General features: G+C 36.7%; 4 protein-coding genes and 2 pseudogenes across 4 annotated transcripts; 2 read left to right on the top strand and 4 right to left on the bottom strand.

Annotated features, from left to right (window-relative positions):
- Window positions 1–372: 372 nt before the first annotated feature.
- On the bottom strand, window positions 373–3,407 carry LOC132168538 (polygalacturonase At1g48100). Its single transcript, XM_088512845.1, has 6 exons — window positions 3,375–3,407; window positions 2,975–3,244; window positions 2,722–2,897; window positions 1,929–2,137; window positions 1,747–1,828; window positions 373–889 (listed from the first exon to the last, which is right to left on the bottom strand). The coding sequence occupies exons 1-6, from the start codon at window positions 3,405–3,407 to the stop codon at window positions 373–375; spliced, it is 1,287 nt and encodes a 428-aa protein (XP_088368971.1).
- Window positions 3,408–10,871: 7,464 nt separating this feature from the next.
- LOC148587862 (pleiotropic drug resistance protein 1-like) lies at window positions 10,872–18,826 on the top strand (annotated as a pseudogene).
- Window positions 18,827–18,971: 145 nt separating this feature from the next.
- LOC132171295 (C2H2 and C2HC zinc fingers superfamily protein) lies at window positions 18,972–21,124 on the bottom strand. The gene is made up of 5 exons (XM_059582579.2): window positions 20,951–21,124; window positions 20,796–20,857; window positions 19,970–20,051; window positions 19,650–19,718; window positions 18,972–19,270 (listed from the first exon to the last, which is right to left on the bottom strand). The coding sequence occupies exons 1-5, from the start codon at window positions 21,084–21,086 to the stop codon at window positions 19,161–19,163; spliced, it is 459 nt and encodes a 152-aa protein (XP_059438562.1). The 5' UTR covers window positions 21,087–21,124; the 3' UTR covers window positions 18,972–19,160.
- Window positions 21,125–22,157: 1,033 nt separating this feature from the next.
- LOC132168535 (ABC transporter G family member 31-like) lies at window positions 22,158–30,053 on the top strand (annotated as a pseudogene).
- A 3,840-nt stretch (window positions 30,054–33,893) lies between these two features.
- LOC132168894 (shaggy-related kinase 11) lies at window positions 33,894–38,922 on the bottom strand. The gene is made up of 13 exons (XM_059579979.2): window positions 38,723–38,922; window positions 37,621–37,790; window positions 37,417–37,509; window positions 37,001–37,060; window positions 36,626–36,898; window positions 36,465–36,539; window positions 36,244–36,300; window positions 36,002–36,142; window positions 35,862–35,912; window positions 35,435–35,530; window positions 35,261–35,344; window positions 34,394–34,496; window positions 33,894–34,294 (listed from the first exon to the last, which is right to left on the bottom strand). Exons 2-13 carry the CDS (start codon window positions 37,732–37,734, stop codon window positions 34,212–34,214), a joined length of 1,230 nt encoding a protein of 409 aa, XP_059435962.1. The 5' UTR covers window positions 37,735–37,790; window positions 38,723–38,922; the 3' UTR covers window positions 33,894–34,211.
- A 2,879-nt stretch (window positions 38,923–41,801) lies between these two features.
- Window positions 41,802–51,365, bottom strand: ERMO2 (Sec23/Sec24 protein transport family protein). The gene is given in 15 exon segments (XM_059581394.2): window positions 41,802–42,222; window positions 42,562–42,699; window positions 42,701–42,828; window positions 43,624–43,812; window positions 43,899–44,221; window positions 44,317–44,444; window positions 45,129–45,285; window positions 45,785–45,934; window positions 46,868–47,099; window positions 47,271–47,474; window positions 47,573–47,680; window positions 48,405–48,595; window positions 48,795–48,933; window positions 49,021–50,114; window positions 51,249–51,365. Coding segments are annotated over 14 exon segments (3,171 nt in total). The 5' UTR covers window positions 50,062–50,114; window positions 51,249–51,365; the 3' UTR covers window positions 41,802–42,179.
- Window positions 51,366–52,790: the final 1,425 nt, after the last annotated feature.

Genomic DNA, 52,790 nt, shown 5'->3' with positions numbered 1-52,790 from the left:
AAGAAAATTAAATGCATTGGAGAAAGCCAATCCCTTAATTTTTAAAGATAAAATTGTCAACAAAAAGAAGAAGTAAAAAGACAACTTTATCCATAAAAAATTAAGGGACTGATTATTCTCCTGTTCATTTGAACCAAAGAGAATCCCTTTCAAATGCCTTAGAACATTCTACCATTATTTTTTAAATTAAAAAACTTTGTACCAAACGCCAAATCCTTCACTCACTTTTATTCTCTCTGTATATTCTCCTGCCATGCACTTTTTGACAATGTTTGTCTCAAGTGGGAAATTTTCTTCTTTGTGATGATCTATATATATATATATATATCTCAAAATCTTGGCGACATAAATAATTATTCATTAATTGTTTAATTAACACTGATAATGATGATCAACATCAAATTGTGCAATCTTCTTTGGAAGTCCATTCAACAAACAGGAAACTGATGGAAGAGTACTACTTGTATGTGTGCTGCTGCCATAAGCTTCCCAGCAAAATGGCTTCAACAGGCTCTTTCCTTGTGCAGGAAGCAACTGCACCCCTGAAAGTGTAACATTTCTGCATGGCACTGAATCACTGCAAGCAATGTGCATGGGGGGGCCGCCAACATCGTAGGTACCTCGTATGTGTTTGTATGAAACATCAGAAATGGAGAGTGCAGATGTTTGATTGGGGCAGCTTTTGTCGAGGCAGTAGAATTGGTCTATGATAATTGGGTTTAGAACTGTGTCCATTTTTATGTTTTGGAACGTTATTTTGGAGACGGCACCTGACCCACCTTGCCATGTTTTGATCCGAACACCATTGGTTGAGTGTTTGATGACTGAGTCACTCACTGTGATGTTTGAAACGCAGGCTCTGGATTTGTCTCTGCCAAGACTGCCGATGCTGCATAAGGACAAGGATTCAGTTGTCAGGCACATATTTTGTGAGGACTAATGCTATAAATCAACCCCCGGTCCCCCTTTATTTACTCAAAGTCTATGTGACGTGATCTCTTGTAACATTTGATGCATGTAAATTAGTTTTTGTAAGGAAAACAAATTAAGAATCTTCTCCGCATAGAAACTATACACCTTCATCAATCACCAAATGAACATTAATACGATTAACATTAAATCACACCGTATAAATAAAATTATGCATCATTGACACCGATGATTTTATGTTGGATTGAGAATCTCTCCCATAAAAAGGAGTACACTCCTTAAGTACGAGACACATACCCCCCTTTTTTTTCTTTTTTTTTTTTTGAAAAAAAAAAAGGCTCTAATGACTTAAGCATCGAAGGTTCTTCGCCGGCCTCCAATTGGCCAACGTCACCCTGATAGCTTTTTCATTATTTAGGCAATCCGCCGTTGGTCTGGCTGTCCTAAAATTTACATCAGCATCTACACTAGTAACCACTAATTAACTCTACTATAAGCCTATAACCCCAGAAAGGCAATACTATTATATATGCTATAAACTTTTATATGTGACTAGAAGAGCAGAAGTCCAAAGCAACCATTAGCTGTGTTGTATAGTTTCTCCTATATCAATTAAATATTCAATGTGTTACACTTCACTTATTGAAGGTTTATTCAAATATTTTTGTTAAAATATTTATTAAATTATTATATCTATCATTTTTTATCAACTTAAACTTTTAGCAAAAGCGTACGGTTGTCATCGGCACGCCGACTTCTCCCCAACTTCCTCTGTTTTCAGCTAAGAAATTTAGTAATATAAAGCAGTAAATGTACCTAATTCCATGACTTGGACCGCATGTAACATTCCTTATATCCACATTATGGCAGCCGGTTCCAATTGATATGCAATCATCACCTGCATCAAAGCATTAATTCACCCAAACAGAGTAAACTTTCCAGAATCATGGGGGGAGTTCATGAGCTAAGAATTGAGAGCCTGCTGTGGACTTACATACCAGAGGATATGAATGAATTGTATATTTTCACATTGTTTGTCTTCTCCAAGTGAATTCCGTCTGTGTTGGGACTATCTGCAGGTGCTTTTATGCCAATCCTTTCTACATGGACGTTTTTGCACATATTCAATGCCATATGAAACGTGGGGCTGTTCTTAATTCTCACTCCTCGCATTGTCAAATCGAAGCAAAAGTCGAAACTTATTGCCCGCATTTGTTCAAATTCAATCAAAATGTTTATATATAAAAGCTTCCCTTTTCCAAAAGATCAGTGCTTTATGTTTGTTGATATAAGGTTAAAAGTTAAAAGGGTAATTTCACTTTAGACTTGAATTACCACGCGATTTGACAAGTTCCCGCCTCCCGAACTTCAAAACCTCTCAATTTGAACCCATAAACTTTCAATTGCAGTCAATTTGAACCTCTCCGTCATATTTTAAACGTTAAAGTGAGACAATGTTGTTTATATCCCTGACTTTTTTATAAAATTTCAAATTTACTCTTAATTTCAAATTAAAAATTTGTGACCCACGGTTGGGCCACCTTATGACCCGTTTTTTTTTTTTTAAAAAAAGATTTCTATTTTTTTCAATTTTCTTTTAATAAAAAGAATATTGAAGGGTAATTTTGTCTTTTTAGGGGTTCTCACAGCAAAAATTGACGGAGGGGTAAATTGAGTGCAATTGAAAGTTTAGGGTTCAAATTGAGAGGTTCTAAAGTTCGAGAGGTTTATCAAATCGCATGGTAATTCAGGAGTCTAAAATGAAGTTAGCCAAAGTTAAAATTGCTTACTTTTTGAGGTCTCTTGGAGTTGGGAAGGTTCCACCATTTTTGTCCTCTCCCATCTATTAGACCACTTCCTTGCAATGACATTCCAGTGATACTTTTGAAGACCACCCAGCTGTCTAGCTTACCATTTTTTTGTTTCCATGCTTTGGGTCCATCAGGCGCCAAAAGAGTTCCATCAATCTTCAAAAAATTAACAAGCCAAAAGAAAGTGAGTTTTTGAACAATCAACAGGCTTAAAGGAAATCTATGAACACAACCTGAAAGATGAGACGGGATTTGCAAGGCCCCGTGAAAGTTGAAGCTTGTATCATGAAGGAGTATTTGGCAGGAACAAGAAGAAATGCAGACTTTTTGGATTGGCAAGCTGTTTCCCAAGCCTTCTTGAATGCTTCGGAGTCGTCATTGATACCATTCCCGACAGCTCCAAAGGACAGTACATTGAAAATCAGAGTGTTTTTAGGACCTGGTTTTGATTTCCGAGATAATGGGTGCAATTGTCTGTGTTTTGTAGACCTGGGAACTTTTCCCTGAACAAAAAGGTGTTGTAATATATGTATGTTACAAACAAATTGTTTTCTTGTTTTCTTTTTCCATAAGCCCTTTTATTCTTTGTTTGATATTTGCTAGTGGCTTCTTTGAGAAATAATTTTTTGTGACCGTTTGGTCATTAAGGGCATTGAGTTTCTCCATACATTGATTTTCACTTTTATTGTTTCTATTGATTTTCACTTTTATTGTTTCTAGCCGTTGGTCATTAAAAATTCCATGGGTTTTAATTCTTCAACAGTTTTGATGTTTTGACATTAACAAGGTCTAAGGCATTTGTTAATTAACAAGATTTTATGGCTGCAAGCGTTTTGACCGTTTGGTCATTCAAGACTTTGATGCTAAAAGATTCTCTTTAAGAAGGAAAACTTGAGCTTCCTTTATAAATATTAAGCCAACCTTCTTGTCCAAAAAATATATATAAAAACAAGCACTTGAGATATATATTTTTATATCTATAGATGTTACTTCTATTTTTTCAATTATGAGTTGTTGTTCTACAAGAAAAAATTTGGGTTGTTCTATTACTCTTCGTTATTTGGAAGTGCGTCCTTAACGAAGGTAGACGCTATAGTCTAATCCTGGGAGGTTGCGTGTCAAAGGATCCGATCGCACCGAGTTATACACTCCGGGAGGCACGAATCAACCTTTAAGGACAACGTTCATGCGTGATTCTATAGCATTGTGAGATCTTTCCATATTCTATTTTCATCTCTTGTATTTTATCTATTTTATTGTCAATATTCATATTGTAATTATTTTATACCAATGTGAATTTGTGCACCATCCAAAATTATTTCCAACAATCTTAAAGGTTGATCCGATGGTTGCACAAATATTATGATTAATTTGCGGTATGCAATTCGCATACAAGAAAGATGAAATTCTTGAATGGAAAGATTTTTCTTTGAAAATTCTGATAATTGATTCATTTATCAAAAGAAGGGCTTAATTTCATGCGTAGGTATTGAAAGTGAAAATATTTTGATTGAAAGAGTTTTTATTTGACCCAAAATTTGTGTTATTTAATTTGTTCGTAAAATAATATTTTATTGTGGGGTTATGAATCTTGTAACAAAAAAAGTTAAGCCTTTTATGATTTTAGAACTTAGCATTTTATGTTGTGTTGTGCTATGCTTATTGGAGAACATCCATGTAGATTAATAATAATAACAATGAGTAGCACTTTATGTTATGTTGTGCTAAATGTGTGCAAAGAATACAACTTTGCTAAAGATTTTTGCAGGTAAGCACATTGTAAGAGGAAAAGATTTGGTGCGTGTATTGAGTCGATCGGTTCTCACAACACCTAGTTGGTGTGTGGTAGCGACAATTTATTTTGGAAGATCTTGGAGTAAAGCTGTTGGCTCCGCTGTGAGTCCTTAAATTATGATTCATAGATCTTGATTTATATTTTTCAAGACACGATATACAATTTCATTTATTAAAAGAAAAAAAAATCAAGTGATGAAGGTACTACTTGATTGAATTAAAATTTATATTATATGAATATTGTAATCTGATAAGTGATGAACCTCTGGTTATTACTCTATTTCAAAATTGAAATAGCATCTAGCATTTTTAGTAGCAATGGCATGCTAGATTAGCATAAATACATTAAGTTATTTGGTAATTCCTCATCTATATCATTCAGTTTTTTAATTTTCCTGACATGATGGTTCAGAATAAAATATATGTGATTATTGGTGTTCCTTTATATTGATGCTCATTTGATATATGATAAATTTATCATATCATTAAATTGATACCAATCTCGTATTTATGACAATGAGCCAATAATAGTTGATTATTATATGGTTAAGCATGATACCTTGCATATTTATTGCGGCTTTAGTTAAAAAGATTTTATTTTTAAAATCTAAATAGAACTTGAAATATGCAACCCCTATATATATAATATATAAGGATCATGTTGAAAAATCACAAGTGGTGATTAACATTTTTAAGACATCTTTAGAATTGTCAATTGACAGAAAAGAAAGAAGAGTAAATGATATATCATATTTAGAGAAAGATGAGCTCATAAAAGTCGTTTCATAAAGCATTTGTGAGCTATTTATGAAATTTTATTTTCTTATGTTTATTTGGTTTATTCCATTAATATTTGGTATGATATATTTGTATATGTAAATCTCGACTACATCAAGAAATGAAAAGAAACTATAATATAAAGGAGTAGCCGAAATTAGAACATTGGAATGAATGATGAATGTTATGATTGTCAATTTTGGGCTATTCACCGAAGTGTGGGGGGAAGCCATTATTTTTTTTGTCACATTCATAAGCATTGTTTGGAATACCTCGAAGTGTGGGGGTATTTGGCAAATGTTATATTACCCGAGCCTAAAAGGAGGAAACTTGGTTTTAAAACTTATGATTGCAGTTTATTGGTTTTGCATGTAATAGTTCATGCTATAGACTCCTTATTATCAAGAGTGATGTTTTAGATTACAATACTATTATTGAATCTAAAAATGTTATTTTCGTTGAACATGTGTTTCCTTTGAAAAATAAGAAAAATTATTTCATGAATTTTCTGTTGCTTCTAATAAATTGTTGATGGTGTGTAAGAATTTAAAAGAAGCAAGCGAGCTAGAACGGAAGGAATCTCGGTAATGATTTTATTGCTTATATTGTTGATAATTATTCAATATATTATGATGAAGCAATTAAATCTCTAGTTGATGCATTTTTTGGTTAGAAGCTACAAATAAAAAATTGGAATAAATTATGTCTAACCATGTTTGGGAACTCGTTGAGTTACCTCATAAGACTAAACCAATTGGTTATAAATAGGTGTTTAAGAATAAGCTTAAACCGGATGATACAATAGATAAGTACATAGTAGACTTGGTAGCTAAAAGCTACAAGTAAATGCATATGTTGATTATTTGATACTTATTTTCCGGTTACTAAAATTGCATGTATTGAAATGTTATTTGCCATTGCTTATATTTAAAGTTATTTTTCTAAACAATGAAGAGATTTATATGGAGCTGCCCAAGGGACTAGTAATCCCCGGTATGGATTAAAGCAAGCTCCTAAACAATGGCATGAAAAGTTTGACAAGGTGATATTGTTTAATTTATATTTGATTAATGATGCAAGTAAATGCATAGCAAGTTTTACAATAATGAATGTGTCATTATTTGTTTATATTCATGACTTGCTTATTTTGTGAACTAACATTGATGTTGTGCATGAAGTTAAAAGATTTCTTGCATCTAATTTTGATAGGTAAGACATAGGTAAAGCAAATGTCATGTTGGACATTAAGGTTATTAGAGATAATTATTACATTATTTTATCTCAGATATATTATGCTCGAAAGATGTTTAAAAGATATGAGCACTTTGATTATCCGCCTATGTTTACACCATATGATTCAAAAATATATTTGGTTAAGAATCACGGTGATTGTGTTTTGCAAGAAAAATATGCACAAATCATTAATAGCTTGATGTTTTGACAAACTGTATATGCCTTGATATATATTACATATATTGTTAGTAGATTGAGTAGATATACTCATAATCATGGTATTGAGCATTGAGATGCTATCTCTAAATTGTTGAGAAACTTTAAAGGCACAATTAATTTTGGTTTGTCATGTTGTGATTATCCTGTTATATTGAAAGGATATTGTGATGCTAATTGGATTTTTGATTCAGATAAGCAAAGCCTACTAGTGGCTATGTGTTTACTCTGGCTAAATGAGTTATCTCTTGGAAGTCCTTAAAAAAATTGCATAGCAAGGTTTACTATGGAGTCAGAGTTAATTGCCTTGGAGAAGGCAGGAACTGAAGATGAATGGCTAAGAACCTATTGGTTAATTTATTTGTCTTTATAAGCTAACACAGTTCCACTTATGTGTTTATTGTGATTTTCAGGCTGCCAAAGCTCGAGCAAATAATTTATAACAAGAAAGTGCACAATATTGTGAGGCAGCTTATTGAGACCGGTATATGTCCATGGACTTTGTGAGGTCATAAAAGAATTCTACAGATTCTTTGACCAAGCCACTAGCAAGAAGGCTAGTGAGAGAAGCATCGAGGGGGATAGGACTGATACCCAAATCATGACACTGTGATTGATACCCAACCTCGGTGATTGGAGATCCCATGAATGAGGTTTAATGGGAAACGAAGTCACAAGTGAAATGAGATATGGTACTGTCAATTTATATTTATTAACTATCTTGTTGAAAAGATTAGTTATGAGTCCATCCCTATGGTGTAAGACAGTACAAGATGCAGAGTGATTAAGGATGAGCTTAAAGCTCTTAATGGATCCATAGTCCCTACCTGTTGGGATGGGGTGTTCCCTGCACACACTCTTGATGGATACCACCTATATGAGTGTGGAGGTGCTATCTCTTATGAGACTTGGGTAGGTCTCTAGAGCGCTCATGAAAGCCATTTTATGGTGTAATAACAAAAGATGCAGTGTGAGTAAGGATGAGTTTAAAACTCTTAATGGGTCCATAGTCCCTACTTGTTGGGATGGGATGTTCTCTGCACACATTCTTGATGGACGCCACTTATGTGAGTGTGGAGGTGGTGCCGCCTCTTATGAGACTTTGGCAAGTCTCTAGAGCACTCATGAAGCCCAGAGGCGCATGGCCTGTATAAGGCGCCAACCCGCTATAGAACAACCCAATTTTCTTGATTTGATTTGATTTGACTTTTTGTTTATTTGATTTGATTTAAATTTTTTGTTTTTGGAGAAAGTTATGTGGATGATATGTTTGTTTAACTTGTGGATTTGGTTAAAAGAGTGTAACTCTACCACGATTCATTAAGTTCCTACTTATTTATCCTAGGTGCGGTTAAAACCTTCGGGTACCACATCGATGCATGCTTTCAATCTCCTTTATTCTATTGTTTGTAACATGTGGGGGATTGTTGTAATATATGTGTGTTACAAACAAATTGTTTTCTTGTTTTCTTTTTCCATAAGCCCTTTTATTCTTTGTTTGATATTTGCTAGTGGCTTCTTTGAGAAATAATTTTTTGTGACCGTTTGGTCATTAAGGGCATTGAGTTTCTCCATACATTGATTTTCACTTTTATTGTTTCTATTGATTTTCACTTTTATTGTTTCTAGCCGTTGGTCATTAAAAATTCCATGGGTTTTAATTCTTCAACAGTTTTGATGTTTTGACATTAACAAGGTCTAAGGCATTTGTTAATTAACAAGATTTTATGGCTGCAAGCGTTTTGACCGTTTGGTCATTCAAGACTTTGATGCTAAAAGATTCTCTTTAAGAAGGAAAACTTGAGCTTCCTTTATAAATATTAAGCCAACCTTCTTGTCCAAAAAATATATATAAAAACAAGCACTTGAGATATATATTTTTATATCTATAGATGTTACTTCTATTTTTTCAATTATGAGTTGTTGTTCTACAAGAAAAAATTTGGGTTGTTCTATTACTCTTCGTTATTTGGAAGTGCGTCCTTAACGAAGGTAGACGCTATAGTCTAATCCTGGGAGGTTGCGTGTCAAAGGATCCGATCGCACCGAGTTATACACTCCGGGAGGCACGAATCAACCTTTAAGGACAACGCTCATGCGTGATTTTATAGCATTGTGAGATCTTTCCATATTCTATTTTCATCTCTTGTATTTTATCTATTTTATTGTCAATATTCATATTGTAATTATTTTATACCAATGTGAATTTGTGCACCATCCAAAATTATTTCCAACAAAAGGAAGAAGAAAACTAAAATGAAAAAGAGAAACAGAGTATTAAGAACCCAACAGGATTTCATGTTTTTAGCTTTGCCTTAGATTAAATATGTGCAAAAGGAGTGAAAATAGTTGGATATTTATAGAACAAAGTCTCTAAACCATAATTTTACAGTTTATTTTTTATAGTTAAAAGGCATGTACAAATGATGTAGGTGAAGCAAGCCGGCCATTTTTGAAGTTAGAAATGGAGGTTAATTTATGTGGGGGTAATCACAGTATAATAATGTGTACCCCAGGACCCAATGGTTGTTTAATTGTTCTCTCCTAGGTGATAGGTTCTCGTGAGAGGTGTCTTTTGATAAGGGATAGAGACAATCCTTCTAAGGGTTGTGTCTCTTGATTGAGATGCAAATTCTCCAAAAGGATCTATTACCCTTTGTATCATTTTGTTTTTCTCATAATTTTCTTACAGTAGTATTAGAGCCAGTTTTTGGTTTGGCTTCAAATGTGTCATGATCACAAATCTTATTTATGGAATCTAAGGTTAGGTCACATAAACAAAAATAAGATGATAAGAATGTACAAAGAGTTGTTTTATACTACAAGATAAATACTAGAATGTTTTTTTTTTTTTTTTTGTAAAATAAATTGTAATTAATATTAACTTATGACAAGTCATGAGATGAGAAGCGTCTTAGGCTTATTGAAGCTAGTTTTATTTATCTCTTTAGGTCCATTCTCAAACTCTCCCTTGTTGGGCTTAACCTAATTACACAAGGAAACACCCTAGCGGCCGTGTATTATAGTGGGGAGCAATTAGGCTTTCCAAGCATTATTTTGGCAAGAAAACCTAGTCCTACCTTAACTTGAAAATACAAGTCGATTAAAAGGATGTTTGTGTGGGGGCATTAAAGTCTACACTCTTGGTTTCATAATCAAAATTGAGGATAGGGTTTAGAGGTATCAAAACCTTAGCTTAGATGTGTAGAATGAAGAAAGAGCAAGAGGAATCAAATTAGCCCTAAACACAAGGTATAGTTGATTATTCGTATTGAATCGGACATTTGACCATCTCATCTAAAAACCAATTGGTGTCTAGTGAGGGAAGTCAAATCTTTTTATGACATTCGAAATCCCACCCCGCAAAACATGTTCTAAGAGTCATCCAAGTGAGCAGAGTGACATTATTGCACCTCAACAAATCGCCTTTGCAAATTTTTGTTTTGCACGATCTTTTGCTATGCTTTCATGAGGTTGCTCTTGGGATTTTTTGATGCATCTTTGAAATATATTCCCAACAATTGTAATATTCTATAGTGGGTTAGGCCCGTTTCCTGATTTTGGCTATCCCATATCGAAGTCGTTTTGCAACAAGTTCTTCAAAAGGTTTTTTTTTCGTCACCAAAACTGTTATGCTTGATTTATTTTTAATTCATTATATTTATTGAAAAACACCTATTCACCCCTTCTAGATGTTATTAGGGGTCGTTGGGAGAATTTCACAAACCTAATTATTACATATTAAAACAAAAATAATATAATAAAAACCAATTTTTTGTCTCCAGGAAAAGACCAAAATTCTAAGACAGCTATCATGATAGCTCTCCCTACACCAATACTGTCTCTTGATCCCCAGCAAGCTTCCATTCTCTAGGAATTCTCCAAACTGAGATGCCTCTTCTCCACAAAAGAAAATGACAAAAATCTTTGGAGATCTTCAAACTTCCCACGGTGACCCTTCGTGATGATATTGAGCTTCCTTGATTGGCAATCCATCTTCAATTTATATTCAACATTCTACGGAAAAGAGATAGCTTGATAATTGATAACATTGCCAGCTCCCGCCACCATATGCGCACCCCAGTGACACCGACAGCAACTCCGGTCAAGATGCCTGAATCTTCTGCTGGGTTATCGCCGGAGATTCGATATCAGATGGAGAATGCAGGCGCTTGGACCCCGGTGACACCGACGACAACTCCAAAGACTTCTGATGGGTTGTCGCCGGATATTCGATATCAGACTTAGAATTTTGCAGCAGGCACTGCGACGTCCCCTGTTTCTGGTACGTGGTTATCACCGGAGATTAAATATCAGATAGAGAATGCCTCGCCGGCGACGGCTAGGCATGTTGCACTGAGGATGTACAAGAGCTTGAAGAGGCATGGGCTGCAAGATGAGGCTGGCAAGGCGTTTGGAAGAGAAGGTGCTGAGATTGAAGAGGCAAAAACAGAGGAAGTTGATGGGGGTGGGAAGAAGAGTGAGGAGCTTTTGGGGATGGAGTACATTCTGAGGGATGGTTTTGTTAGTTATCTACGTGACATGGCAAGAATCACACCCCCAATTCCTCAGCAGGTACCTTAACTATCCTTATTTTTGCGATTTCAAAACGTGCGATATAAAAACACAGTTTAACTTTTAAAGTCACACTAAAACTTGATAACGTAACAGTAAAACCGAGCATTATCCCAATATACAAGAAAGTCCGGTTTTCGGGTATTAGTAGACTGCAATACGGCATGTTTTTTGTTTTTGCAGGTAGTCCAGTTTTCGGGCATAAAGTACTCAAGGAAGATTGAGACCTCCGACAATGGATATGAGACATTTGGAAACAAAGTGGTGGACTGTTTTGTTGGGCCCCTGAAGAGTCTTCTTCAAAGAAAGGATCCAAAATGGATGCAGATTCTTAGGGGAGTGGATGGGTATATCATGCCTGGATCTATGACCCTCCTACTAGGGCTTCCAGGTAATTAGTTTGATAATTAAGAAACAAAATTATGAGCCATGAAAAATATTTCCAAAATGCCAATTTAATTTGCCAAAAAGTGTTTGAATTCTTTCAAGTATGGCTTCCCATTAATGCATATTTGCTTGATTTGATGGTAGATTATGTTCTTCTTTCTTTTATGATTTGACAGACATTCCTTTGGTATGGAAATAATCAATTGATTAAATCTAATCTATGTTAAAGGCAGTGGTAAAAGCACTCTTCTGGAAATTCTAGCAGGGAGAGCCAACAAAAATAGAAACTCAACCCTGGATGGCCATGTCATGTACAATGATAAGCATGTCTCTGATATTTGTCTTAGTAGACTCATTGCATATATTAGCAACCACCTTAACAGGTACGTACACAATAATAACCCAATTATAGACCGTTAAATGCTACGTACTACACTTTTATTTTATTGGGTTGACGTAACATTGTCCATCAATTTTTAGATTTTTATTTTTAATTTTATTTTTTTTATAATAAAGATTGATCCAAGTGCTCATAGACACTGCCACATCAACTCGATGGAATGGGGTTGGATTAGGGTGTAATATGTAATATTACTCTTACAAAAACAGGCACAGGGGCATTTTAACAAGAAAAAAAATATTGTTCAAGTCCATGAAATCTATTTATTTTATTTTATTTTTATCAAATCATTTCTTTAAAATTAAAACTGATCAAATCACTCCTTAAGATTTGTTCTCCTATCAAATTGCTCCCTTCGTACACTTGCCGTTAGGATTTTTAACAAAAATTATAACATGTAGACCACATTAGACCTAATAAAATAGTTTCATATGTATAGAAGTGTCGTCTCAACTTGACACACGGCAAAACAAAACAAAAAGCATGGAGGAAGGTCCGTGGTTACCATCAACCACTCTCCTACCACCAAGGGTGCCGGGGTAACCACCCACCACTCCACAGAGAGTGTGGGTGGGTCATCTCACCCACCAACAGAGGAGGAAGGTGGGGTTGCCCTACCGCCCATCTACCCATTAATCAAGGGCATGGGTCGCCCCAACCATGCACGCCTGCTAGCAACATGCATGAGTGAGTTGCGACTCACACCTTGCCTTTCACAGGTGGATGGAGTGGGCAATAGTGGAACAACTATTTTCCCTTGTTGGTTTGTGGGGGCAATGCACCAATTCAGCTCTCCTTTGCTAGTGAGGGTGTGCACACATGCCGTCAATGGAGAGCAATTTGATACCATAACATAACTTAAAGAGTGATTTGATCAATTTTAAACCTAAGGGACTGATTTGATAAAAGGTTAAACCTCATAGACCCCTACGTTATTTTTCCCTTTTAACAACCAGTATTAATAAATAAATAAATAATAGTCAAAAAGACAAGCCAAATAATTCATGAGATCTAACTAAATGTACTAACATCGATCCCTACTTATGGGCACACAGATTTACTATCAACACAAGCCAAATAATTCATGAGATCTAACTAAATGTACTAACATCGATCCCTACTTATGGGCACACAAATTTACTATCAACACGATAATGAAATTAAAGTTTACAGGTTAACCTATTCACTTTCTCTCTTAAAAATGCAGACACCTTCCATTTTTAACAGTTCGAGAGACACTTGAGTTTGCTAGGGACTGCACTCAGGGACTTTGGCTAGAGAACTTCACACCCGAGATGAGAAAATTTTTTGCGCATGCCCTTGTGGAGGGACAGGATCCGTTTCTAGAATATGTGTTAGAAATCTTAAACTTGAAGCAGATAGAAAACAAGCTCCTTGGAGTGGCAATATCAGACATTGATCGCCAGAAGCTCACAACAGCTGAGTTAGCGCTAGCAACATTTTCTGTCATGATTTACGACCAACCATTTTCTGGATCCGATCTAGCAGCTACATATGACCTTGTGGACACCATAAGAACCATTTGCCAGCAATCTTCTGCAATCATGTCATTGACTCGACTCTCTCAGGAAGTGTTCGATGTTTTCAATAGAATCATATTACTCAGTGATGGTCATGTTCTTTTCCAAGGCCCTTGCCAAGATTCCATTCCTTACTTTGCGAAACTTGGGTCAGTATATAAACTTTTTCATGAATAACAATCTTCAAGATAACATTGAAAGGCAGCAACACTTGTTAATGATTCAGGTACATAAAGCCATCATATGTGGAGCCCAGTGAATTTCTTGAAGACATTGTAGCGGGAGACAGTTTGCAGTACATTGCACCAGGAGCAACTCCCTTGACACTAGAAGAGCTAGTAGAGTGCTACAGGGCTTCAGATCACTACAAAGATGTAATGAGAATTGTTAATGGAGATGATGAGAAGCACACCTACTGGGTGGAAAGTGAGCCTGGGATTGGGTTGTCTCTTGAAATGCCATCCAAAGACCATTGTACGGTCGATGCACAGCCGAGAAGAGAGACCGGTAAACAAATCATTCCATGGGAATATCCATAACCTGTCAGAATAAGATCTGTAGATGCAATTGGAAATGTTTCAAGAATTAGTAACTGAAGTAGCTTTTTCCAACAAATAGTAATTGCTCACATCTTGCAGCATTGATGGTGTCCAAGCTCCCTACCAAAGTAGGGCACTCAGGGGGGATTGAGGGCACGGGAAGGGTTCAGATTGGGGACATGATCACAGCAATTTCTGTGAACAATGAAGAAATGCTATACCTATCAGTTGGACCCCAAGAGATTCAGCACAAACGTGCCTCACAAGCATTCGCTGTGTTGAAGCAGGAACAAGCTCATGTTCGTCTCCAAGTTGAGCACTACAAAGAGAAGGTACATAAAAACTTTTCATACCAACAAGGAAGAACAGAGAAACAAAAGACAGACTGTCTGATTTGTACTTACAGTGTCTATCTGTTATTTAGGATGACCAAAGTAATGCAGGCACTGAATCCAATGTGAGAAACAAAAAAGATAGACTGTCTGACTGTACTTACAGGGTTTATCTCTTATTTAGGATGGAGTACCAAGCTCAATGGAAGCAGTTCCAAAGGCCTTTTGTACAGACATGGTGGCATTCAACCAAGACTCTGACCTACAGGCAAATCAAGATCACCAAAAGGCTTCAAGCTATAATCAAATTAAGGCTATTTCAGGTCAATACTACCATATCTCTGTAGCTTTCCCCGCTCATGTGAATCACAAAAATCATCTGACATGTCAAAAGTTCAAGTTATTCTTCATCTAGAAAAGCCATGTCTACAGAACCGATGTCGAAGGAAAACCCTAATCTTTGTTTCATTAAGAATGTGATGCTAACACCAGTCCCCTTTTGAACTTGACAGGCAACTGTTCTGGGAATATTTGCAGGAACACTGTTCAATAAACTTGGTGGTTAGTATAACCAACAGCAAATGAATTCAGTAAGGTCCCTTGGGTTTGTATCCACCATGAGCATTCTGCTCTTAAATCAAGTACAGCTTCCCCTCTGCATGCTACAAAGGCCAATTTTTTACATGCACAGGGCCCAGAGATTCTTCAGACCTTCTTCATACATCGTCGCTTATTCCATAGTCAATCTCCAACAGAACCTTGTAGAAGTATTCTTCTCAATCACTTTTCCCCTATAGAAATAAGCATTAATGTCAAATAACTTAGGCAAACAGGGATTCTTGCAGGCTCTGGCATATACTCTCTGTGTTTACTGTCTAGCTGGGCTATCAACAGCAGGAAACGGGGGACCATTCTTTGAGTATCTAATTCTCTTATTCTTAGTTGCATATTTCAGTTCCTCAGTCTTTTTCTTGATCAGTGCTATTGCTTCTTTCCCAGAAGTTGGGAGTGCTTTAGCAGGTACTTCTGCGTCTCTGTACTATGATAACTTCCAAGAACGATTTACTTTGATGGGAATAAAAACGAATTGGAGTATAATCCTGGTTTAAAAGATAACATGTTTTTTGCGATTCAGAAGTATTAACACCAGACTATTTGGATTTCTAAATGGAAGGTCCTATTGTACCACATCAGCATGTGCATTGCAGGTGTTCTGAGACCAGTTGTATGAATAGGCATTGTACCAGTGATGTATCCTTAGAATTTACCTTTTGAAAATCCACATCATAGGTTCCGTGTAATTCTCAGTATCAATTGAAATGCTCCCTCATAATATGTTATTATAACAATTTCATGAATCTCACATAGATAAAGAGCACTTCATACTTATTTTTTAAGTCAATGTCGCTTCTGGTTGCTACTTCTGCTGCAGGTGCAAAACTCAAAATGTTAGTTTCACGTGTGCTTCTTGCAGGTCTACTTATCTCAGTCTTCCTACTCTTCAGTGGCTTTGCAATCTATCCATCCAACATCCCAACCTACTGGAACTGGCTCACCTACATGAACCCTCTTCATTGGGCTAATGTCTCATTTTGCAGGATCCAATTTCATGAGGGCTACGGGGACCTCTGTTCCAACTACCTCGGCCAACTTTCTTTTTGTGACAAATTCCCATCAATGACAGTTGGAAAAGCCTACCTGGTCTTCTATGAGCTCTCTCAAGATGCTAAGATGCCATGGCTACCTTATGCCATTCTAATGGGATGGACGGTAATTACCTTAATATTAACATTACTGGGACTAAAGAAGATAGAGTTCATGGGGATGAGCCAGTCACTGCCCCAACTCAAAAAGACCCCTCTAATTAGTAATTCTAAGGAAGACAGAGTGAGTGAACTTCATTCATTCAACATCAACAACGAACATGCCCATAATTCCGGGGGTTTTAGATATTCTAGGACACAACATTTAAGGTCACCCTGTAACATAACAAAAGAAAATGGCAGCATCAAGAAATGGACTGAGGAGTTCCTAATTGACCTGGACAAGAGAGCGTTAGACATTCCATCAAAGGATGTGACTCTACTATTCGAGGACTTGTCACTCACAATGAATAGTTAGTAAAACAGTTTAGTAAGTCTTTATTAGTAAAATAGTTAGTGCCCCTAGTATTTCTCTTGTAAATAAGATTGGATGTTTGATCATAATGAGATACTTCTTCACAATTTATTCATGCATCAGGTATGATGAGGGAACGAAAGAAAGGAAAACAGTTTTCAACAACATCACAGGCTATGCAAGACCCAAGACCATGCTAGCCTTGTTAGGTGGTAATAAAACAAGTAAGGGCGCACTCGTAAAATGCCTGGCAGGGCGGGTACCTGTAAGCAGCAACCTCAGCGGCAACCTCCAGGCAAATGGTTTGCATATAGGCGCTGCCTTCTCCAAAGTAATAGGCTATGTAGAGGAGCTGGATGCTCACCAACCTTACCTCTCTGTCCGTGAGTCCCTTCAATTCAGTGCTGCACTACGTCTTGGCCAAGAGATCAGCCCCACAAGCCGCTGCATGCTTGTTGAGTTGGTCCTCAACCAACTTGGTGGTCTACTGCCCTACTCCAATGAACTCGTAGGTTCTCTCCGTGTTCCACTGGAAAGACATTTGAAATAGCCAAAAAGATAACTATTGCAGTTGAGCTGGCTGCTAACCCAAGTATTCTCCTTCTTGAAGAACCAATTTCTGGCCTTGATACTACAGGAACTTTGACCATACTCCATATTCTCTCTCAAGTGTCGAATTTGGGTAGCATCATTATTGCCACTCTTAACACACCCTAATGCACGCACACTATCATTCTTTGACGTGGCTCTTATTCTAACAGGGGATGGGCATCAAGCGTATTTTGGTCCAGTGGGATCTAACCGCAAATCCTTGCTAGATTATTTCAAATCAATCCCAAAGGCCCCTCATTATTCCGGAAGAGAGACTCCAGTTAGATTTATCATGGATGCTCTTGGCCTAGGAATAAAAAAGAGGGGCACTCCTGTAAATTTTTCAGAAATCTACCAGGCCAGCTCTTTGCAGGAGATTAATAATGGAGAGATTTGCAGCATAAAGAAGACAATTGAGGACAGAGGACAAGATTATCTATCTTCTACTTATCCAGCTCCATATTTACGGCAAGCCATTTTGGTACTGCTAAGAACACAACGATTCTTATGGAGGAATGTTCGATATACGTACGCTAGACTTACAGGGTGCGTGATACTTGGTCTCCTGATGGGCTCCCTCTATTTTCAGATTGAATACAAGGACATATATGGTGCTACCTCACGTGCACTATACATATACATGCAAGTTATACTCACAGGAGTGATCTCAGCAAATAATGTCATACCCCAGATTGGCACAGACAGGTTGGTCTACTTCCGAGAAAAAGGGCTGGGATGTATCTTCCAATATTTTATCCACTAGCATGGGCAGTGGGTGAGATTCCTTACTTTTTCATAGCAATACTTGCAGTTGTAGGAATTGGGAATGGCATGGCAGGTATTGGGACACATCCCCTTTAGAATTCATGACATACTGGACCGTGCTCTTGCTGTTCACACTATGCCTAAACTATTTTGGAATGATGATCACTTTCCTAGCACCAGTGCCAACACTAGCTGCATTTGCCGTGTCAATTGTGACGTCAATGTGGAATTCAGCTTCTGGTGTAGTGGTCGTGCTCTCTAACATAGAGTTCAACAGATGGATGTATTGGAGCAATCCATTCCAGTATGCAATGCATGCAATGACCTCAATCAGCTTCTACTGTGATACAAAGGGGTGTGGATCAGAGTGTAGGTGCCCGCGATTGCCAGATGGTTCCTATGTGTGCAATAAATTTGCAACTTTGAGAAGCTTGAGCCGTGGGAGGATAGATACAGACATACTAATTTTGTCGGCAATGTGCATGCTGTTTGCCAGCCTTGCCTGTGTCTTCTTTGTGGTGATGAAGCTCAACTCACCCCCTCACATATAAAGTGATAACATACATTACATGGACCTCTTCGAAGTAAAATTGGGAAGTGTTTAAGGAGCAAGACAAAACAACGAAACAGAGCAAAGAACCATCCATGAGTAAAAGTCACAAGAGTTGACCAAAAGGAAGCCGTCAATTGAAATTATGGAGAATACATCCAGCTATAACATATAATTTCTGCAGCCTGAATTATCACATGCATAGCACACTGATGTATTTATATACAAAGGTACCTTTTCTCCTTTTCCAAATTACCATATCTAATTGCCTGGCACTGCAAAGAATGCAATATGCAAATTCACTGGAAGCACTTTAATGAAAAAGGTGTACGAAGTAGCCCAAACCAAGTCATAGGCAATCCCCTAAATCCAAAAAAATTACGCAAGCAACAAATGACATGCCCAAAGGAGAAAACTTTTTTTTTTTCTCTTAAAAGATGATAAAATAAGCAGCATGTTCCAGTCAAGAATAATATACATAAGCTGCATGATGTATCTCAATGCACAATGTAACAATACCAACAACATCAAATGAAGGTGCTAGAAATATACAAGGATTCACATTACTGGCACAATAATAAAGGGGGACAACCAAAGTAACCTATCCCCAATCCACAAAGGGAAGAGGCTGATATCCACCTTCTGGAGGAGGCTTTAGTGATGGAGGTAGATTGTGCCATGACATTCCAATACTATCTAGTAACACATCCCCTGAGAACCAAAATGAGAAAAAGTAAGCATTAGGAGTAAAAGTAGTAGTCATAAACATAGAAAATAAAGCTACAAGAATAAAAAAATAATAATAATAATAATAAATTTTTTTTAAAAAAATCAACATAAAACATATATATCAATGCTTTCACAGCTAACAGAGAGTATCATCTGATACACACATGCTATATTATTTGACAACAATAGTGATCTTCAAGAACTAAGCCCCATGCCTAAGAAACTGAAAAGCAGTAAGCCCTATATAGTGTCGATACCACATAAAATTACTAGAAAAAATTTAATTTATCCAAATTATCATAACAAAACTGCACTATCAGCAAACAGTCCAAGTCTAAACAAACATGTAATCTATAGTTACCAGACAAAGTGCCTCCTCCAACTAATCGATTTCCTGGGGTACTTGGTGACTGATTGTTATCCACGAGCCCTGTCGGTGAATGTTGGAAAAGTTAGATATCTTGTTTCCCAAAATTAAACATAATTGTTTAAACTTATTCTACGCCCTTTTTTTTTTTTTTTTTTTAGAAATAAGAGCTTCATAACACACAAAAGACGAAGTACTAATCAGCTGATCAGGTTTGGTTTAGCCAATAAAATAACAGAAAATTAGAAAGTAGGCAGTCCAAAACTAAGAGAAAGGAATTAAAGAAAGAAGAACGGAGTAGGGACAAAATTTACCTGATACACCTTGAGCATTCACATTTGGTAAGTTGTTCTTTGGATGAAAATATTTGCAAGAATCCCCATACTGGCAAAACCCCTTCACCCCATCATGCCCAAGAAAGTAAAAAAAAAAAAAAAAAATTAAGGGAAACAAGTTAATCCAAGCCAAAATATTTTCATACCAAAAGCTAATGCAAAATCCTCCTTTGTAACACCTATACTAAATTGGAAAGAAACAAGGGAAACAAAATGCCCTCTTCTCATATTGGGTTCAACAATAATCAACAACCTCTTCATTAATCTAAAAAGTAAAAATAGCTCAAGTACAGGAACCAAACAACCATTTAGAAACCCATGAAATTAACTCTTTTTTTTTTTAATTTCTTATTTAAAATATTTTTGTAATTTAAAGTAATTGTGTCATGTCAATGTACAATTTGCACACGATATGTCAAATGAGAGCCATGCAACATTAATAATTGGTTTGACTTGACATATGTTAATTAATTGGACGATAAGTTGAAGGAGGAACCTATTTGAAATCAGAGAAAAACCCACCTAATTGTTGAAATTGAAAACTTAGTACTAAATTGAAATCACATGAAAACCTAACGACTAAATTTAATTTCCCCACAAAATACGCTCAAATTTCCAAAACAAAAGCTAAGTTAACTCTCTGCCCCCAACCCATTACTCATTACCCAATGAAATTACACGAGTGATCAAAGAAAAAGCAAAAGCTAGTCTAGTTTCATACTTCAAGCAATTATTCAATATAAAATAAAACAACTTGGGTAATCAAAGAAAAATTGCAATTCGTTAGGGATTTTGAAGACGATACCGTCTTGACAAACCGGTTGCAGACCCCTTTTCCAAATCCCTCAGTATAAGCCTGGTTCGCATCTGCAATCAAAAACAGCTTAGCATCATATATAAAGGGTCCGAATATATTGATGTTTGGTTGGTAAGAAAGCAGAAGAAAAAAAAAACGGAGACCTTGGAGATTGAACGAATCGAACCAGAGAGCCTTGGCTCTAAGGTGGTGGAGACCCTGGAGATGGCGTTTCCGAGCATATGGGGTGTCTTGGAACTGCTTGTCGCAGTAGTCGCAGTAGTACTTCCCCAACGGCATTCTCTCTCTCTCTCTCAATTTGATGAGTCTTGAGTCTCTTGACTGTACTATACGTCACGTCGTTTATTGCCGGAATCCTAACGAAATATCTTTTTTACTACCTATTTATGGGCCTTTTATTTCGTCTTTCACATGAGCTAGGTCGAGTTAAAATGGATCAAATGGATATAGCTATTTAGGCAAAAATGTGTAAAAATTAGGATAAAATAGTCCTTATTTTTTAAAATTGCGACAATTTTCTCTCACCATTTTACCTAGCTCACTCCTTTTCATTTCATTGAAATAAAAATGATTCGTTTTCAGTGGAGTTAGGAAATGGTGAGAGGGGCAAACAATCCCATTAAAAATTAGGGTTAATTACTTTTTAAGCACATGTGGCAAGACCAATTATTAAATGGCTGTATCCAATAAATAGAGATGGTACTTTCGTCCATAAAATTAATGATGATACATATCAACGCCTTTTAAAACACCACACGCCCGTCCCATATGACTTATTAATATTATTTTTTTTAAAAAAAAAAAAAAAAACCTATTCCCTATACATATGATCAAGCATCCACTTTTTTTAATTTTTTTTAATTTTGTTGTATAGTGGTGTGACTATGAGCGGTGGATAGTCAAAATATCCAGAACAGATTTACAGAAACTTGAGATTATCTCTTTCTATAATTTGTTTACTTATATAATCAAATTTTTATATTAATTTATTTTTAAATTTACTATTAAGTAACAAAGTTATCTATATAAAATTTTATATTACAATTGTTTTTCTATATTAATTGTCCATGAATAATACGAAATATATAATTGTCCACATATCCTTGTCATTGTTAGAACTTCCTTACTCCATCTGGCGGTTCACTGGCCACCTTTGAGAATTGACCTATACTTCTGGTTTACTTTTCTCCCTAAAACCCATGAGTTACGTACTAAATAAATTATTAATTTAAAAGCAAATTGCTTCTTTTCTTTTCTATTTTTTCTTCTTATTTTCTAGGAAGGTCGACATGGTCTACATATAAACCATGATAAGCTTCCTCCTCCGAATTCTCTAAGCTTCAAAAGAAAATGACAAACAATTCTTTGAGTATTTCTTCAGACTTCACATGGTTGGTTTGTGATGATATTGAGCTTAGCAGGATGCATTCTCCTCGACCATCTTCAATCTATAGTGAACAATACTCTACGAAAAGTGATGGCACTATCATATTGGGAGTTCCGGGCACGGCGACAACACCGTTGACACCAACAACTCCGGCCACGATGCCTGAAACTTTTGGTGGGGTATCATCGCCGGAGGTTCGACATAAGATAGCGAATGCATCGCCGGAGACGGCTAGGCTTGTTGCACTAAAGATGTACAAGAGCTTGAAAATGCATGGGCTGCAAGATGAGGTTGGCAAGGCATTTGAAAGGGAGGGCGCTGAGATTGAAGAGCCAGAGGAAGAAGCAGTCGATAGAGTTAGGAAGAAGAGAGAGGAGCTCTTGGGGATGGAGTACATGTTGAGGGATGGTTTTGTTAGTTATCTACGCGACATGGCAAGAATCACTCCCCCAATTCCTCAGCAGGTAAGGAGGTTTACTTGTCGAGTTCGGATCGTGTCAAAGCATGAGTATAATACTACAGAATTCATCCTTAATCCGACCTATTTAATTAAACGGTTCAAACCTTTCAATCCTAACATGTTAATTTCGTGTTGGGTTCGTGTCGAATTTGAAAGTCGTATAAAAAATTATCAGCCCTACTTAATATTCTAACAAATATATATATAATAATATATCAGGGCAAATGAGATATTCTTTGCTATGGCTTGGCCGGAGTGTCTTTTTAATTAATTTCTGATTGTGATAGTTACTATATCTATTTGAGCTTTCTTCGCATTTGATTATGCATTAAACTAAAGTTTAGTGGCTCTTACATTAACATTGACCATGGGTTTGCAGCTCAGCATTCCTTTTCAAGGGTCGACTATATATGAGAACCTGGTCCTGAAGAAAGCATAAATTAGTTATATCATGTTGCTTCAATGGGAATATTGGCATTTTTTTTTTTTTTTTTGCAGGCAGTGCGGTTTTCAGGCATAAAGTACACAAGAAAGATTGAGATGTCCAACAATGGATATGAAACATTTGGAAACAAAGTGGTGGACTGTTTTGTTGGGCCCCTGAAGACTCTTCTTCAAAGAAAGAATCCAACATGGTTGCAGATTCTGAGGGGAGTGGATGGGTACATCATGCCTGGGTCCATCACCCTCCTACTAGGGCCTCCAGGTGGTGACGCAAGTACTTTCTAAAATTGAATAATTAGGAGCCAAAAACACTAAATAAAATAAATGAAGTTAAGCCGACCATTTCCTATTAGCTAAAGCTTTTGGGATAAACAGTAATTTCACATGCTATCAAAACAAAGGTCTTAAGTCTGAACATTGTCATTGTCATTCACCTTCCATTTCAATTAAATATTACACGTGAGATTAAGTGTTGGAATATTAATTCCAACGATTAAATCTATTATTTTTTATTGGCTTAAGCTTTTGAGACAAGAAATAAGTTTTCAATCAGTAAGACTATATATTAGACATAGGAATGAAATCCCTGTTAGATCTCTTTGTAATTGAATCCTAAAAGTTCCCACAGCTATACTATACACAACTTTTCTATCCACAAGCAAAGAATAATCCAAAACTATAATTTAATATGTATTCGTTTTAAAGGTATTGTTTAATATGTTTACATACACCAAAACTATAATTTCTACAGCAGTTCTGCTTGCTTTAACATATATCATATCCCAATTCATAAGAAAATAAGGGCAAGAAAAAACTTATGAATCCCAAAAAACGATTATTATGAGACTACTCAATAAAATTTCTGATGCATATTAGCTAGACTTCATGGTGCCACAGTATTTTCATCTTTCTTCTTTTTGTAAGATTGGACATTCCTTCACCATAGAAATAATCCATTAATTAAATCTTACAGGCAGCGGTAAGAGCACTCTCCTGGAAATTCTGGCAGGGAGAGTCAATGGAAATAGCAACTCAATCCTGGAAGGTGGTGTCATGTACAACGACAGAAATGCTTCCGATATTTGTCTTAGTAGACTCATTGCATATATTAGCAACCAGCTAAATATGTAAGCACACATTGATCCAATTACTAGAACATGCATATAGGTATCCATATTATACTGGCATTTAAATAATAAGTATTAACTAAACAAGACAACTCAAATAATTTATCAGAGGAAACATGAAAAAAACTTGTGGAGAACTAATTTGACTCCATAATTTTCAGGTGCTTATGATAGGAAATCTTTGGGCTCTCTGAATGTAGTAAACAGAGATCCCTACTATTGTGCATATAAATCTACATCAATATGAAAATGAAATCAAGATTATAGATTAGCAAATTCACTTACCTTTACTTGTAAAATTGCAGCCACATTTCATTTTTAACGGTTCGAGAGACGCTTGAGTTTGCAAGGGATTTCACTCAGGGGCTTCGGCCAGAGAACTTCACTCCTCAGATGAGAAAATTCTTTGCACATGCACTTGTGGAGGGACAGGATCCATTTTTGGAATATGTGTTAGAAATCTTAAACTTGAAGCAGATAGAAAACAAGCTTGTGGGAGAGGAAATATCCAACATTGACCGCCAGAAGCTCACAACAGCTGAGTTAGCGCTTGGAACATTTTCTGTTATGATTTATGACCAACTATTTTCTGGGTCTGATCTAGTAACTACATATGACCTTGTGGACACCATAAGAACCATTAGCAGGATTCAGCAATCTTCTGCAATAATGTCACTGACCCGACTCTCTCAGGAAGTGTTTGATCTGTTTGATAGAATCATATTGCTCAGTTATGGCAAGTCTTGTTCCAAGGCCCTCGTCAAGATGCCATTCCTTACTTTGCCAAACTCGGGTTAGTATACAGTATTATAGTAATAGTTGCATCCAAAACAAACAACTAATATATTCACACAATTTTCATAAGTAACTACGTTCAACATAACACTGAAAAGCAGCAACACTTGTTAATTTTTTATTTTATTTTTTTTATAGTTTAAAAGGTTTGGGCATAAACACTCGTTAATTATTCAGGTATGTAAAACCATCATATGTGGAGTCCAGTGAGTTTCTTGAAGATATTGTAGCTGGAGATGGTTCTCAGTATGTGGTACCAGGAGCAACTCCCTTGACACTAGAAGAACTAGTAGAGTGCTACAGGGCTTCAGATCACTACAAGGATATAATGAGAATTGTTACCGAAGATGATGCAAAGCACACCTACTGGGTGGAAAGTGAGCCTAAAGTGAGCCTGGGCTTGGCCTGTCCCTTAATACGCCATCCCATTGTGTAGTCGATAAACAGCCAAGAAGAGAGACAGGTAAACAAATCATTCGATGAGTGTATCAGTAACCTATCAGAGTAAGCTCTGAAATTTGCAACTGGAAACGGTTCAAGAATTTGTAACTGCAGCAGCTCTTTCCAACAATTAATAATTGGTTACATGATTGCAGAATTGGTGGTGTCCAAGCTCTCTACCAAAGTAGGGCACTCAGGGGGGATTGAGAGCACGGCAAGAGTTCAGGTCGGGGACATGATCACAGCAATGTCTGTGAACAATGAAGAAATGCTATACCTATCAGTGGGACCCCAAAAAATTCAGCACAAACAATCCTCACATGCATACTCCGTATTGAAGCAGGCACAAGGTCACATTCGTTTCCAAGTTGAGCGCTACAAAGAGAAGGTACATTCAAACCTTTTCAAACCAACAAGGAAGAACAGAGAACAAACGAGATTATCAGTTTATTGCTTTTCAAAAGTAAAAGATGCAGGCACCGAAACCAATGTGAGAAACAAAAGATCAACTGCATGATCTGTACTTACAGTGGCTATCTATTATTTAGGATGATGAGTACCAAGCTCAGTGGAAGCAGTTCCAAATGCCCTTTGTACAAACATGGTGGCATTCCACCAAGACTCTGACCTACAGGCAAATCAAGATCACCAAAAGGCTTCACGCCATAATCAAATTAAGGCTATTCCAGGTCATTACTACCATATCTTCATACCTTTCTCAGCTCATTAAGATCATGAAAATTATCTGAAATGTCAAATTTTCAAGTTATTGATAATCTAGAAAAGCCATGTCTATAGAACTGGAAAACCCAGATCTTTGTTTCATTAAGTATGCCATACTTCGTAAAAAACTAATCCATTGTAAGCTTTTGCAGGCAATTGTGCTAGGAATGTTTGCAGGAACCCTTTTCTACAAACTTGGTGGTCAGTACAACCAACAGCAAATGAATTCAGTAAGGTCCCTTGGGTTTGTATCCACCATGAGCATTCTGCTCCTAAATCTTGTACAGCTTCCCCTCTACATGCTACAAAGGCCAATCTTTTACAAGCACAGGGCCCAGAGATTCTTCAGAGCTTCTTCATATGTTGTTGCACATTCCATAGTCAATCTCCCATAGACCCTCATAGAAGTAATCTTTTCAATCACTTTACCCCTATAAAAATAGCCGTTGTTGTCAAATAACTCAGGCATACAGTGATTCTTGCAGGCTCTGGCATATACTCTCTGTGTTTACTTTCTAGCTGGGCTATCAACAGCAGGAGATGGGGAGCCATTCTTTGAGTATCTAATTCTCTTATTCTCAGTTGCATACTTTGGTTCAACAGTCTTCTTCTTGATCAGTGCTATCTCTTCAGTTCTGGAAGTTGGGAATGCTTTAGCAGGTACTTCTGCTTCTCTGATACTATTATAACTTCCAAGAAAATTTACATTATGGAATAAAGCGAATTGGAGTGAGTAAAATCTTGGTCAAGTCTGACTTGCGTTTAGAAGACTAGTTTGTTTTGCTATCCAAGAGTATTAACAACATGATACTTGGATCTCTAAACAGAAGGTCCAATAGTCCCACATCATCCATTGTGCATTGCAAGTTTTCTTAGACAGTTGTATGAATAGATAGATATCTGGTACATTGATGTATCCTTTGAATCTATTTGAAAATACACATTATAGGTTCCCTCTGTAATTCTCCGTTTCAATAGCCATGCTCCCTCACAATATGTTACTGTAACAATTTCCTCAATCTCACATGGATAAAGAGCACCTCATACTTCATACTTCTTTTAAGTCAATCTTGCTTCAGGTTGCACTACTGCATCGGTATCAAGTACAAAACTCACAATGTTACTTTCGTGTACTTCTTGCAGGTCTACTTATCTCAGTCTTCCTACTCTTCAGTGGCTTTGTGATCTATCCATCCAATATCCCAACTTACTGGAAGTGGCTCACTTACATGAATCCTATTCATTGGGCTAACATCTCATTTTGCAGGATCCAATTTTATAAGGGTTACACAGACCCCTGTTCCAAATACCTTGGCCAACTTTCTTTCTGTGACAAATTCCCATCAATGACAGTTGGAAAAGCCTACCTGGTCTTCTATGAGCTTTCTGAAGATGCTAAGGTACCATGGCTACCTTATGCCATTCTCCTAGGGTGGACAGTAATTGCCAACTTGTTAACACTACTGGGGCTAAAGAAGATAGAGTTCATGGGGATGAGCCAATCGCTGCCCCATCTCAAAAAGACCCCTATAATTAGAAATTATAAGGAAGACAGAGACAGCGAATTTCAGTCATACAACAGCAACAATGAACATTCTGATAATTTTGGGGCCTCTCCACATCCTGAGAAACAAAATTTAAGTTCAAACAATGACAGAATGAAGGACAATGGAGGTGTTGAGAAATGGATTGAAGAGTTCCGAATTGACCTAGAGAGGCACGGTTTAGACATTCCATTGAAGCAAGTAACTCTACTATTCGAGGATTTATCATTCACAAGGTTTGTTCTCCACTCCAAATCTAACCATTTTTGTCCCAGTCTCTAAATTGTCCCAATCATAATAATAATAATAAGTATATTATTATATAGTTACCTGTTATTATAACATAGTTACCTGGAGTAGTTATAATACACTATAAAAAAATTATGATAAAATAAAAAAAAAAGAAGAAGAAGAAGAAACAACACTAATAACAATAGCCTGATAAAAAAAAAAATAGAGTGGGAAACCCCTGCTTGTTTTCTCTAAGATTGGAGGCTTGATCCCTATGAGATAATTCTTCGCAATTCGTTCATGTGTCAGGTATGATGGGGAAACTAAAGAAAGCACACCAGTTTTGAACAACATAACAGGCTATGCAAGACCCAAGACCATGCTAGCCTTATTAGGTGGTGACAAAATAGCAAGGTCACACTCCTAAAATGCCTGGCTGGAAGAGTACCTGTAAGCGGAAGCCTCAGTAGCAGCCTCCAGGCTAATGGTTTGGGGACAGGCGCTACCTTCTCCAGACTAATTGGCTATGTTGAGAAGCTTGATGCCCACCAACCTTACCTCTCTGTACCGGAATCCCTTCAATTCAGTGGTGCACTACGTCTTGGCCAAGATATTAGCCCCACAAGCCGCCACATTCATGTTGAATTGGTTCTCAACCAACTTGGTCTACTGCCCTACTCCAATGAACTTGTAGGTTCTCTTCGTGATGCCACTGGGAAAACGTTTGAAATAGCCAAAAAGATAACCATTGCAGTTGAGCTGGCTGCTAACCCCAGTATTCTCCTTCTTGAAGAACCAATTTCTGGCCTTGATACAACAGGAACTTTGACCATCCTCAACATTCTCTCTCAAGTGTCAAATTCAGGTCACGTCATTGTTGCCACTCTAACACACCCTAGTGCACGCACGCTCTCGTTCTTTGACCTGGCTCTCATTCTAACAGGGGAAGGGCATCAAGCATATTTCGGTCCAGTAGGATCTAACTGCAACAACTTGCTAGATTATTTCAAATCAATCCCACATGCTCCTCATTATTCCAGAAGAGAGTCTCCAGTTAGATTTATCATGGGGACTCTTGGCCTAGGAATAAAAACAAGCATCGTTCCTCCCCTAAATTTTTCAGAAATCTACCAGGCCAGCTCTTTGCAAGAGATTAATAATGAAGAGATTTGCAGCATAAAGAAGATGATCAAGAAGAGAAGAAGAAATTATCTATCTTCTACTTATCCAGCTCCATATTCAAGGCAAGCCATTTTGGTACTGCTAAGAACACAACGATTCTTATGGAGGAATGTGCAATATACATATGGTAGACTTACAGGGTGCATGATGATTGGTCTTCTGATGGGCTCCCTCTATTTTCAGATTGAATACAAGGACATATATGGTGTTACCTCACGTACACTATACATATACATGCAACTTATTCTCATAGGAGTTATCTCTGCAAACAATGTCGTACCCCAGATTGGCACAGACAGGTTGGTCTACTTCAGAGAAAAAAGGGCTGGAATGTATCTGCCAATATTTTATCCACTATCATGGGCAGTGGGTGAAATTCCTTACTTGTTCATAGCAACACTTGCAGTTGTAGGAATTGGGAACGGCATGGCAGGTACTGGGACACAATCCCCTTCAGATTTCATGATGTACTGGACGGTGCTCTTCCTGTTTACACTATGCCTTACTTATTTTGGAATGATGATCACTTTCCTAGCACCAGTGCCAACACTAGCTGCATTTGCTGTGTTAATTTTGACATCATTTTGGGTTTCAACTTTTGGTGTAGTGGTAGTTCTATCTGACATTAAGACCTACAGATGGATGTATTGGAGTAACCCATTCCAGTATGCAATGAATGCAATGACCTCAATCAGTTTCTACTGTAATACAAAAGGGTGTGGATCAGAGTGCAGGTGCCCACGATTGCCAGATGGTTCTTATGTGTGGGAGAGGTTGGCAACTTTGAGAAGCCTGAGCCATGAGAGTATAAATACAGACATATTCATTTTGTCTGCAATGTGCATGCTGTTTGCCAGTCTCGCCTTTGTCTTCTTTGTCGTGATGAAGCACAACTCACCCCCACACATATAGAGTTATCATATACATCATATGGACCTCAAGAAGCAAAGATGAGAAGTGTTTGAGCAAGGCAAAACAAGCAAACAGTTGAAAGAAGCATCTATAGGGTAAAAGTGTACAAGATTTAACCAAAAGAAAGCCTTCAGTCCAAACCACACAAAATACATTCATCTATAATGTATAATACTAGCATCCCTTCCTACTTACACCCATAAGTTGGGCAGTGTGATATATTCACTTACAAATGTACCTTTTTCCTTTTTCCCAATTATCATATCAAATTGAGTGGCACTGGATTCTCTGGAAGTACTTTAATGGCAAAGGTACACCAAGTAGCCTAAACCAAGTCAGAGGCAACCACTGGATTCAAAAAGTTCACACAAGCAACAAATGACGTTCCCAGAGGGGGACACTTCTTTTGCCTTTAACAGAGGAGAAAATGAGCAACATGCTCCAGTATAGAATAATGTACCGAAGCTGCATGATTTATCTCAATATACAATGAAACCAGAACAACAGCATTGGATATAGGTTCTAGGAAACACAGAAGGGTTTATATAACTAGCAAAACAATAAAGCTGGCCAAAGGGAAGAGGTGGATGTCCACCCTCTAGAGGAGGTTTTAGTCATGGAAGTAGATTGACACATGGCATTCCCATACTTTCTCGAACTAAATCCCATGTGAACCACAATGAGAAAAAGTAAGCATAGGAGTAAAAGTAAAAGTAGTCATAAATATAGAAAATTAAGCCATGAAAATAAACAATTAGTTCTTCATAAAACAAATATATCAATGACCATCACAGGTAACAGCGAATAACTCTGATGCTCACATGCTATATTATTTACCAAATGATGATATTCAAGAACTAAGCCCCATGCCTAAGATAATGGGTATGTTTATTTCTTTGTCTCAAACACACGATATGGTACCGGAATATAGTAAAAATGTACCATTGTAAATTTTTAATCGCAATATGTATAAGAGATTGAAAAGCAGTAAGCCTAATGTACCACATAAGATTGATATTTAATTTATCCCACTTGCTATAACAAAAACCCCAAGTATCAACTAACACTCCCTTGAGTCTAAACAAACTTGTAACTTATAGTTACCCAACAAAGCGCCTCATGCCCAAGAAGTAAAAAATAAGAAAAGAACATGTTAATCCCAGTAGTAAGCCTAATACTACTCGAATAATCAAAGTGAGCACAATAAAATTTCCAAGCCAAAAGCAAACGTAAACTCTGCCTCCAACCCATTATTCATTATGCAATAAACTCTCAGTAATCAAAGAAAATACGCTCAAATTTCCAAACCCAAAGCTAAGTAAAACTCTACCTCCCACACAATTTTCACTTAAAAAAACACTTGGCCAATTAAAGAAAATAGGGATCAGATTTCATACAAACAGCTAAAGCAGACTCTGTCCCCAACCCAATATTCCTTACACAACAAAATTACTTGGGAAATCAAAGAAAACACAAAAGCTAATCAAAATTCTGACTTCAACCAATTACTCAACAAACAATGAAACAACTTGGTAATCAAATAAAATGCAATTGGATTAGAGATTTCAAAAACGATACCATCTTGACCAAAAGGTTGTAGACCCCTTTTCCAAATCACCTCATTATAAGCCTGGTTCTCATCTTCAGTCAAAAGCAACTTCGCACCATATATAAAGGATCGCAATATATTGATGTTTGGTTGGTGAGAAAGCGAACCAGAGAGCAATGGCTCTAAGTTAGATGGTAGAGACCTTCGAGGCGGCATCTCCGAGCACATGGGGTGTCTTGGAACTGCTCGTAGTTGTCGCACTACTCGCAGGAGTACTTCCCCAACGGCACTCTCACTCTCTCGCGCTCTCGACTTATTTTGTTGAGTCTTGACCGTACTATACGTCACGTCGTTTATCATTGGAACCTTGACGACATGTCTTTTTCCCACCTCTCCCGCGTCTTTTTACTATTTTTTTTTTTTTTTTTTTTTTTGAGCACGCGTCTTTTTACTACCTATCTCTTAAACGACTGTTATATACGGTGCATCACCGCATCGGTTCGCTACCGTGTCTCCTAAACGACCACTGTTTTATACCTCACGACTTTCTCTACGTGGGTGGGTTTGGTAGAAACGATGGAAAGGTGAAATAGTGAAAAGACGAAAGAGGACATACTTTTTTTTATTAGAGAAAAAAAAAATTAGTGGTTTAAACTTGTATCAAATCTATATCAACTTGTAAGGCGTTTGTCAAATGTCAAACCAAGTTGCAATATCCCATCAATCTACCAACCAATTTGATAATGACCTAAATAAATAAAAAATTAAAAAATTAAAAAATTAAAAAAATTGATGATGACCTCACTATTTACCCCTATAATATATCAAACAATTTGTAATATTCCATCAATCTTGTACCCTACTTATTTATCATTAGAGTTGCAAATGCAATTGACCCCTTCAATAATTAAAATGACAATAATACCCTCAAAAAAATAATCAAAATTCCAAAAAAAAAACATTGCAACCCCAAAAAAATGAAAAATCCCAAATGTTCTTCTAATGTTCTCTTGGTGTCTTCCCAACTGTGATATGACTTTTAAAATCACTATTAAATTTGAGATTATCATTATTGACTTTTAATCTATTGGTGATTTTCAAAGTCACACCATAGTTGAAAAGACATCAAAAAAACACTAAAAAAACATCTAACATTTTCCCAAAAAAATAGTCAGGTATTTTTTCCTAATCTATTTTGTTTTTCCCTTAAAAAAAGGTGTGTTTTTTCTTCTATTTTTTTTTTTTTTTTTTAATTTTAATGCAAGGTATTTTTGTTATTTTTTGGGCTGAAGGGAGACATTGTAACCCCAATAATAAATCAATAGGGTATATTAACAAAATTGAAAGATTATGAGGATATTGCAACAAGAATAATAAATTGAAACGAGTGAATGTACTTTTTTTCTTAATAAAAGAAGGAAAATGAGGAGGAAAGCTTGTCCTTGTCCAAAGGAAGCTTCAACCACAGGGGCTACCAGCTATTCTAGCGAAGTACAAAGTTATCAACACTGACTTGAAAAGTTTATCACAAAAAGATAAGAAATGGAAAAAGAAAATGAACATGAAAATCCAATATTGCAACCTATGTTACAAATGAACCACATAATGACCAAAACATCTAGCGGGAAGCTTCTAATTTTCTATACCGAAATGGAAAAAATGAACAATTGACTGTTTGAATTGCATACAATTTAAGCAGCTTCACAGAAAGAAGTTGTACGACCCCATCTGTCCCGATCACGTGATCGTTGCACTTCGAATGGCCGAAGGTGGACCCGAAACAACCCACATTGCACACAATGCCAATAACCCAGTTGCAGAGATTCTTATCCTATACAGACATGATTTTCCACGAATGTTCGTTACAGTCAACAACACGCCTTTGGATAATTGGCATCAGAAAAATGAGTTTATCATGGCATTTCTTCCTTTGAACGTTTACCATGGACCATAAATCAATCATTCATAGGCCACAATGTAAGAACAGGACCAAGATAGGGCCCACAATGTAAGAACAGGACCAAAACAGGTGGGCCGAATATGACTTTTTTACTTTGACAATTTCAATCATTGAACGGTACCCATTATAGAATGTATTATTTAAATAACAAAATAAAAAGAAACGGAGCCGTTTTGTTGACCCACCTTGAGACATTACACCTTTTTCTACAAACAATTTTCTATTATGTGAAAACGACTAGCAAACTACCACGAGGAAGAGTCTTATTGGGTAAACACACAACATTATATGACTGCCGAAATCCTAACTACAATATTGAAATCCAAATACAGATAGAAACTACTAGATATTGTCTGCTACAAATACCAATACAGATAAGATAAAATAACATTTAGATAGTGGTGATGTTTGTCTTCTATGTGAGGTTAAGAGCCAGGAGTGATACAGGAACAGGGTAATGAGAACACCCATTGAGGTTTGGGCAAATAAGTAGCATATCTCTAAATCTGCTTTTACAAAACATGATAATACAATAAAAGATACATTTAAGAAAAGCGAACAAATAGCACAAATAGGGTGAACACATAGCTTCCTTATGGGGAAAACACTTGCGAGTTTGTTACATTTCATCATATCATATCATATCAAATTACAAACCAAGAAAGGGACATTGCTTTCTTGCATGCTCTGGGATCAATTTCACCAAAATCTCAACTGGCACCCCCTTCAATTCTAGTTGACAAACAGCAGCATCAATAACAGTTTGGTGAGGCTTTTGCATGGCAATGACAGTTTATGAAGTAATTTAAAGGTTTATAAATGAAAACATACCATGAGATTTAAAGTTGAATAACGGCGGAAGGAAACGTCCATTTGGCAAGCGAGTGTTTGTGTCGCGAAGATCATCAAAGAAGGGATGGATCAAGGCATCCAGCTGCATTGCAATTGAAACATAATTAGAAAATTCAAATCTTACAAACAAACATGAAAACAATTCTGATTGTTGGGCAACAAAAAAAAAATTTAAGACCATTGTCTAGCCGACCCCAGTCACTTGGAAAATGGATCCTTAGAGCTGGCCCTTGTAAGTGGGTCATAGCAAGATTAGTTGAGTTGAAGCGATATATATAATACCAATGAGAAGACATGGTAACAAGATGAGCCCCCAAAAAATAAAAAAAGGACAACATGCTATCAAGATGAGCGGCAAGCCAAGTTTCAAACGGGAATATGCCTCTCACAAACACATTGGAAGATACTATTTGCAGTCCATTGCTCTTGATACACATGTCAGACTGGCCCTCAGTCTCATGAAAAAATTATTAATCTTTGACTCGCCACCTCTTTTCTCCATAAAGTATAACTGATGCTGCCTGCTATTGTGTTAGGTGAATAATGGCAACCTACTCTACAAATGGTAAACCCTACGTCAGACCAGTGACAGTATAGTCAAAATATTTGGTAGACTTTTGTCATTTATTCTCTTTCCAGACCCACCCATCCTTTAAGAAAGGAGAACATGGGATCTGTCATACAACTATCGTGAAAAATTACCAAAACTTACCAAAAAGATTCCTATGTACGACACATTATAAATTCATACATAACCTGGCGAGGAATGTTGCCAAGGGAACAAAGCAAGATTGAAGGAAAAATACTAGAATAAGATATTGGAAAATTGAGATTTAATATACTCACGGCTGAGCATCGTAGGTTAGGGGAATATTGTAGTAGTCTCGAAACCAGATCAACAGCTTCTGGAGGCATGCGCTTGTGGAATATCTAATTAAACAGGATGAACAGATAGATATTAGTGTGAGGCATGCTGATAAAAACAAATACATGAGATAATGAAATTTCCATTTCAAATACCTTGTGCCATGGATGAGCTTTGATCTGGGGGAACTTGAACTCCGTATAGTTAGGGTTCATGCATTTGATTTCCTCCCTCGTCGGAGTGCCCAAAATCTACAACAATGAAAAAGTCATTAGATACAGTGGGAGGAGACTAACCACTGCTCAGTCTAAGAGGCTAAAAGCTAATGCATCTTTTGGTTCATTGTCAGCCTGGTGAAAGAGGTTTACTCAAGGACTTAAATTTCAATATCCACTAGATTCTACTGAAAAAAATGTCACACCACAATCCCAGGATTGATGAGGATCTAAGGATTATTACATAACAATAAGGAAAAAACCCCAGCCCCCTTTTCTGTTCTCAAAAATAATATATGCAATTAGTGGAAAAAAGATATTTTATGATATTACAGTATTACTGAAAAGTTCAAGATATTATAGTTACCTTGATTATCTCAACAAGCTGGTCGACTCCACTCTCACCAGGAAACAGGGGCTGCAAGAATGAAAATCTTATTCTAAGCTTCATACATAAATTACATATCCAGAAGTTCAAAGGGGGGGGTTGAATGCATAATCACCTACCTGTCCAAGCATAAGCTCAGCAAGGACACAGCCAGCAGACCAGATGTCAATAGCTGAAGTATACTCAGTAGCTCCAAATATAAGCTCTGGTGCTCGATAATACCTAGAGCAGATGTAAGAAATGTTTGGCTCCCCTTTCACCTGTCAAGCATCAAAGAAAATAAAGATCAGTCATTCCAATCAAAGCGAAGGCAACTACAAGTTGAAGAAAGACAACATGAATAACAAAAACACAAGCATACCAACACTTTCGCACTTCCAAAGTCACATAATTTAACCTGGTGGGTATGTGGATTCACCTGCAAAATAGATTTTTACTTAGAATAAGGTGTTAACTTGCATTTTTCTGCTTTCGCTGATCATGGCCCCAAAAAAAAAGGGCAATGATCATGCAGTTTGAGGGCAGCACAAACGCTAACAGCCATCTCTCAAATAGACATGCAAAATATGTTAGTAAATGTACCAAAAGATTTTGAGGTTTAATGTCCCTGTGACACACTCCAATGCAGCGATGAATATATGACAATGCCCTAAAGATCTGCAAGACAAAGAATATGTAAAATCTCAGCAGGAGCTAAAACAATCAATTGAACCATGAAAACTGCACATGTCAAGTAACCATACCTGGTATGTATAAAGTTTCACATATATCATCGGCATCCTTTGGTTCAATTTGTTGTAGTGTTTGATCACGCGATGAACAGTTTCAGGGACATACTCAAGTACAAGATTAAGGTAAAGCTCCTCCTTTTCAGTTGTTGAAAAAAAACAATGCTTCAACGAGACAACATTTGGGTGATCAAGCAGGCGCATGGTTTGTAACTCCCGATTCTTATACCTCTTATCCTGAAGAACCTTCTTTATAGCCACAGTTTCACCAGTCTCTAAGCACTTCGCCTACATAAATACATAAAACCAGTATATAGTAATGTAACTAAAACGAGGCAAACATAACAAATGTAGCAGTCATGTATAATTTATATGGCATTAAATCCTCACTTGGAACACAACTCCAAATGATCCATGTCCAACAACACGCTCGGCCATGTAGCTTATAGTCTGTAAACAAAAAGATTTAAAAGAAAAATATAACATATCAGAAATGAGAAGGAAAGAAATAACGTTTCCACATCAATTGAAGTGTCCGTCCAAATCTTATAAGTCAAATAGTGAAACCACGTATTCCAATGAGGACATACAGATAACAAACAGGACAAACTTTACAATTATTGATGTTTGCAAGAATCCTGAACCACCTTTAGTTGATGGCTCATAGAGCATTCATGATAGCAAAAAAAATGAAATTGATACAAAAACAATTCTGATAATTCATTCTGAATATTTCATTCAAAATAACAGATATGCTCGTTTATAAAAGAAAATTTTGAAGAATAACTTGTAAGCCAAAGACATACCTGCTTCGGCTGGCCATTTCTACCACCAATGGTTGTCACAATTATATGACCTGTCTCTGTGCCATTACCATCAACAATTGTGGCTTCCATTTCCTACAAAATTAGTGAATCCTATGAGTAACTAATGGGTAAAATTCATAAATAAAATAATAACTATAAAAAGAGGAAAAACGAAAGAGAAATGCCAACCAATGCTGTACTTACTTTGTCATCCCTGATTTTCATATCATTCATCTCCTCAGGCAACCGATCAACACCGACAGTATGGCCACTGGGCTCTCTCAAACCAGAAGTAGGTGCTACGCCCACTGAAGCCATTGTTTAAAATTTTACTGATCTCGTTATATTTTCACCTTGATAAACCAATCATTTACCTGTCCATCAAAAGCCACAAACAAATTCAGCCATAGAACTGTACTTTGAATACCATCGTCCACAGGCAATGCATCATGTTAAACAAAAAAAAAAAAAAAAACACAGAATGAGGCCTAGAACCTATCAAACTAGCCAACCATACAAGAATCACTCAAAAAATGAGCTGAATATCACACAAAAATTCATAGTTCCACAACCTAAACTTCTGTCCTCACTCAAAAACCAAAAATTTACAATTTTTTAAATTTTTTTTTTTTTTAAATTCATCTTTCGCCAGATTTCTAATTCTAACCCATTTGTTTACACAAAAGAAAAGGATCTCTTTGCCTCAAACACAAACAGAAAAATCCAACAACATAGTTAACATAATCAAAGTATGACTCAAAACTTGTTATTTCCACAAAGGATACAAAAGCTGTAGAAAACCATGAAGAAAAATTGCCTTTATTGACACAGGAAAAAAAAAATTGAGTTTGCATAAGAGATTAGAGATGGGAATTTAGAGAGAGAGAGAGAGATCTGGGGATCAATATGATGAACCAAAAAAGGAATATTTTTATTTACCATACAGAAAAAACACAGATAAACCAAAAGAAAAAGAAGCAAATAAACGCAAATCTTTCGGACCTCATAAATACCCATATATAATTCGAGAGAAAATTCAAGAATCTAGCAATCAAAGCCATAAAATCCAACCCAAAATTCCTAATCAGAAACTCAACAAAATTACCCAAAAAAGGAGCTCATAAAGACCAATAGATCCATACCAACCAAAAGTCTAACCCAACAAACCCAACCAAAACGCAAAACTTAAAAATCAAACAAAAATAAACAAAACTCAGAACCCAAAAAAAAAAAAAATCATTAAATATACCAAAAAAAAAAAAAAAGGGATTTCGGAGGAAAGCGAATCGGAGGAGGAAAACCATACCGATTGTACCAGAAATTTCCAGGCATCAAAACGAATAAACGAGCTCTCTGAACTGAACTACGACGTATAGGAGAATCAGGAGCTTAGATCCAGGGGCTTTGATGTGTCTGGGCTTTGCCTTTCCTCTTGTGGATTTGTGTGTCGGAGAGAGAGAATGCTTTGCTTTTTTCTGTGGTGTGTGCTATAATGCGCTGGTAACAGTCAAAGAAGAACCCTAAAATATAATATTTATTAGGTGTTTTTCTTTTTTCTTTTTTCTTTTTTTCTTTGGAGAGAGTAAATTATTTTTTTAAAATAAAAAATTACTAAATGTAAATTGAAAAACTTTATTATAACAAGACTGTCCTTCTTTTTGACCGTTCAAACTTGCTTTTTAAGTTTTTATTTTTATTTTTTTTAAGAATTCTAAAAAGGTATGGGATTTAATAAATGTCTAAAGGTGATTGATTTTGGCAGCTCCACTTGGTTACCGGGCAGCCCACTTTCCCATAATAGCAACTATGCACTTTGGATGCCAAATTATGGAAACTGTTGAGTTTGGTTTTATCCCTAATAGCCCCACACATTTAGGGAAATCAAATTTTCTCATCAAAAATATAATTATGCCCCTCATATTAAATTGTTTATGAAAAGAACAAACAAAAAAAAAAATGGTTAGTGTCTTAGGTGGCACATGGCTGAGTTGAGCCGTCTCCTAACCATCACAGCTCATAAAACTTTTAAATCATCTGTGTTTTGATATAATTCGATCATGAATTTCTCAACAAATTACAATTGCTTAAAAGTATAGGAAGTTTCTTGGAGCGTTTATTGCTCGGAAGTAGTCTCTTTGCTAGTGATACCATTTCAAACTTATTGAATTGACCAACATCTATTGCGTTAAATTTTTGGGTTCTGACCACATTTAAATAATCCAATTAAAAGTATATGAAGTTTCATGTAATGGTTCCCATGAAGAAGAATAAGTAAAAGAATAATAACGTTATAACGATGTGCTTTTTTATGAGGTTAATATTGTCTTTTCGGAATGGGCGCCTATGTCGTCAAAGGGGAGCGGTCCGAATCATTCATTATTCGAACATGCGAATATACCCCAAACGCCTTTTGCCGCTTAAAGAGTAAAGACGGAAGACTAAAGCCCAAGCCCATCTCTTAGATTGTATCAAATCTAGCGAAATTACAACACTACCCTTGTATCTGAAGCAGACAATGCTTTATTTAAAGTCAATGATGGATATAGAAAATTAGGCAGGCTGCCTGTAGTAGCCTGTAGCTGAATCAAAGAAAGATATATATATATATATATATATATATATATTAGATGAGTACAGGCATTGATTCTATTTTAAAAAAAATAAAAAAGATGATTTAACATGATATTCATTATTTTTTTATGATTTTTGTGGTGGTAATAAGAAAGAAATAGGAAAACTAGGTGATGATTAGGGAAGTAGGGACAGGAGACAATATAAAACAAAGAAAAAGATTGGTAAAAACAAATAAGCTGTCAAACTTAACAAGCTCCCCCAACCCCCACTAAAGACTATTTTAAAAAAAAAAGGCCTAAATAAAAAATTAAAAAATTAAAAAATAAATAAGGGCCTAAATTTTCTTGTTGCAGGAGGAGGATCAACGTTCCTAATGGCAGTGGCGGTGCTCCCCTGGCATTTCTGAGTTTTGGTCAATTTACGCTTAATAAAAAAAATAAAAATATATATATAAAAATAAAAAAATAAAAAATAAAAAACTCAAGAGCATTAGCAGCCTGTTCTTCAAATTACAACTAACCACACCCTAAAATGACTTTACATTATGTTCTTTGCAATTTTTCATTTTACGAAGGGATAGTTTAGTCATTTTTGCTTCTTCTGTTAAGATTTAACGGAAAAAATCAAAGAGTTTTTTTGATCGGTAGAGTACGTTGCCAACTTTTTAAATTTTTAGAAAGACATTATAAATTGAATAAGAATTTGTGGAAATAAGTATAATTTTTCTTTTAAAAAAATAAAAAACAAAAAAGGGCACAATTAAATGTCAAAAAAGTAGGTAATGTTATTAGTTTACAATCATGATCACATTTGTCATTTCATGGTGAGAAAAATGATCAATGCCGGATGGACACAAAAAGATTAGGTCAGCAACATGCTGTATCTGACATGGCGTGCACCTACACAGACGTATGAAATTTTTAATATAATTAAAGAATTCAAAGAGAGTTACAAATTGAATTGATTCTTCTTAAAAAAAAAAAAAAAGGGGGATAATACCTATTCCAACCTAGTTGATCTTATGTCCTAATTTCCGGCCTTAAATGGTAAAGTCTCTTATTTGTTACCATTTTCTCTTTTTCAACTTTTTGATTTATTTTGAGAATTTAAAAATGATATAACAATCTACATGACACTTATTACGTTAACCATTAAAATATAAACAGCCACATGGCAAGCAATGTGGCATTTTCCTTGATAACATTACTTGATAAGATTCGTGACGGGTTCTTTTTTTTGTTGATGAAGATACTCTCTTTGCCTATGTCATCTGGTTAGCTGGAAGCTTGCAGAATTGAGATTGACCTTTTCAACAGCAAAGATGCTATAAAGGTTCTTGAGTGACAAAATAGAAAGCATCATCGCTTGAGTGACAGAATAGGAAAGCATCACAAGATAGGGATCCTCAGTAATTTTATTATTCAGATTGCTAACAATTCAAATAATAAATATGAGATAGCTCTTATAAGACTTATCTACCTGAACAAACCTTGGATAGTCTAATAGTCTGCTCCCCTGCTTGGACAGGTGAACCACATAAAAAACTCTCATATTTGCTATGAGAATAACTAACAATCTAAACAACAAATTGCTAGAGATTCGAATCCATTTCAAAGACCTGTTTTGAAATTAAAGGGGAGAAGCAACTGAATATGCTTCTTGGGGTTGGTAATCAGCTCCAACGAGTCATTTCTAGTGTTTGCCCAACACCGCTGATCTGATAGTTTTGAGCTATAACACCAAAATATGCAGCACAGGGAGCTTGCTAAATGCATCAATAAGTGGATTGATGCAAAGCCAAAGATAACAAAAGGGAACAAATGCTTCTTCAAATATCAAAATAAAATTATCATTGTAACTGAACAAAATCCAATAATTTAGTGAGCTAGCTGTTGCAGAAAGAACCTCTACCAGACAATTATGGTATGTTGGGGAAAAAAAATCAAAATACAACACAACTTAGAAAAATTGCCGAAAATAGTCATGATGTCGCATACAAAAATTTGATCTTTTTTTCCTTCTCAATTTGAAAACAAGCAGAGCATAAGATTATATCACTAACTACATCTCCCCTAATTATTACATCCTATAGTGGACAAACAAATCGATCGATATTTATGGTGACAAATTCATCATCTAAACCATTGATGCTTCTCAAGGGGAACCCTTGTCTGAATTCAAGGGTTCCATCAATTTACAGATGAGGCACAGAACATGCCCCCCGTTAAGTCCCTGCAGAATTCAAGTAAAGGATGACATCAGAAAGCAAAAATCATTTCACTAACAAATTGTAGTTTTAAAACAGAGAAATGGTTGTTATGAATAAGCTGTTTATAATTTTTATATAGTTCCTAAATTTCCAATGTCATCCCCCTTTCGTTGCCTCCCACCGCCCCCAAAGAAAAAGCAAGTGCACTTTAACCTCAAAAATATTGTGTTGTATGTTCTACTATGCAAAGAATATTCTACCATGCAAAAAGATATAACTTATAACTGAGCTGTAGAGCACATTGAATGCATTCTGAAGCAACCACGAAAGTAAGTGCCAAAATCAACTTTAGAAGTCGTTACCTGTGTATCATAGATTTCTCTGAACTTGTTATATTATCCATTTTGCTGAACTTGCCGGTGTATTTGTAGAATCCAATCCACATAACCATTTGTACCGCCCATCTGGTCCTCAACAAGATTGGAAAGAAGAAGGAAGCCTTCTCTGGGCTGCTCACCTTGTCTTACAAGATGACACAGTGGGTAATATGAAGGGTCCCTTTCTCTAAATTTCTCAAGTATCCTAATCAGCTTCCTCGACATTTCATTATCATGTTCGTAAAGGGTAGCCTGATTCTCAGAAAAAAGAAACAAGTCAATTACATCTTGATTAACTTGCAGGAAAAGGTAAGTTTAATAAGATTGAGGTAAAAGTTCTTCAGGCACGCATTTAAGGGACTTCATGAAACACTGAAGATTATAAAATGTTTTCAACGATATACTAAACAAATGGCTGAGCAAAGCAACCACATCTACACTAATTAAATAAAATTAAGCACCAGTACTGCATTTAATAAAACCAAGGCATTCAAATCGCAGAAAGTGCTAAAATGACTATTCTTATTTTAAGTGAAAATAAAGAACTTTGGAGGGAGGCACAATTCTCAAGTGAATTTCTCTATAAGTTGTTAAGGGACCCCAGAAGCTGGTCAGCTGTGGATAAGTGACCAATTCAGAATTTGATTGTTGGTAGAAAAGCTTTTTGTTGTATAAAGGCTCAAATGTATTTGAAAATTCCACCTTAGATGTCGCAGAGACCTCGGACCAAGAAAAGGCTGGTTAAGATTGACAAACTACAACACTGTTTATAAAAACAAGACAGCAAGATTGGACCCAAGCTGAAACACTCTAGGAATTTCCCAAACAGCCCATGAGGACATGTATAGGGGGAATCAGAGTCCACAGCGTAAGGGAAAAAAAGGTTCAGCTAAATACGTATAAAGTTGCTAAGAAAATGGTGCAAGCCTCCAGGTTGAGACGACAAATAACAACAAAGATCGTTGTACACTTTCTTTCTTTTTTGGATGTACCATCAGAAGCATCTCTTCTTCTTTTTTAAACTTTATTTCTGGGGATCCATCGTACCTTTGATAATTCTGCAGCAAAGTCTGCCCCAAGTAAACTCATAGCTACATCAGGTGAAAGAGCTTTACCAAACCATATGAAAAACCGAAATCCGTCATCATATAAATAAAGACCTCTGGGATCCAAGTTTTCAGCAGCCAGCGGTAACCTTTTGTCAAGGTTTTTTAAGTCATCAACCTGAGCAGATGCCTGCAAATATGAGGAGCAGAAACAATTCTGAGGATTTCCACATTAAATACATCACGAGTGCATACTTTGAGTCCAGTGATTCATACCTTCAAAAGATGCTCATCAAGTCGAATTAAGCTCGGATATAGAAGCTTTAACAATTTCTTAACTGGTAGAGTCATCATTGTGTAACCTGCTGAACAGCGTTCATCAAGTGAAGCATCAGCGTACCCTCCACGAAGAGGTGTTGATCTACAAATTGCTAATCCATACAAAGGCAAGAACTTCAGAGACTCTGGATATATCATCCTGCCTCCCAAGCGATGTTGCACAGCATAGAGATTTCGATATTCTTTAAGGGCTTTGACGATTCTTAGTTGCACAGAGTTTCGCGCATCTTCCAGCTTATGTGACAATGTTTTCTCAATTGCTGCAAGTTATTTCAATTAATGTTACAAAAAGAACAAAAAATCAGGATCAACAATAACATGACATCAATAGCAGAAGGGTCCAGTTTAACTGTACCAAGCCTGCTAAACAAGGAGACAATGGCACCGGCATCAGCCTGACGATACATCTCACCCAGATCTGCAACAACTGGCGCAGCTGCCGTGTGCACTCTAATACGCCTTTCTCCACAAGATGCCGTATATCTATTAATTGTTAAGGACATTTTGATAACCAGAAACCTTTATGAATATGTCCAAAACAATAGTAATCAATGGAACTCCCCACAATATAGAAAGTCAAATGAGTCATTGAAAAAAAAAAAAAAGGCCATAACAAGAAACAATGTCCCAAAGCAAATTTGGTGAAATGGAGAAGATCATATAAACAAAAATCAACATGGGTATTTGTTCTCATGCCTAACAGAAGAAAATTAGACTTAAAAGGTCTCTTAAATATCAAGGAATGTGATCATCACAACATGGAAACCATACAACATCAAAGTTTGCTGAATAAAGGAAGATTATAATGAATAATTCTAAAATAATCCCCTGGATATCCAGGAACATGAATATCAGCACAAGAACCATCAAATGTAATAGTTTGCTGAAAAATAGAGCTGCAGTGACTTTCTTGTTTCAAAGGATCTCTTATGCAAATTATAAGTGGGTGAAGAGAGCCCATCAATTAGTCATTTCAATGGCTACAACTGTCAAACACAATTTGTTTTTTCTCGTTTCTCAGTCAGACTGCATAAGCAAATGGCCTCAGAAATGAAATAGGGTTTATGTAAAAAGAAATCATCAGTAATTTTTAGCTATATTACTCATGAAACATTGAAACACCTTGTACGTCAGAATATATATCAAGCATTTCCAACACAAGGATACAGCAAGGCAACTTGGAAATATACTGTCTGAGTCGTCAGTAATGTCTCTTCAAGAGATAATTGCATTGCATATGCTTTATCACAATCTACAGCTGGAAGCGCCATTAGATCCGTAGATCTTAGCATAAAGTTCCCGTGATAAGATGTAAAGCGGACCCCTAGAAGTACAAACATACATAATCAGCAGATTAAGAACGAAAATAATCATCAACTCCTATGTATAAATTATATATGATAAGGCAGTTTTCCATTGGAGCTCCCCCTATGTACATCGCATGATGTTGTTATACTTTAACCAAAACCATCAGAATAGATCTACACTATTTCAGAGAGTCACCTGTCTTTACTTTTTAAGACAACATAACTAAAAATGTAAGCTAGAAAAAAAAAAAAAAATCACTTCTTTGAGGAAGGAAAACATCATTTCATATTTTTTTCCCATCATCATTCTCCTTTAATAACTCCACAAGCCACTAAAAGCTTTAAATCATTGTACAGAATAACCATTTGATACCTAGAGTTATGAGGCCCTATCATTCTCACTAGGGCACCCATCAAATGATGTGTGTGATTTTTTATGTATGTATTATGGCTATGTACTTATGCATGTGGTATGTATAGGATAAAGATGTTCATGGAGCATCATGAACAGGTTACCTTTTCCACATCTTATGCGCATGACAGCTTCCCAGGCGGTTTCCCGTGTAAGGTCTCTGGTTAACTCATGCCTCAACTTTTTTCCATGAATGGCAGATTGGAAGCTTGGATAATAATTCACCTGACCTCCAGTATATTTTGCCAGAGTTCCTACATTGAATGATAGTAAATAATAATAAATATTACGTCTCATATATTTTAAATACCAGTTAAGTTTAAACCTCATAGGTCAAAACTTTTGCAGCCTAGGAATTGATGAAGTTTGTAGATACATGGGAAACAGTCGGAAAAATACAAATAAACAGAGCAATGATGCCTAGAGATAGTAGGAAAAAAAAAAAAAAAACAAAACAAAACAAAACAAAACTACTGAGAGCTTACAGTTTACTTTAAAATCAATAAATATGACTCGTTCCATAATAGGTCCATGTTACATAGTCAACGCCAAAAATTACCAAAAGAAAGCATCCTGCATATGTATTTCAGACCCAAAATTCAAGTCCATAAGTAGTATTATCAGTACATCCTCTGCATAAAATGGTTGAGTAAGATCCACCAAACAAAGGAAGATTAAGAAAATCTTTAAAACAGACATTGCAAAAATCTGATAGTAAAGCATCTGATTTAAGAACTACACCCACAACTCAATTTTTACTTCAAGTTACAAATTTAGGAACACATCTAATAGCCAATGCTCATATAATCAACCTGATGTTTAGAATGTTGAACTCTTTAGCTGACCAATCAACATTCCTATGTCAGTATCAGTTTCAGGCCAGGCACACTACATTAAAGGTACTGAAAAAGTTCTGTATACACATACTCAAAATATCCTCCAAAAAATATCAAGAGGTGGAGAATGAGAGACAAGCAAGCTTCAAATGTAATAGCTAAATGCAAAATATATCATAGAACCATACTTCCAATATAATTCATCACACATACTGGAAAACATGTTTGAAGTACATAACGTTTTAGCGAAGAGTCAAGAAGTATCGACAGAAGGTCTTCAATTTTTTTCAATATAGCTTTGACTTAAGTCACCTAAACAGAAAATAGAGTAACAGAAATCATAACATGTACCTAGAGAGGCTATATCAGTGTACTTGTCACTGAACGCATATAAATTCACTGCTATCTGGTACTTAGTTAATTCAGCAGCCATTTGCTTGTAAAAGGGATCTTCAGGAAGTCTTAACGTTTGTTCTTTATCTGTTCCATAAACACGAAGATCGTCCCCACGCAATTTTAAGCGGCCAACACCAAGAGATGGCAGTGTGTTTTGAAATATTAACAATTTTCCCCCAAGTTGGCTCTGCAGAGAGAGACGGGTTAATTCAGAGTGATTGAATAACCAAAGTACTTTGTGGAGGAATAAGAAATAATTTGATGACCACATTACTCTGGAAATACAAAAATTATCAAGAAAATAAGATATAACTCATCATCGGCCAAAGTTAAAGTGGCGTGCATGGGTAAAACTCACCATAACCATGAAAGCTCCTTTAAGAGCAGGACCAAAAGCAGATTCCACATTCACATTGTCCTGAAACATGGAGGGCAAGCTATCCAGGAATGTTTCCACAACACTTCTTGATTCAGACAAATTGACAAGGAGATCATCTGGCAATGGTAAAAATATGTCATCCAGATCTGAGACAACCATCATTTGTGGCTGTGCCAAAGATGACTGCACATGGAAAACCCACAAAATATTCAGCAAGTATTTTGGCTGAATTAGAAAAAAGAATTAAGCTATATTAATTGGTAGTAACAGAAATTGCATGCCTTCATATTATAAAAATGTATCGCACTGTCAAAAGTTGCAAATCCAATTTGTGTTCTGGGGTAGCCAGGTAGCTCATCCAAACAAGATCTGATCGTTTGGGCCACAACCTGCATAAGAATGTTAGAGGTAAACATAAATTCAAATTATGCACACACACACATAGATTCCCTATTTATTACTAATGTCAAGACCCAAACAACGACACAGAGGCCCAATATTTTTTCTATTTAAATGTTTTAAAGAATAATCTGCTAAATAATAATGATAATTAAATGAAAAACACCTTACCAAGGGAATTTTCACAATCATATCACTCCGACTTTAATGGGGAAACTGTGACCTACTGTATCAATGCCATGTAAGAGAAAATGCCCAAAACTATACTAGGCTGGACTATGTGAGGAAGGCGTCCCCCCCTCTCCTCTAGGGGAATCCCACCTCTCCTACCATGAGTTGAACCCAAGACATGCCCCTCACTTAAAGGAGGTGAGGTAACACGTGGCTACAAGAACTAATGGTGCCTACTCATCATACGTTTGCACAAAACATGCGACATAGACCAAGCAACAATATGTCATCTATTTTTTTTGATATATAACTACGTAATAAATGAACTAGGAAACCCACAATCAATATTTCTTTTAGATTCGAAAAGCATGCATCAATATACCATAATAACTTACAATAATATGCATAGTACACAAATAATGCATACATTTCCCATACATATGTGATAATATAGCATGAGACATATTAGTGATAATATAGCATGAGACATATTAGTCCTAAAATTTCAGTGGCTGTATCTACCATATAACTGGAAGTGCCTACCTCAATCATACCACTTCTGACTGCAGATATCGACACATCAATGAGGAAAAAATATACTGGAGGCATGGGCGGCCGCATCATGTATTCAGTTGGAGCAACAAATTCCACACTACCCTTTGTAAGCTCTGGCCGCTGATTCAAATCAATTCTTCTGCCAGTTGCATCCAAATGAGCAAAATACTCACCAGGAACTGAAAAAGAAAGTCGAGAAAAATTAGATAAGCTCAGCTACCATTTTAATCTCAGAAGAAGGTACAAGATGCTAATCTCAAAACAAGTTTCTTTCACACATCATTTATTTTCATTTGAGTTAATTAACAACTTCCCTATTTTTTGTGTGGTTTTTCCTTTTTCTTGGGGATGAGGGGAAGCAAATAAGTTGAAATTTACCATCATTTAGTAATGAACAGATGTTGCAGCGCCACTTTCTCCCAGCATCTGTAAATGTCACAAAAGGATTGACATATGTACGACATCTTCTACAGCGAATAATTCCCGTTGAAACGAAATTAACTACTGGCACTTCTTCCTGAAGATAAGAACAGCAATTAAAAAGATAATCACAGTACGTCCAATTTTGGCCCTCTTATCATATTGAGTTTAGAGAGACACCCACCCCATCAGGAGCTTCTGCAAGTGGACAAACAACAGCTCCGAGAGGCAAATGCCACCTTGATACCAAAGACGCGGAATTCGGAATAGCACTTGTTGTAAGTCGTAGATATCTAGGATCGCAATTCATGGGATACATCTCAGTGAACAATTTTGGTTCCACATCACCATCTAATGGCCTTGGCAGTGCTTTAAGATCAATTCCTGGATCAACTGATCCAGGAACAGACCCAACAGAGAGTGAGCTGAAATCTTCCATCAAACCTTGGATGGAACCAATAGGAGGTCCAGAGCCAAGATGCTGCATTTGGTCCCTTGACTGCAGACCCAGTGGTGCAGCCACTGGCATGGGTGGAATATAGCCTCCTTGATGAGTAAGAAAAGGAGAGGAAGAAGCTGGAGGGGCAGGTGCATAACCTCCTTGGTGAGGAGGAAAAGGAGACTGTATAGGCGGAGCTTGTAAATCTGCATTAGACTGCATACGGGCATATCCAGGAAATGATGACTGAAAATTTGGCCTTGGAGCTGGAAATGTTGAATCTGATGAAGAGTATGGAACATTCACATTGGGCGAAGAAAAACTTATACTTTGAGGTGGAGATCCCATTGGCACTGGAGGTATCTGAGACTGCGGACGAAGAGAAGCTGGTGGAGCAGGAGGTTGAGCTACTGGTTGCCCCAAAGGTGGGGCATGTGAAAGAGGTGCTTGAGCTGCTGAAGGAAAAGGTGATGCTGAAAAACGCTGGTACAGTCCAACAGGAGGTGGGATATTTGACGTTGGTGGAGGAGGTACAGATGGATCGTTAAACCTAGCTAGCGGGGGAGATCTAAAACCAGAGGCCTGTGATCCAACCACCGGCGTGGATGAAGGCACTGTAGGAAGGGGAGCAGCTGGTGGAGTAGGTCTGAAACCAGAGGCCTCTGATCCAACCAGAGGACCAGATGATGAAAAAGGCATCATATTCTGAGGAGGAGGAGCAGCAGCAAAAGGCGTAGCAGCAGGTCTTGCAGGAAATTGAGGACGACCACGATTTTCAGTCCCCATGGGTTTTTATCAATAATCACTTGGTCTTTTTGTTATAGCAACAGTACCATGACCTAAACCCATGACAGCAAGAAACACAAGAGTCATTATGGTTCATACAAAGCAGCAATAAAAAATCATTATGTCACCCTTAAAGAGACATTCAAAACATCATGAGATAGGAACAACCATAACAATGCAAAGCACATCTAAACATCGATTAAAGAATCAACATAGGTAGAGTAGAATCCTTGCACCAACCTCATCGGTGACTACAGAAAGGATAAGCATTTAATCTATTTGTTGGCCAAATACCCAGAGCTTAAGCAAGTAATGCATTGGATAGTGAACAATAAAATGCCCAGTCTCTAGCTGACACAGAGCACTTATCTTCAGCTATCCTCCCAGAAAATAAATGGGAAAGAAGATAGAAGTAACACTATCATTATAGAAGTAGTGTCGATTTAAAGTCAAACTCAAATAATCAATTACGCATGGAACCCATCAACAACCAATCTTCAGAAAATGTTAAGTCAAACTCATCTATTCTCAGGTGCTTACTTTGCCAGCCATTCTACCATACAAATTCAGCAAAAAGCCACGGTTGCTTGCGCGCACACACACATGTATATCTACAAATCTCGTGCAATACTTTTGAACTATAAGCATCATTAAGAAAGCATCATAAAAAAATCACAACTGGGTTAGAATAGAATGGCTGCATCCAAATAATGGGAAATATTCAGCAATGGAGTAACAAGTGATATCACGCAACTGTTTTTTTAATAGCCAAAACCTCAAATTGGATCATAATAGCTGATCCTCAGAATCCCCAGTCCCCAGAGTCCACAACAACTGAAGACACAGACTTACATACAGTTCAAACAAACATTAAAACCAAAACTCACAATGCCCACTAGACCAAAATGATCAAATCCTTAACAATTCGTATAGCAAACCAGCTTTGACGATTGGAATCTGATTAAATCAATGAAACAACGAATACCCATCAAATTTAATGCGCAATTAAACTGACTTTCGCTCTATATTGACAAACTAGGAAACAGATACACAGGGAGCAATTAAGTTCGAGCACCCAAAACGACAAAAAACACACGCAATTTTTTACGTGGACAGATCTCCCACAGAGAAAGAAGGCAAAGAGAGATTTGCAAGAGATCGAGATCGGTTAGAGAAGAGAGCGTCACCTGACACCTGGGACGGATCGGAGGAGAAGAGACGGACAACGGGACAGTCGCAGGATGCGAGAGCGTGCGTGCTGTATCGAGTTGGATACAAATACGGGGAGTTAGCTTTAGCTTATATTTTTTTTTTCTAACTAATTAATATTGAATCAGTAATTTAATTAGTTTATTTATACCTCTCCTTTTGTGATGTATTGTGCCTCAGCCTAACGTTTGTGGGGATCCGGATCCTCTCCGTTGCCAGTTAATGGCCCAGATCTGATCTAAGGGTGACAAATTGCCACGTCTTTTTTTTAAAAAAAAACAGCTAATTAACGGAGGAAAAGAAAATGTTGAAGTTAAACGGGCTCCGGAAGTCAGGAAGTGTGTGCGCTCTCCGTCAGTACCCATGAAGCTTTTTACACACTGGTCTCGACTCTCGGCGACAACCGTCGTCGTTTTGCCGGCGGACATCATCTTCTTCTCCGTCTTCTTTTTTTGTCGTCTTCTCCGGTTGCGGACTTGAAGTTTAAGAACGCCGTCGTATTCACTAGCGATGAATCTCTCCCTTTCGCTGACTGACTCCATGGCAGTAAGAAACGGCAGGGTTCTCCTTGTTTGCAAATTGCAACCATTCCTTCGTTCGGGTTCTTCATCATCATCATCATTCTCTTATACCCATTTTGTGAGTGTGTGAGTGTGCACTTTGAATACTGTTTTTGGGTTCACTTCACGCCAAGATAAAAGAAAAGAAAAAGAAAAAGTTGTGAAATTTTTCTAAGCAGTTGTTTGCGATTTAGTTCTTGCTCTGTTTCTCATTCGTTTGTGAGTTTCGTTGATTTGCTTTGATTGGAACCTATCAGACTCGAACAAATTTCTTAGCAGTATTATCAGCTTATACTCAAAAGAAGCAATTGTTGGTGATGCAATGCAAACGACTTAACAAGAGCGCACTCTACTCACACAGTCACAAAATGGGAATAGGAGAATGATGATGATGATGAAGAACCTCAACGAAGGAATGGTTGCCAACGCAGAGAACCCTGCCGTTTCAATTCGTACGGCCATGGTGTCAGCGAAAGGGAGAGAGTCATCTCTAGTGAATATCATGGCGTTCCTCACCTCCAAATCCGCAACCGGAGACGAAGATGATGTCCACCGGCGAAACAATGGCAAAACGACAGCGCACAATTTCAGAACCCGTTAACTTCAACATTTTTTCTTTTCCGCCGTTAACTAGCCATTTGTTTTTTTAAAAAGACGTGGCACTCGCTCCTCTCCATTTCACTTGAAACGGAGAGGAGCCGGTTTTCGAGTGGGGGTGTTTCCATTTTTTTTATTTTTTTTTATTTTTAAAGGATAAAGTCTATTTAGCTTTTTCAAACTATCACCCTAATGATAATCTATTTTTAAACTATTAATTGCGATAATTTATCCTATAAACTACCAAAACAATGATAATGTACCTCTAACTTTAAATAAAATGACGGAATTACCCTTATTAAAAAAATACTAAATTTTAATTTTTTTTTCAAATTTTTAAGGGTATTTTAGTCTTATTAACAA

This window comes from Corylus avellana, chromosome 1, assembly GCF_965113065.1.
Source record: "Corylus avellana chromosome 1, dhCorAvel1.hap1.2, whole genome shotgun sequence".
In the NCBI taxonomy this organism is placed as follows: domain Eukaryota; kingdom Viridiplantae; phylum Streptophyta; class Magnoliopsida; order Fagales; family Betulaceae; genus Corylus; species Corylus avellana.
Note: the sequence above shows the minus strand (reverse complement) of the source record. Positions and strands in the feature narration are given on the sequence as shown.

What these genes read in the sequence shown, in the direction of transcription:
- LOC132168538 (XM_088512845.1), bottom strand. Translation starts at nt 3,407, where the DNA reads ATGGAGAAACTCAATGCCCTTAATGACCAAACG. An exon ending in AATCCCGTCTCATCTTTCAG is followed by an intron (nt 2,898 to 2,974) that starts GTTGTGTTCATA and finishes AATTTTTTGAAG; the next exon opens with ATTGATGGAACTCTTTTGGC. An exon ending in AACTCCAAGAGACCTCAAAA is followed by an intron (nt 2,138 to 2,721) that starts AGTAAGCAATTT and finishes TGAACAAATGCG; the next exon opens with GGCAATAAGTTTCGACTTTT.
- LOC132171295 (XM_059582579.2), bottom strand. Translation starts at nt 21,086, where the DNA reads ATGCCGTTGGGGAAGTACTACTGCGACTACTGCGACAAGCAGTTCCAA. An exon ending in CGATTCGTTCAATCTCCAAG is followed by an intron (nt 20,858 to 20,950) that starts GTCTCCGTTTTT and finishes TTTTGATTGCAG; the next exon opens with ATGCGAACCAGGCTTATACT. An exon ending in GAATGCTCAAGGTGTATCAG is followed by an intron (nt 19,719 to 19,969) that starts GTAAATTTTGTC and finishes ATTCACCGACAG; the next exon opens with GGCTCGTGGATAACAATCAG.
- LOC132168894 (XM_059579979.2), bottom strand. Translation starts at nt 37,734, where the DNA reads ATGGCTTCAGTGGGCGTAGCACCTACTTCTGGTTTGAGAGAGCCCAGT. An exon ending in TTAAACCTCAAAATCTTTTG is followed by an intron (nt 36,301 to 36,464) that starts GTACATTTACTA and finishes TCTATTTTGCAG; the next exon opens with GTGAATCCACATACCCACCA. An exon ending in AAGCTCATCCATGGCACAAG is followed by an intron (nt 35,345 to 35,434) that starts GTATTTGAAATG and finishes CTGTTTAATTAG; the next exon opens with ATATTCCACAAGCGCATGCC.